This window comes from Rutidosis leptorrhynchoides, chromosome 2, assembly GCF_046630445.1.
Source record: "Rutidosis leptorrhynchoides isolate AG116_Rl617_1_P2 chromosome 2, CSIRO_AGI_Rlap_v1, whole genome shotgun sequence".
Lineage (NCBI taxonomy): Eukaryota > Viridiplantae > Streptophyta > Magnoliopsida > Asterales > Asteraceae > Rutidosis > Rutidosis leptorrhynchoides.
Window position 1 is genome coordinate 628,530,040 of NC_092334.1, and position 72,089 is coordinate 628,602,128.

The 72,089-nt window shown below is 35.4% G+C and overlaps 1 protein-coding gene and 1 long non-coding RNA gene across 6 annotated transcripts; one reads left to right on the forward strand and one right to left on the reverse strand.

Annotated features, from left to right (window-relative positions):
• Positions 1–24,518: 24,518 nt before the first annotated feature.
• On the forward strand, positions 24,519–32,839 carry LOC139893630 (G-type lectin S-receptor-like serine/threonine-protein kinase At4g27290). 3 transcript variants are annotated; one of them, XM_071876806.1, is made up of 8 exons: positions 24,519–25,864; positions 27,643–27,783; positions 27,853–28,010; positions 31,212–31,422; positions 31,782–32,022; positions 32,111–32,261; positions 32,365–32,392; positions 32,482–32,631. In XM_071876806.1, the coding sequence occupies exons 1-8, from the start codon at positions 24,577–24,579 to the stop codon at positions 32,496–32,498; spliced, it is 2,235 nt and encodes a 744-aa protein (XP_071732907.1). In that variant the 5' UTR covers positions 24,519–24,576; the 3' UTR covers positions 32,499–32,631. The 3 variants fall into 3 exon arrangements, with proteins under 3 accessions (XP_071732907.1, XP_071732904.1, XP_071732905.1); XM_071876803.1 differs by having other exon boundaries at positions 24,534–25,864; positions 32,365–32,839; XM_071876804.1 differs by having other exon boundaries at positions 24,534–25,864; positions 31,785–32,022; positions 32,365–32,839.
• An 875-nt stretch (positions 32,840–33,714) lies between these two features.
• Positions 33,715–44,871, reverse strand: LOC139893631 (uncharacterized). Of its 3 annotated transcripts, XR_011774638.1 has the most exons (7): positions 44,490–44,871; positions 44,334–44,375; positions 34,982–35,026; positions 34,723–34,908; positions 34,303–34,643; positions 33,943–34,090; positions 33,715–33,856 (listed from the first exon to the last, which is right to left on the reverse strand). It is a non-coding gene; the product is annotated as an uncharacterized lncRNA (long non-coding RNA). The 3 variants fall into 3 exon arrangements; XR_011774639.1 differs by having other exon boundaries at positions 33,943–34,635; XR_011774637.1 differs by having other exon boundaries at positions 33,943–34,643.
• Positions 44,872–72,089: the final 27,218 nt, after the last annotated feature.

Genomic DNA, 72,089 nt, shown 5'->3' on the forward strand with positions numbered 1-72,089 from the left:
GGATTCAAATATAGCTATCTTTTGTGAATACACTTATATGGTTTTATGTATTTAAGTTCTTTAAAAGTAATTAAATACATTACTTATACAATATATGTATAACATTATAAGTCTTAAGTATATATGTCAAATAACGTTACGTATTGTTATCGTTTTGAAAACTTAAGTTAGTAGTTTCAAAATACACATATAACTTGTTGTTATTAATATAAAATGAGGTATTAAAACATTCTTTAATCATGTTAAATATGTATATATACATATATATACACAAACGTATAATTATCATATATTGTATAGTTCGTGATATCATCGGTCAAACTAGACGGTCAAACGTTATGTAAAACTCTTTTCGGAAACATAAATCTCAACAATTTGGATTGCTTATCATGTTGGCAAGGTTTAATTTATGTAAATATTAATCTTATAAGTATAGAATGATCGAAAAAGTGCGGGTCGTTACATTACCTCCCCGTTAAATAAATTTCGTCCCGAAATTTTAAAATTGTACCTATTTTGCGTCATCGAGAAACAAATGCGGATACTTTCGTTTCATCTGATCCTCTCGTTCCCAAGTAAACTCGGGACCTCTTCTAGCATTCCAACGAACCTTAACAATCGGTATATTGCTCTGTTTGAGCTGTTTAACTTCACGATCCATGATTTCAATTGGTTCTTCGACGAATTGTAGTTTCTCGTCGACATGGATTTCTTCAAGAGGAATAGTGAGATCTTCCTTTGCAAGACACTTCTTAAGGTTTGAGACGTGAAAGGTATTATGTACTCCGGCGAGTTGTTGCGGTAACTCGAGTCGATAAGCTACCGGTCCAATGCGTTCGATGATCTTAAACGGGCCTACATATCTTGGGTTTAGTTTACCCCTTTTGCCGAAACGTATTACACCTTTCCAAGGTGACACCTTTAGCATAACCATGTCCCCGACCTGAAACTCTAATGGTTTCCTTCGGACATCGGCGTAGCTCTTTTGGCGACTACGGGCTGTTTTCAATCTCTCCTTGATTTGTACTATCTTCTCGGTCGTTTCGTGTATGATCTCGGGACCAGTTAAATGTCGATCTCCTACTTCATTCCAACAGATAGGAGATCTACACTTCCTTCCGTACAATGCTTCGAATGGCGCAGCTCCAATGCTCGCATGATAACTATTATTATACGAGAATTCTGCTAACGGTAGATATTTATCCCATCCGTTTCCAAAATCGATCACACATGCCCTGAGCATGTCTTCGAGAGTCTGAATCGTTCTCTCACTCTGTCCATCGGTTTGTGGATGATATGCGGTACTCATATCCAACCGAGTTCCTAGTGCCTCCTGTAGTGATTGCCAGAATTTTGAGGTAAATCTACTATCACGATCGGATATAATAGAAATAGGTATTCCATGCCTTGAAACAACTTCTTTTATATACAATCGTAATAGTTTCTCCATTCTATCTGTTTCCTTTATAGGCAAGAAATGTGCAGATTTGGTGAGACGATCAACAATCACCCAAATGGTGTCGTATCCCCAGGCAGTCTTTGGTAACTTCGTGATGAAATCCATGGTAATACCGTCCCATTTCCATTCTGGGATTTCTGGTTGTTGAAGTAACCCTGACGGCTTTTGGTGTTCTGCTTTAACCTTGGAACAAGTTAAACACTCCCCAACATATGTTGCAACGTCTGTTTTTAAATTAGGCCACCAATAATGCGTCTTAAGATCTTGGTACATCTTTCCAACTCCAGGATGTATCGAATATCTTGTCTTATGTGCCTCGTTCAATATCAACTTCCTTAATCCACCCAACTTCGGTACCCAAATACGATTTGCAAAATATCGAATTCCATCTTCCCGCATAACGAGTTGCTTCTCATACTTCTTCATTATTTCATTTCCTTTATTTTCTTTAGTAAGTGCTTCTCGTTGAACTTCTTTGATTTGTGAGTTAAGATTTAGGCGAATTTTTATATTCATTGCTCGAACTCGAATTGGTTCTCGTTCCTTTCTGCTTAAAGCATCGGCCACCACGTTCGCCTTTCCGGGATGATAACGAATTTCACAATCATAGTCGTTTATTAACTCGACCCACCTACGTTGCCTCATGTTCAATTGTTTCTGATCAAAAATATGTTGAAGGCTTTTATGATCAGTAAACACAGTGAATTTAACCCCATACAAGTAGTGTCTCCACATCTTCAATGCAAACACGACTGCTCCCAATTCTAGATCATGCGTCGTATAATTTCGCTCGTGAATCTTCAATTGTCGGGATGCAAATGCAATTACTTTCTTTCGTTGCATAAGAACACAACCAAAACCTTGTCGCGAAGCGTCACAATATATTTCAAAATCATCGTTCCCTTCAGGTAACGATAAAATAGGCGCCGTAGTTAACTTCTTCTTCAGTAATTGAAATGCGTTCTCCTGCTCCGAGGTCCATTCGTATTTCTTCCCTTTTTGCGTTAACGCTGTCAACGGCTTAGCTATTCGGGAAAAATCTTGAATAAACCTTCTATAATAACCGGCTAAACCCAAAAATTGACGTATCTGCGTTGGTGTCTTAGGAGTCTCCCATTTTTCAATAGCTTCAGTTTTTGCTGGATCAACCTGAATTCCTTCGCTATTAACAACGTGACCAAGAAATTGCACTTCTTTCAACCAAAATGCACACTTAGAAAATTTAGCATATAGCTGTTCTTTTCTTAACAACTCCAATATTAACCTTAAATGCTCTTCATGCTCTTGCTCACTCTTGGAATAGATAAGAATATCATCAATGAAAACGATAATAAACTTATCTAAATACGGACTACAAACTCGATTCATGAGGTCCATGAATACAGCTGGCGCATTTGTCAATCCAAACGGCATGACCAAAAATTCGTAATGACCATAACGTGTCCGAAAAGCAGTTTTCGAAATGTCCTCTTCTTTGACGCGTAGTTGATGATAGCCCGATCTTAAGTCGATTTTCGAATACACACATGATCCTTGCAATTGATCAAATAAGTCATCAATTCTCGGTAGTGGATACCGATTCTTGATAGTTAACTTATTTAATTCACGATAATCTATACACATCCTAAAAGATCCATCTTTCTTCTTAACAAACAAAATTGGAGCTCCCCACGGTGAAGTACTTGGTCGTATAAATCCACGGTCCAGTAATTCTTTTAACTGACTTTGAAGTTCTTTTAACTCGGACGGTGCAAGTCTATATGGAGCACGAGCCACTGGTGCAGCTCCTGGTACTAAATCTATTTGAAATTCTACCGATCTAAATGGAGGTAATCCCGGCAATTCTTCCGGAAAAACTTCAGGAAAATCTCTTGCCACAGGCACGTCGTTGATGCACTTTTCTTTCTTTTCGACTTTATTAACATGTGCTAAAATAGCGTAACATCCCTTTTCTAAACACTTCTTGGCTTTCAAACAGCTAATGAGTTTTAGCTTTGAATTACCCTTCTCTCCATAAATCATCACCGGTATTTTATCCTTACCAGGAATACGAATTGCCTTCTTGGCACAAACAACTTCCGCTCCTATTTTGGACATCCAGTCCATGCCGACTATTACATCAAAACCTCCTAATTCTACGGGTATTAAGTCGATTTTAAACGTTTCTCCGGCTAGATTTATTTCACAATCACGACAAATTTTATCGGCTTTAATTAGCTTACCATTAGCTAACTCAATCAAGTACTTAGCATCTAGAGGTAATGATGAACAATTCAATTTAGTGTAAAAATTTATACACACGTAACTTCTATCGGCGCCAGTATCAAATAAAATAGATGCTGATAAGTTATTAATGGTAAACGTACCCGTAACAAGTTCCGGGTCTTCTCGTGCCTCTCTAGCATTAATAACAAACGCTCTTCCACGTGCAGGTCCGCCATTCTGATTCGGGCACTGGCTCTTATAATGACCTTGTTTTCCACACCCAAAACAAGTAACGTTAGCCAAAGCAGTTCTATTTACGTTGGTGGCAGGAGTCTTGTTACCATTTGCATTTGTAACGAGAGCCTTACAATCTTCAGCAAGATGTCCCTGTCGATTGCATTTGGTGCATAACACACTACAGTAACCAAAGTGATGTTTGTGACAACGGTTGCATAAAGGACTTTGTCCTTTGTAACCAAAGCCTGAACCGCTACCCGCACCTTTCGTGGTTTCTTGTTTCTTATAAGGTTGTTGTTGGTTACCTCGATCATAACCTCCATTCCACTTTTTCTTGTTCCCCAATACCTTCACCTCAGTATTGAATGCTTTCTTGTCCAAAATGACCTGATCCATTAGCTCGTTCGCCATGGTTATAGCTTCATGAATTGTTTTAGGTTTCGATGCTGTAACGTTTGCCTTGACCTTTTTGGGCAAACCACCTTTGTACATTTCAATCTTCCGTGCTTCGGTTGGAACCAATTCAGGACATAGTAAAACCAATTCCATGAATCGCTGATTGTAGTTGGTGATTTCAGTACCAACCACCTTCAAACTTCGTAACTCATCTTCTAACTTAATAACCTCATTCCTTGGACAATACTCGGTGATTATCATCGCTTTGAATTCTTCCCACGGAGTATCATAAGCTACATCTCCTCTTACAGCCTTCACATAATTTTTCCACCACGTGAGTGCACTATCTTGTAAAGTGCACGATGCGTATTTGGTCATGTCCTTTTCAACACAACCACTGATTTTGAACACAGTTTCCATCTTTTCTATCCACCGGGTTAAACCGATCGGTCCTTCCGTTCCACTGAATGATGATGGCTTGCAAGCTTGGAACGTCTTGTAGGAGCATCCTACACGAGGATTTGGATTAACTGCAGCAGCTCTTGCAGCTTCAACCCATAACATTCTGTCGTTCACTCGCTGGTTGATGAGTTCCTCGAGTTCTTGTTCCGTCATTCGATTCAATCGCGCCATTTCCTAATGAAAGAAAATAATTATTCACATGGATTATTATAGATGTAGTGTGTATTTATAGTACATTATAGCTTATTAATAATATGAACTAGGTATTATTATAAAAGCCTTTTCTTCTTTTTAGCGTTTTATAATTATATCTTGGGTAGTACCTACCCGTTAATGTTCATACTTAATAGCTTAGTACAGAATCAATTACTACAATCTAAATAATACTTAACCATGGAAAATTATTGCATTTCATACTTCGCTATTTTACATATGCTTACATCAAACTTTAAACAAACCACACTAATAATATTATACAAAACATTATGTGATTCCATGGTTTAATACGGTAGCGCATCATTTGGTCTATTTCCCAAAACATTTATGTCCAGGGAATCCCCCAACGCGAATCCTAGCTGTCTCCCTACGTTTTGGCTGAGGTGCCGAAGAACTAGATGCGGGGATAGCACTAATAGGAATAGCGGGGATAGGGGTGGTAGTGTCTAGTGGAGTTGGTGCCACATCATCCTTATTAAACTCAGGATTTGAATTTTCTAATTCATTAGCCTTTCGTTTCTTTCCTAGTTTGAACTCTTCTTTTGTAATTTCCTGTATTTCTTCCTCGGGTTCACTTTCCTCCTCGGGTTCACTTTCCTCCTCGGGTTCACTTTCCTCCTCGGGTTCACTTTCCGGGTTCTCTATAGTCGGTTCATCCGGAATTTGTGAGTCTTCCCCAAAGATATTATTTTCGTCATCGGATATGTTAATGACTGAAACACAATCTGAAGGTTCTGATTCGGAGTCGCTGAATGTGATGATAAGTTTTGAGCCCGACATCTATCACATAACACTAACCCATTAGTACTTACATAATATTTACATATAAATTTTTAACCAACAGTGATAAGCAATGGTTTTCAAAATCAGACCCGGTCAAAGTCCAGACTTACTAATGTATCCTAACGACTTCTCGGTTAGACACACTAATGCAGACCTGGTTCGCTAAGACCAACGCTCTGATACCACATGTCATAACCCGTCCTTAACCATAAGAACGCGTTAGATAACGTATGATTTCATTGCGAGGTATTGACCTCTATATGAGACATTTTTGAAAGAAAACTGCATATATTATACATTACAAACCATAACCATTATTTTTGTTACAAGCTTAAGACAATAAAAAGAAGATTAACGTTTAGCGATAATCTTCGACTTACAAACTTTACAAATGATGACAACAACACGGTTTCTAGCATATTTTACAATACAACATCTCGGATATGCAGTTTTATTTTTGACACAAACATGCGTACGCAAGATCCTGGTTAGATCCAACATGATGCAGCGGAAGCTTTAGAAATCACCTGAGAATAGACATGTTTTAAAAAGGTCAACATAAAGTTGGTGAGATATAGGTTTAGTGCCGGCAGCAATATATATATATAGACCACAAGATTTCGTATATAAACAGTTTAATAAAAGTATTCTAAGTGGTTGAGCACTTGATAACCATACTTAACATTTTCACGTCGCATATTCCCTTTAATATGAAATCTTACTACACCGTACCAAGTGTAGTCACAAAACGAAGTACTGTGCAACCGTTGAATACTGGTCGTCCAGTCCGGTTGGGGTTGTCAGGCCCGATAGATCTATCAACAGGATTCGCGTTTACAATACCGCTGTAAATATTAGTTACCAAGCTACAGGGAAGTATGCCAGTGGTACAACTCAACGTAGAACATATTTTTCAGTTACTTGTGTCCATATCGTAAAACATAAAATACATGTATTCTCATCCCGAAATATTTAGAGTTTAAAAGTGGGACTATATACTCACTCTTGTCTTGATGATATAAATAATTTGACTCGGTCTTCCGGTTGATATCACGAACCTATCCATATATAATATATCAATATACTTCCATTTTAAACAATCGTCATATATACATACTTGTTTATACTTTTAATACTTTGAATATTTCCTTAGTCCGTAGTTAGCATTTTGATGTTAGTAATTCAATTTTAATGGTTCATTTTTAGATGTTTAATATACCCGCAATGAAATAAATAAAACCCCCAACGAAATCAATAAAACCCCATCGTATATGTGTTGGTCGAGATTAATCTTGACCCATGGTACCGGTGTTGTCAAATGACGTGTTGCGTACATAAAGTACCGGTGTTGTCAAATGACGTGTTGCGTACAATCATGGGATCTTATGATTAATCTTCTCGTGTTGTTTACGGGTGATCCTGAACCATATAAAATTGAATTATAAGTACATATATATAAAATATCATGTTATCTTAGAAATATGTGATTTATATCATTTTTTTCCAATTGATCCCGTAGTTGAAATGATCTAGGATAACCAATTTTGTTTCGGTCATAGTTTCTTCGTTACAAATCCGTTTTCGTTGATTCAAATTGCCATCTTCTTGGATCGAGTTCTTCTTTAAGACTATGAACTGTAAATACCTTGGTTTGTATTCAAAATCATACGGCATAAGTGAAACATTAGTGAAACATATGAAGTTAAACATTTTTGTTACAACAAAATCATTTAATGACCATTTTTCTAAAAATACTTATACTTTGAAAAACCAAGTTTTACCTTGTTAAATTAGCATATACATAAGTTATATTACAGGTCTTGAAGTATTTTAAAAGTTAAATTAGAAGGATCTATTTAGTTTGCAAACAAGTTTGAAAACATTCAAACTATGTTCTTGTTGTTAAACTTGTATACCACAAAATATGATAGCTATATATATATGAATCGAATAAGGTTATGAACATAGATTCTACCTCAAGTTCCTTGGATGAAGTTGCTGTAAAAGAGAAGTAAGAAGCTAGAATCAAAAGGGTGATAGAAGTGGATGAAAGTTTGGAAGTAAGTTGGTGTTCTTGGAGGGTTTTCTTGAAGTGTTTTTGTATGGTTTTCTTATGGTGTTTTAGTATGGTTTTTGAAGCTAGATCTTCTTGGAAACTTTGCTGAATTGATTAAGGGTTTTAAGGGTTGTGAAAGAGTGTGTGTTTAACTAAAAATGAGGTTAGAAAATGAACTAGAAATGGTGATACTTATAACCTAAAAAAAATGTGTATCATGTAATACATGATAAGATTTTTAGTTTGTAATTTTGTTAATTAGTCAAGTAATCATCCAAAAGTAATTACCTAGCTCTAAGGGCATGAATAATGGCTGGTTAGGTGGTGATTTTGATGTGTATTTACTATTAGTAAATACGTATAGGAGCTAGGTATGATACGAGTACAAATACTCTAGGTATACGTATAGAAATTTTGTGAAAAATGAAATGAGGATTCAAATATAGCTATCTTTTGTGAATACACTTATATGGTTTTATGTATTTAAGTTCTTTAAAAGTAATTAAATACATTACTTATACAATATATGTATAACATTATAAGTCTTAAGTATATATGTCAAATAACGTTACGTATTGTTATCGTTTTGAAAACTTAAGTTAGTAGTTTCAAAATACACATATAACTTGTTGTTATTAATATAAAATGAGGTATTAAAACATTCTTTAATCATGTTAAATATGTATATATACATATATATACACAAACGTATAATTATCATATATTGTATAGTTCGTGATATCATCGGTCAAACTAGACGGTCAAACGTTATGTAAAACTCTTTTCGGAAACATAAATCTCAACAATTTGGATTGCTTATCATGTTGGCAAGGTTTAATTTATGTAAATATTAATCTTATAAGTATAGAATGATCGAAAAAGTGCGGGTCGTTACATATGTGAATGTTGGAGTTAGCTATACAGGGTTGAGGTTGATTCCAAAATATATATAGTTTGAGTTGTGATCAATACTGAGATACGTATACACTGGGTCGTGGATTGATTCAAGATAATATTTATCGATTTATTTCTGTACATCTAACTGTGGACAACTAGTTGTAGGTTACTAACGAGGACAGCTGACTTAAGAAACTTAAAACATCAAAATATATTAAAAGTGTTGTAAATATATTTTGAACATACTTTGATATATATGTATATATTGTTATAGGTTCGTGAATCAACCAGTGGCCAAGTCTTACTTCCCGACGAAGTAAAAATCTGTGAAAGTGAGTTATAGTCCCACTTTTAAAATCTAATATTTTTGGGATGAGAATACATGCAGGTTTTATAAATGATTTACAAAATAGACACAAGTACGTGAAACTACATTCTATGGTTGAATTATCGAAATCGAATATGCCCCTTTTTATTAAGTCTGGTAATCTAAGAATTAGGGAACAGACACCCTAATTGACGCGAATCCTAAAGATAGATCTATTGGGCCTAACAAACCCCATCCAAAGTACCAGATGCTTTAGTACTTCGAAATTTATATCATATCCGAAGGGTGTCCCGGAATGATGGGGATATTCTTATATATGCATCTTGTTAATGTTGGTTACCAGGTGTTCACCATATGAATGATTTTTATCTCTATGTATGGGATGTGTATTGAAATATAAAATCTTGTGGTCTATTATTATGATTTGATATATATAGGTTAAACCTATAACTCACCAACATTTTTGTTGACGTTTTAAGCATGTTTATTCTCAGGTGATTATTAAGAGTTTACGCTGTCGCATACTTAAATAAGGACGAGATTTGGAGTCCATGCTTGTATGATATTGTGTAAAAACTGCATTCAAGAAACTTATTTTGTTGTAACATATTTGTATTGTAAACCATTATGTAATGGTCGTGTGTAAACAGGATATTTTAGATTATCATTATTTGATAATCTACGTAAAGCTTTTTAAACCTTTATTGATGAAATAAAGGTTATGGTTTGTTTTAAAATGAATGCAGTCTTTGAAAAACGTCTCATATAGAGGTCAAAACCTCGCAACGAAATCAATTAATATGGAACGTTTTTAATCAATAAGAACAGGACATTTCAGTTGGTATCCGAGCGTTGGTCTTAGAGAACCAGAATTTTGCATTAGTGTGTCTTATCGAGTTTGTTAGGATGCATTAGTGAGTCTGGACTTCGACCGTGTTTACTTGAAAAATGATTGCTTAACAAATTTTGTTGGAAACTATATATTTTTAACATGTGAATATTATGTGATATATTAATCTCTTAACGCGTTTGATATTATGTGATAGATGTCTACCTCTAGAACAAGTCCCATTGACTCACCTAATAATAATGAAGAGTCAAATGTAAATTGGAATGATTCGTGGACTGATTCACAAGTTCCCGAAGAGGAACCGGAAGAAGAGTCGGAACCGGAAGAAGAATCGGAACCAGAAGAAGAATCGGAACCGGATGAAGAAATAGAACCGGTGGGGGAAATAATAAAATGGTTAAGTAAAAGAAAATCCTCAACCAACCTACCAAGGTTAATTATGGTCAATGGTGTTTCCGCCAAGGAAGCAAAATATTGGGAGGATTACCAATTCTCCGATGAATCGGATTCCGACGAGAATTCCGATGATTTTATAGAAATTACCCCAACTGAATTTAAAAAGGCAAAAGAAAATAATAAGGAAAAGGGCATAAAAATAGAGAAATCTAATTCCAACCCCGATGAACTTTATATGTATCGTCAACCCCCGAAGTCCTTAAGTTGTAACAATGACCCGGGAACCTCTAAACCACCAGGTTTTTCTAAACCAATGTGGATAACGACGGCTCGTATTAGGGGAACATCATATATCCCTAGAAACTTGGCAAAACGAACCAAAACCGAAGAAGAAGAAACAAGCGAGTCGGAATAAGATAGTTGTATTCGTGTGGTGTAATATATGTAATATAGTGTGCTTATGCTTTATGATATATGTAAAAATTGCTTGTATTAATAAGTATTTTTTTTTTATGAATCTAACTCTTGTCTATTTTACAGTATAAAAACACAAAATGGATAGACAACCCAATATTTTAAGGGACCTACCCGGAGACATGATTGATGAAATCTTGTCTAGAGTCGGTCAGAATTCTTCGGCACAACTACTTAAGGCGAGATCAGTTTGTAAGACATTCGAAGAACATTCCAAGAATGCCTTGGTTTATAAAAGGCTTTCGTTCAAAAGATGGGGGATATCACATTGGGAAATCTATAAGTTACGATGTGTTTACTTTGACGCATATATTGCGGGGAACCCAAATGCTATTTTACGCAATGGGTTAAGAAATTATTTTGACTCAATATATCCGAATATTGGACTTCGTGATTTAGAAAAAGCGGCTAACATGCAACATAAAGAAGCATGTTATGCTTACGGATTAGTAATGTTCGCTTCTCACCAAAGTGAGAAAAAGAACATCGGGCTACAGCTATTAAACAAAACGTTCCCACAAGTGACGGAGTCGGTAATTGGGGTAAGAAATGAGGTTTTTAGATTGTTACGGGACTGTTGGACATTACGTAACCCTCGTCCCTTTGACGACGTTACAACACGATGTCTTATCAACGGCCATAACGGTTATGTTCCACAAGACCAAGGATGGGAAGTAATCCTAGTAAAACCAGAATGCATGACTTGTTTCTGGACGTATGAATTACGTGTCTTTATTGCCTTTGCTGAACGACTTGTGTACTAGCTAGAATTATCTTCACAACCATCTTGTATCAAATTTATTGTGTGCTATATTTCATGATATATGTAAAATAAGCGGTATTGTAAGTTTGTAAAATATTGTATAAAAGTTTGAACGCGAAATATTATTATAATCAGTTTTTCATATAGAATTGTAGTAGTTGAATTGTATATTAGCTACTAAGTATGAACTTAACGGGTAGGTACTACCTGAATTTAAACTTATAAAACGCTAATATGAAGAAAAAGCTTTTATAAATGAGTTCATATTATGCTACGAAATACTATTAACTACTCTTAATATTCTGTATGATTAACTTGTTCCATTTGACTATTTTGAAGGAAATGGCACCGACTACTCGACACACCGTGAATATGAATGAAGAGGAATTCCGTACTTTTCTAGCTTCAAACATAGCCGCAGTACAGGCTGCGCTACATACCAACAATAACCTTGGATCTAGCAGTACAGGAAATCGTGTAGGATGCACCTACAAAGAATTCACTGCCTGCAAACCTTTGGAATTTGATGGAACCGAAGGACCGATCGGATTGAAACGGTGGACCGAGAAGGTCGAATCGGTGTTTGCCATAAGTAAGTGTACTGAAGAGGACAAAGTGAAGTACGCTACGCATACCTTCACAGGTTCTGCGTTAACATGGTGGAATACCTATCTAGAGCAAGTGGGACAAGACGATGCGTACGCACTACCGTGGTCAGCATTCAAGCACTTGATGAACGAGAAGTACCGTCCCAGAACCGAGGTCAATAAGCTCAAGACAGAACTTAGAGGGTTACAAACCCAAGGATTTGATATTACCACGTACGAAAGACGATTCACAGAATTGTGCCTATTGTGTCCGGGAGCATTCGAAGATGAGGAAGAGAAGATCGACGCGTTTGTGAAAGGATTACCGGAAAGAATCCAAAAAGATATAAGTTCACACGAGCCTGCCTCCATACAACAGGCATGTAGAATGGCTCACAAACTAGTGAACCAGATTGAAGAAAGAATTAAAGAACAGACTGCTGAAGAGGCCAATGTGAAGCAAGTCAAAAGAAAGTGGGAGGAAAACGGTGATAAGAATCACCAATACAGCAACAACAGCAATTACAACAATAATCGCAACAATTATCCCAACAATCGCAACATCAATCGCAACTACAACAAACGGCCCAACAACAACAACAACAACAACAACAGCAACTACAACAATCATTCCAACAACAATAATAACCGCAACAGCAACAACAATCAGAAGCAGCTATGCCAAAGGTGTGAAAAGTATCACTCGGGGTTCTGCACCAAATTTTGCAACAAGTGTAAAAGAAATGGTCATAGCGCGGCGAAGTGTGAGGTCTACGGACCAGGGGTTAATAGAACGAAAGGAACAAATGGTGTCGGAACAAGTAATGGCGGAGCAATTAGTGTCGGAGCAAGTTATGCCAATGTAGTTTGTTATAAATGTGGAAAACAGGGCCACATTATTAGAAATTGCCCGAACCAGGAGAACACGAATGGACAAGGCCGCGGAAGAGTTTTCAATATTAATGCGGCAGAGGCACAGGAAGACCCGGAGCTTGTTACGGGTACGTTTCTTATTGACAATAAATCTGCTTACGTTTTATTTGATTCGGGTGCGGATAGAAGCTATATGAGTAGAGATTTTTGTGCTAAATTAAGTTGTCCATTGACGCCTTTGGATAGTAAATTTTTACTCGAATTAGCAAATGGTAAATTAATTTCAGCAGATAATATATGTCGGAATCGAGAAATTAAACTGGTTAGCGAAACATTTAAGATTGATTTGATACCAGTAGAGTTAGGGAGTTTTGATGTGATAATCGGTATGGACTGGTTGAAAGAAGTGAAAGCAGAGATCGTTTGTTACAAAAATGCAATTCGCATTATACGAGAAAAAGGAAAACCCTTAATGGTGTACGGAGAAAAGGGCAACATGAAGCTACATCTTATTAGTAATTTAAAGGCACAAAAACTAATAAAAAAGGTTGCTATGCTGTTCTAGCACACGTCGAGAAAGTACAAACTGAAGAAAAGAGCATCAATGATGTTCCCATTGCAAAAGAATTTCCCGATGTATTTCCGAAAGAATTACCGGGATTACCCCCACATCGATCCGTTGAATTTCAAATAGATCTTATACCAGGAGCTGCACCAATAGCTCGTGCTCCTTACAGACTCACACCCAGCGAGATGAAAGAACTACAAAGCCAATTACAAGAACTTTTAGAGCGTGGTTTCATTCGACCAAGTACATCACCGTGGGGAGCTCCTGTTTTGTTTGTCAAGAAGAAAGATGGTACATTCAGGTTGTGTATCGACTACCGAGAGTTGAAAAAACTTATCATCAAGAACCGCTACCCACTACCGAGAATCGACGACTTATTTGATCAACTACAAGGCTCGTCTGTTTATTCAAAGATTGACTTACGTTCCGGGTATCATCAAATGCGGGTGAAAGAAGATGATATTCCAAAGACTGCTTTCAGAACACGTTACGGTCATTACGAGTTTATGGTCATGCCGTTTGGTTTAACTAATGCACCAGCTGTGTTCATGGACCTTATGAACCGAGTGTGTGGACCATACCTTGACAAGTTTGTCATTGTTTTCATTGATGACATACTTATTTACTCAAAGAATGACCAAGAACACGGTGAATATTTGAGAAAGGTGTTAGAAGTATTGAGGAAGGAAGAATTGTACGCTAAGTTTTCAAAGTGTGCATTTTGGTTGGAAGAAGTTCAATTCCTCGGTCACATAGTGAACAAAGAAGGTATTAAGGTGGATCCGGCAAAGATAGAAACTGTTGAAAAGTAGAAAACCCCGAAAACTCCAAAACACATACGCCAGTTTTTAGGACTAGCTGGTTACTACAGAAGGTTCATCCAAGACTTTTCCAGAATAGCAAAACCCTTGACTGCATTAACGCATAAAGGGAAGAAATTTGAATGGAATGATGAACAAGAGAAAGCGTTTCAGTTATTGAAGAAAAAGCTAACTACGGCACCTATATTGTCATTGCCTGAAGGGAATGATGATTTTGAGATTTATTGTGACGCATCAAAGCAAGGTCTCGGTTGTGTATTAATGCAACGAACGAAGGTGATTGCTTATGCGTCTAGACAATTGAAGATTCACGAACAAAATTATACGACGCATGATTTGGAATTAGGCGAGGTTGTTTTTGCATTAAAGACTTGGAGGCACTACTTATATGGGGTCAAAAGTATTATATATACCGACCACAAAAGTCTTCAACACATATTTAATCAGAAACAACTGAATATGAGGCAGCGTAGGTGGATTGAATTATTGAATGATTACGACTTTGAGATTCGTTACCACCCGGGGAAGGCAAATGTGGTAGCCGATGCCTTGAGCAGGAAGGACAGAGAACCCATTCGAGTAAAATCTATGAATATAATGATTCATAATAACCTTACTACTCAAATAAAGGAGGCGCAACAAGGAGTTTTAAAAGAGGGAAATTTAAAGGATGAAATACCCAAAGGATCGGAGAAGCATCTTAATATTCGGGAAGACGGAACCCGGTATAGGGCTGAAAGGATTTGGGTACCAAAATTTGGAGATATGAGAGAAATGGTACTTAGAGAAGCTCATAAAACCAGATACTCAATACATCCTGGAACGGGGAAGATGTACAAGGATCTCAAGAAACATTTTTGGTGGCCGGGTATGAAAGCCGATGTTGCTAAATACGTAGGAGAATGTTTGACGTGTTCTAAGGTCAAAGCTGAGCATCAAAAACCATCAGGTCTACTTCAACAACCCGAAATCCCGAAATGGAAATGGGAAAACATTACCATGGATTTCATCACTAAATTGCCAAGGACTGCAAGTGGTTTTGATACTATTTGGGTAATAGTTGATCGTCTCACCAAATCAGCACACTTCCTGCCAATAAGAGAAGATGACAAGATGGAGAAGTTAGCACGACTGTATTTGAAGGAAGTCGTCTCCAGACATGGAATACCAATCTCTATTATCTCTGATAGGGATGGTAGATTTATTTCAAGATTCTGGCAGACATTACAGCAAGCATTAGGAACTCGTCTAGACATGAGTACTGTCTATCATCCACAAACTGATGGGCAGAGCGAAAGGACGATACAAACGCTTGAAGACATGCTACGAGCATGTGTTATTGATTTCGGAAACAGTTGGGATCGACATCTACCGTTAGCAGAATTTTCCTACAACAACAGCTACCATTCAAGCATTGAGATTGCGCCGTTTGAAGCACTTTATGGTAGAAAGTGCAGGTCTCCAATTTGTTGGAGTGAAGTGGGGGATAGACAGATTACGGGTCCGGATATTATACAAGAAACTACCGAGAAGATCATCCAAATTCAACAACGGTTGAAAACCGCCCAAAGTCGACAAAAGAGCTACGCTGACATTAAAAGAAAAGATATAGAATTTGAAATTGGAGAGATGGTCATGCTTAAAGTTGCACCTTGGAAAGGCGGTGTTCGATTTGGTAAACGAGGGAAATTAAATCCAAGGTATATTGGACCATTCAAGATTATTGATCGTGTCGGACCAGTAGCTTACCGACTTGAGTTACCTCAACAACTCGCGACTGTACATAACACTTTCCACGTCTCGAATTTGAAGAAATGTTTTGCTAAAGAAGATCTCACTATTCCGTTAGATGAAATCCAAATCAACGAAAAACTTCAATTCATCGAAGAACCCGTCGAAATAATGGATCGTGAGGTTAAAAGACTTAAGCAAAACAAGATACCAATTGTTAAGGTTCGATGGAATGCTCGTAGAGGACCCGAGTTCACCTGGGAGCGTGAAGATCAGATGAAGAAGAAATACCCGCATATATTTCCAGAAGATTCGTCAACACCTTCAACAGCTTAAAATTTCGGGACGAAATTTATTTAACGGGTAGGTACTGTAGTGACCCGAACTTTTCCATGTTTATATATATTAATTGAGATTGATATTTACATGATTAAATGTTTCCAACATGTTAAGTAATCAAATTTGTTAAGACTTGATTAATTGAAATATGTTTCATATAGACAATTGACCACCCAAGTTAACCGGTGATTCACGAACATTAAAACTTGTAAAAACTATATGATGACATATATATGGATATATATATAGTTAACATGATACTATGATAAGTAAGCATATCATTAAGTATATTAACAATGAACTACATATGTAAAAACAAGACTACTAACTTAATGATTTTTAAACGAGACATATATGTAACGATTATCGTTGTAAAGACATTTAATGTATATATATCATATTAAGATATTCATACATGATAATATCATGATAATATAATAATTTAAAATCTCATTTGATATTATAAACATTGGGTTAACAACATTTAACAAGATCGTTAACCTAAAGGTTTCAAAACAACACTTACATGTAACGACTAACGATGACTTAACGACTCAGTTAAAATGTATATACATGTAGTGTTTTAATATGTATTTATACACTTTTGAAAGACTTCAATACACTTATCAAAATACTTCTACTTAACAAAAATGCTTACAATTGCATCCTCGTTCAGTTTCATCAACAATTCTACTCGTATGCACCCGTATTCGTACTCGTACAATACACAGCTTTTAGATGTATGTACTATTGGTATATACACTCCAATGATCAGCTCTTAGCAACCCATGTGAGTCACCTAACACATGTGGGAACCATCATTTGGCAACTAGCATGAAATATCTCATAAAATTACAAAAATATGAGTAATCATTCATGACTTATTTACATGAAAACAAAATTACATATCCTTTATATCTAATCCATACACCAACGACCAAAAACACCTACAAACACTTTCATTCTTCAATTTTCTTCATCTAATTGATCTCTCTCAAGTTCTATCTTTAAGTTCTAAGTGTTCTTCATATATTCTACAAGTTCTAGTTACATAAAATCAAGAATACTTTCAAGTTTGCTAGCTCACTTCCAATCTTGTAAGGTGATCATCCAACCTCAAGAAATCTTTGTTTCTTACAGTAGGTTATCATTCTAATACAAGGTAATAATCATATTCAAACTTTGGTTCAATTTCTATAACTATAACAATCTTATTTCAAGTGATGATCTTACTTGAACTTGTTTTCGTGTCATGATTCTGCTTCAAGAACTTCGAGCCATCCAAGGATCCGTTGAAGCTAGATCCATTTTTCTCTTTTCCAGTAGGTTTATCCAAGGAACTTAAGGTAGTAATGATGTTCATAACATCATTCGATTCATACATATAAAGCTATCTTATTCGAAGGTTTAAACTTGTAATCACTAGAACATAGTTTAGTTAATTCTAAACTTGTTCGCAAACAAAAGTTAATCCTTCTAACTTGACTTTTAAAATCAACTAAACACATGTTCTATATCTATATGATATGCTAACTTAATGATTTAAAACCTGGAGACACGAAAAACACCGTAAAACCGGATTTACGCCGTCGTAGTAACACCGCGGGCTGTTTTGGGTTAGTTAATTAAAAACTATGATAAACTTTGATTTAAAAGTTGTTATTCTGAGAAAATGATTTTTATTATGAACATAAAACTATATCCAAAAATTATAGTTAAACTCAAAGTGGAAGTATGTTTTCTAAAATGGTCATCTAGACGTCGTTCTTTCGACTGAAATGACTACCTTTACAAAAACGACTTGTAACTTATTTTTCCGACTATAAACCTATACTTTTTATGTTTAGATTCATAAAATAGAGTTCAATATGAAACCATAGCAATTTTATTCACTCAAAACGGATTTAAAATGAAGAAGTTATGGGTAAAACAAGATTGGATAATATTTCTCATTTTAGCTACGTGAAAATTGGTAACAAATCTATTCCAACCATAACTTAATCAACTTGTATTGTATATTATGTAATCTTGAGATACCATAGACACGTATACAATGTTTCGACCTATCATGTCGACACATCTATATATATTTCGGAACAACCATAGACACTCTATATGTGAATGTTGGAGTTAGCTATACAGGGTTGAGGTTGATTCCAAAATATATATAGTTTGAGTTGTGATCAATACTGAGATACGTATACACTGGGTCGTGGATTGATTCAAGATAATATTTATCGATTTATTTCTGTACATCTAACTGTGGACAACTAGTTGTAGGTTACTAACGAGGACAGCTGACTTAAGAAACTTAAAACATCAAAATATATTAAAAGTGTTGTAAATATATTTTGAACATACTTTGATATATATGTATATATTGTTATAGGTTCGTGAATCAACCAGTGGCCAAGTCTTACTTCCCGACGAAGTAAAAATCTGTGAAAGTGAGTTATAGTCCCACTTTTAAAATCTAATATTTTTGGGATGAGAATACATGCAGGTTTTATAAATGATTTACAAAATAGACACAAGTACGTGAAACTACATTCTATGGTTGAATTATCGAAATCGAATATGCCCCTTTTTATTAAGTCTGGTAATCTAAGAATTAGGGAACAGACACCCTAATTGACGCGAATCCTAAAGATAGATCTATTGGGCCTAACAAACCCCATCCAAAGTACCGGATGCTTTAGTACTTCGAAATTTATATCATATCCGAAGGGTGTTCCGGAATGATGGGGATATTCTTATATATGCATCTTGTTAATGTCGGTTACCAGGTGTTCACCATATGAATGATTTTTATCTCTATGTATGGGATGTGTATTGAAATATAAAATCTTGTGGTCTATTATTATGATTTGATATATATAGGTTAAACCTATAACTCACCAACATTTTTGTTGACGTTTTAAGCATGTTTATTCTCAGGTGATTATTAAGAGCTTCCGCTGTCGCATACTTAAATAAGGACGAGATTTGGAGTCCATGCTTGTATGATATTGTGTAAAAACTGCATTCAAGAAACTTATTTTGTTGTAACATATTTGTATTGTAAACCATTATGTAATGGTCGTGTGTAAACATGATATTTTAGATTATCATTATTTGATAATCTACGTAAAGCTTTTTAAACCTTTATTGATGAAATAAAGGTTATGGTTTGTTTTAAAATGAATGCAGTCTTTGAAAAACGTCTCATATAGAGGTCAAAACCTCGCAACGAAATCAATTAATATGGAACGTTTTTAATCAATAAGAACGGGACATTTCAGTATAGGGGCTGGATAAATATTCCTACACGAGAGCCTTGTTGGGGCGTATAATACCGCTAAAAATATAGTTGGATGGGGCTAAATCCACAAAAACTATTTCTCATTATAAGTCACGTGGGACTTAAATTCCATGACCCTTCATCAATTGTCCACCCTGCTCCGAGAGTCACCGGAGGAGTTGTTGGGGAATGAGATGAGTGCTGTGATCCTAAAAAACCGAGAGAACCAAAAAGGGTGTCTTCAGACACTCTGGCACACCAACCTTTAAAACAAAATATGGAATTGACGGTATATGGTTCTTTTGTCTAGTTCATATGGCGGATGGCTCTCACTTGACTTATGTTTTATTTGAAGATCACCAAGTTTGAAGTTTTGTTACAAAGGTCTCCAATCTATTACCCTCGGTACTTCCACATTTTTGGTCCAAAGCTTAAATATTTTACGTTGGTATTTCGGGAAATCTCTCCAGCTTCTATCAAATCTTAGATTGGGATGTAACTCCTGTTAATTAACTCTTGAGTGTTCTATTAAATGGTGAGCGGGAAGTAGTATGTAGGCAGTAAAAATTTGTGGTTCTGGTTCATAATATGGTAGGTGTTGATCATAATGTTGTTGTTGTTCTTGTTGTGGCTCAGGTGGCATCTCTGGCTGTGGTTCTTGTTCAGGTTGTCTAGACGATGATGCACCGTCAGTATCGGTATTTCTCTGTAAAACACATTAAACACAAAATTTGTGCATCCAAGTATGCATTAGTGTTAGCAGAATAACAACTTAAAACAATTGCAATAACATGCTTAATCCATATTAAACTTATACTCATTTTCATATTTTTATCAATTCTACAATTTTTCAAATAAGCATATATGAAAATGTATACAAAGTTCATAAGCATATTTTTAATGACCGGTTTATCGCTTTTCCGTCTTAAGTCACAATTAAAACCTAACGTAAAATATTAAATATAAATATAACTTAATTTAAAGCGTAAAGTAAATGACGATTAATGAAAAGTGCGATAAATAAAAATGCAATAATTTAAAGTACGATAAATAAAATAACAGTAAATAAAAGTACGATGAGATATAAATTAAGAGAATTATGCTTATTTAAACTTCCGTAATCATGATGTTTGACGTGTTAATTTTAGTTTATTACCAAGGGTTAATCATCCTTTGTCCTGGATTATTAGATAACTCCATCTAGTTTTGTCCATAATAGTCCATTGGTCATAATTATAAAGTGCGAAAGTCTTCGTCAAATTACCCTTATACCCGAAGTCAAATATTCCAACTAATTGGGGACTTAAACTGTAACAAGGTCTTAATACTTTGTTTAATGATACACCAGGTTATCGACTGCGTGTAATCCAAGGTTTTAATACTTTGTTAACAATTACACCAATTACCCTTGAATGTAATCCACCCCTGTTTTAATGAGTCCATTGACTATTAATCCATCCCCGTGTCCGGTCAAATGAACAATTATTCGTATTTATAAATATCCCGCCCACCGTACCCAGTCAAGCGTATGTGGTTATATATAAATACGACAAATTAGAAATCTCTATATTAAATCAACAAGATATCATTTAATTAAAAAAAAAGCCCATTAATAGCTCATAGTCCAATTTCCACAAGTGTCGATCTTTTGTCCAAACCTCAATTATGGACCAAAGCCCAATAACCCCGTCTTAAATATTTAGTCCAACATCACGATTACTTCGGTTTAAATAAGCATAATAATAACTTAGCTACGAGACATTAATTTAAAAAGGTTGAACATAACTTACAATAAGTATTAATCGCGTAGTGTTACACGGACAGAGTTTCGACTTACAAACTTAAAACATTCGCCACTATAACCTTATTATTATTAACTTAATATTAAAACTATAATTATAATAAAAATATAAATATAATTGAGAGAGTGAGAGAGATCAGTGAATGAAGGTGTACTACACTCGGCAGAAAACGTTCCAATTTATAGGACTTGGCCTGCTACAGTGTTCCATGCGATCGCATGGATTTTGGGCATGTTGGCCATGCGATCGCATGGCCGCCTATTCCTGGTCACATTCTTTTGTTTGCTAGTTTGCCGACGGTTTTTAATAATATAATATAATATATATAATTTTATATAATTATATATATATTATATTATATTCATGCGCATAGTTGACTTGTAATTTTAGCTCCGTTGAGTCGCGCGTTGATAGTTGGTTCATGTCCCGGTTCCGATTTTCGAACGTCCTTTCCTACGATTTAATATCTTGTACTTTGCGTTTTGCGGCTTGTACTCTTGTAATTTTGAGACGTTTCTCATAAATAAATTGAACCACTTGGATTGAACTTTGTACTTTTTAGCATTTTGGTCGTTTGCGTCTTCAAATCGTCGAATCTGTATTCTGTCTTCACCTTTTATTATTTAAACGAATATCACTTGTAAATAGAACAATTGCAACTAAAAGCTTGTTTTTCTTGAAAGATAAAGCTATGAAATATATGTTCGTTTTTAACATTATCAATAACTACCATTAGAACCTTCTAATTATGCCTACAACCTACTCCACGTTCTTCACGTTCCTAATTTGTAGGGCTCTGGTCCAGCTCAGCAATACCAAGTCAACCCCGTGAGAACGTCACGCTACCAGACACGTAGCGTTGACTTGAATATACTGATAAGCTCGGCCAAGGGTTCCAAGTAAGCTGGACGGCACGCGTTGCTCGTGATGCTGCACGTGACGCAACGTGACATGACGGACGTCATTAGTATACACAATTTTTTGCTGGTAAATCACAATCCATATATCAATATATACATATATAAATACATACCACTATCTCCGATTATAAGAGTTTAATGACGTAATCCTAATCGGCTCTAGGTCTAGCTGGTGGAGCAGACATATGCAATTAATTTATTTATATTGATTCAGAGAAACATACGGAGTATTTCTTTTGGAGAAGTTGTAAGTTGTAATCTTCGTATTCTGACTGATACATATTTAGGGGGAAACAAAGTTGAATTAGGGTTAATTGAATTTTGTAGAACTATAAATAAAAGTTTGGCTAAGTATAATCAGACATAATTATGCGGGAAATTGTTTGAAAATGCATTGAACTTTCACCAAAATACTATTGTATGCATCCAACTTTCAAATCTACTATTGTATGAATTCAACTATTTAAATTGTTTTATTGTATGTAGTTAACTTAGTATAACAGGTAACCTTTCAGTCACCTTATTTTTAATTTTAGACATTTACATTATTGGTCCTCATTTTTGTAAACCCTAATTTCTTTAAAAAATGTTAACAAACCCAAATTCTGGATCGATTTAATAACATTGAAAAAAAAATTAGAAGACACAAAATACATATCGTTCATCATCATCAGCTAATATTCAGACCGTCATTCTTCCTCAAATCACCAACACATCAACTCAGATCTAAATCTAGAATATGGTGTTCTTCATTATTGTATAATTTCAAAAAAATCTACAATCTAGATCGATTTAAGCATGGATTGAAAAAAGTAAAAATGAAGAAACACCACAAACATCATCGTAGAGATTAGTGTGTGGTTAATTTCTAACCTTGATAGCATCAGTCCTCAGATCTGATATTTGAACTTTTAGATCATAAACGTTAAAAATTTCAATTGGAGCGAATCAGAGGATTTCAGACGACGAAAGGACTGATCGAGTATTTGGATGATGTTTTTGAACTACTTTGATTCGGGAATCTACATCAAAAACTCTATTATATTTCGAATTCGATTCTCATGCTTATTTAAAGATGACTTGACCGTGGCTACATGATTACAAATCGTTACTCTGTTTTACAAATTGATGTTTACGGAACACGATATTCAGATTGTAAATGGAGCTGCTGTAATCCTAATAGAAAAAAAAATATTTTCTTAGAGTTTGAAATTAGAAGATCTCGTATAAGCAAGATTCTTGGTCCAAAATCTTGAGTTTACAACAAGAGTTTGAACTTTACAATAATTTGGAAAGATTACAATTTCAAGAAATACGTACTGACACAAAAGTTTGATTCTTGAAAATAAAGATGGGAGTATAGTGCACGACAGCTTTAAGTAACTAAAAATTCGAAGACGTACACTGCTATTTCTTCTTTTATGTAATGTTCAAACCCCAGCTGAGATTTCAAAAACAAAACTCATTTGGGTTTAAAGTTATAGATCCAAGTTATACATACACTACTGATATTTGAAACAAAAGTATATTTGCATTAATCACCATTAGTCAAAGGATATAGGACCGAGTTGGGTCAATTTGTATTAGGATGAAGATGATGAATCGATGAAGATGAAACAATGATGAAGATGATGAATGGATGAAGATGAAATATTTTGTTTAACGGAAGGATCAATAAAATTAGGGTATACAAATATGAGGGGCCAATAATGTAAAAGTCTAGAAATGAAATTGAAGTGACCTGGAAGATCACCTGCTTCAGCAGGTTAAATACATACAATAGAACAAATTAAATAGTTGAATGCATATAATAAGAGATTTGAAAGTTGGACGCATACAATAGTATTTTACTGAAAGTTCGGTACATTTACAAACAATTTTCTCTAATTATGCACTCTTAAATCTTAATAATAATTCTTCTAGAAGTAAAACACCTCAACAGTCCAAGTATTAGTCAAAACAGTCCATTAGATTATTAATTTAAAGTATTATTATTCAAGGAACAAGTCACAGTTGTGAAAGACTAGTTTTAATTGAGTTGACTTTTGATGCTTGGTCATTCAACCATTTTAATAATTTGTAATTATAAGCGATAAGGTTAATAATAGAAATCAAATATGATCATTGTTTTGAATGGAGGATCATTCCCTACCATTAATCCTCTTTATCTCTTTGATCTTGGTGCTTTCAGAATGTGCAGCACATGATACTATATCTGCAAATCAAGAAATCAAAGATGGTGAAACCATTGTTTCTCAAGGGGAGATGTTTGAAATGGGCTTCTTTAGCCCAGGAAATTCAAAAAATCGATACTTGGGGATATGGTACAAGAAGATATCAACCGGTACTGTTGTTTGGGTTGCTAACAGGGAGACACCAATAACTGATAAATTAGGCTTCTTTAAAGTTACAAAAGATGGAAACTTGTTGATTCTCAAAGGCGGCGGCAACACGGTGGCCTGGTCATCCAATTCAACCGCTAGTGGTAATGGTAATGCTCCTGTGGTGGAGGTGCAGCTTCTGGATACTGGAAATCTTGTTGTGTGGGATAAAAAAAAAGACACCAACCGAAACCTTATATGGCAAAGTTTTGATTACCCTGGTGACACGTTTCTACCGGGAATGAAATTTGGGAAGGATTTTGTAACGGGTATTGAATGGTGCATGACATCATGGAAGAGTCCGGATGATCCTGCACCGGGTCTGTATCATGATCTCGTAAACACAAATGGATATCCACAAATATTCGGGTGGCGGGGTAAGGAATTATTAACGAGACTTGGACCATGGAATGGTGTAGGGTTCAATGGCTTTGGTATTGACATACCAAATCCAATTTACTCTCTTGAGTTTGTTGTTAACGAGAAAGAAATATATCATAAATATGAACTTAAAAGTTCGGTTATCATGCGGGTAGTATTGACATGGGAGGGAAAGACTGAGATTTTGCATTGGATTGAGCGAATTCAAGAGTGGTTGGTGTATGCCGATGCAAGTGTTGATAGTTGTGGCCGATTTGCATTATGTGGTCCTTATGGTAGCTGCAGTATTAATACGCATCCACCTTGTGGTTGTATGGAAGGGTTTGAACCAAAAAACCAACAACAATGGGATGCATCCGATTGGTCAAGTGGGTGTAAACGTAAAAAGGCTTTAAATTGTGGGAATACGGACGGGTTTCGTAAAATTGCAGGAGGAGTCAAAGTACCAGATACGAGAAAGTCATATTATAACGTGAGCATGAGTTTAGGAGAATGTGAGATGACCTGTAAAAGGGATTGTTCTTGTACAGCCTACGCAAGTTTAGATATTAGCAATGGTGGAAGTGGTTGTCTGTTGTGGTTTCATGAGCTTATGGATACGAGAGAGTATGATTCAAAGCAAGATCTTTACCTAAAAATGGCCGCATCTGAGTTACAAGGTACACATGTTATAGTGAGAATAGTCTGCACTTTTTTGAAAGTTCAAAATTTTGAATTGGATTGTCTTTGTGTTTGTAGCTAATGGACTAAAGAGGGTGTTTGTGATTGCTTATATAAGTGTTTATCTGCTTATTATTTATTTTTTTATGCATATTAGCAAATACAAACTGCTTATCTTCTTTTCAGTAGGCATAAGCACTAAAAAAAAGTAGGTTGGTCCTTGCTTATTATCTAGTCAGAGAAGCACTTAAAATAAGCAATCACAAACTAAAGGTTATTGAAACTGTGATCTGCTTCTCATTCGTAGGGAGATATATATACAGTATACAATGTACAACTGTCTTACTTTGTTATAGGAAGTGTTATGATTAACAACCGAAGTCATTGGGACCGGGGAGTATGTAATTAGAGGTTGGTTAGTACTATGTGAATTGGGTTGGGCAACTGGAAGAGATGGGTTGTTTAAGGTGGAATTTCCAGTGGGCTAAGGAGGTTTGGGCCGACTGGGTGATGTTGGTGTGTTTGGGCCAACAGTTGAAGTGGATGGAGTGGATCTGTTGAGGCCTAAGGGGGATAGCTTTTGGTTTGGGCCAGAGCATGTTTTTCTCTTTAGAAATATCAGATGAATAGAGTTGGACAGGAAATCCTGGTGAGATGTGGGGGTAACTTGTTTTTGGAAGAACAAAAAGATGGAGTCATCAAAGATTAGGTGGTGCGAGATAAGTATCTTTTTTGAGTCGAGATCGTATCATTAATACCCCGATAGTTGGATGGGTAGCCCGAAAAGACAGACGGTTTCGACTGGGTGTGAAGTTTGTAAATTGTAGTAGACGGAAAATTAATGGGTAATAAACCCACCCGAAACTTGACTGAACAGAGCGAAGAAATTCTGAATCAGTCTTGGTGAAGAATTTATGATGAGAGGGGATGGGCGGGTAGGGTTTATTGGCCTGACGATACCATAAAGGTTATTGAAACAGTGATCTGCTTCTCATTCATAGGCAAATATATATACATAATACACTCTAAAACTGTCTTCCTTTTTTTACAGGAAGTAGGGATGACATAAAGGCTCGTACCCGATGGGTAAACCCGAAATCCTTTTTTTTGGGCCGGGTCTGGGTCCGGGTAGTCGGGTGTAGGGATGATTAAAATTTTTTGTACAGCTTCGAGTCTGGAATGGGTTTGGATACAAACTCGAATACCCGACCCGATGGGGATTTCAATTTCAATAATACCAATAATAAAACTTAATAATAATAATAATAATAATAATAATAATAATAATAATAATAATAATAATAATAATAATAATAATAATAATATATGCTATTATACTATTGTTCGATGTTTATATATAGTCATTTAGATTTACTACTCATTTTAATATAGTAATGAAACAAAAAAAAATAGAAGTAGGTGAATGAGAATGACTAAAAAAAGGAGATATTCGATACTCGCGAATAACCCATTAACCCAAGAGTTAGTAAGTAAATGGGGATCTCCGTTTACCTGTTGGGAAACCCGATAACCCAACGTTTAGTAATTAATTGGAACCTGACGGGTATGGGTCCGGGTTTGAGACAAGGTTTCTTAATAGAGTTCGGGTCTGGGATTACCTAAACCCAACCCGACTCGATGTCATCCCTAATAGGAAGTGATATGATCCTGATCCCCTAATGTTAAGCACCATATAGTTGCTAAATATATATACAAGTATAGACATCCACTGTCACACACACCCCCAAACTTAACGAGTATTTTTCCATAATGATAGGTCAGGTGGTACAACACGCTGGCCCCAACGAACGGAACGTACTAGTCATCGTATTCTTGTTGATGTCTTTGTTTCTACTGCTGCCTGCGTTAGCATATGCAAGTAGAAAGATGAAGAAAAGAAATTACATGAAAAGACGAGGTAACACAAGTTAGTAATTTCTAAAAATAGATGCAACTAAGATTAATCTAACATATCATCTTATTATAGGAAACAATGGATATGTGCTTGATGAAAAGAAAACAAGTTTGCGGATGGAACTTCTTGATAATTTGCAGTTTTTTAATCTAACCGAAGTAGAAAGGGCCACAGATAACTTCAATGTCTCCAATAAAATTGGAGAAGGTGGTTTCGGTCCTGTTTACAAGGTATTATTATTATTATTATTATTATTATTATTATTATTATTATTATTATTATAAACTTAAAAGTTTTAAAACTTACAAAAAATTAGTGGGAAGCCTAGAGACAATCTGGGCCCCCACACCTCTAGCAATAGCAAAACCTATCCTAGTAAAAATATGAGTAGCAGCACTGGCACCAATATCTTGCGTCATCGAACCCTTCTGAACCCGCTTTAGCAAAGAAACAGCCTCCTTCTCTAATTCCCCAAGGGAAGAAAATGAGAAAGGAATGAAACCATAACCAAACGCCAGACAACTAGATTCGTACTTGACCCGCTTCCGACGAGCCGCATCAATCACAGCACGTCCAGGGACAAAGTCAGAAAGCCCAGACTGTGTCAAAGGAGAAGACCCTGTCAAGTCAACACAAACATCGCGACCACAATCCCAGGAATAAAGTAACACATCTGCAGGTCTGAGGGCCCTGTCGTTCCCTCCAGACAACCCAATGTCAACCTCCTTTCTCGCTGAAATCCCAGATCGATAACAAACATCAACAAGGGAATCCCGGACAATATTATGTCGATGCTTAATACCCACCATACCAGCACAAGACACCGCGTGATCCCCGAAAATATCTCCAGTAAAAACCCTTGAACAGGCAGAGCATGCCGTCGAGATAGAGAACAATGGAACACCTAACCGGTAGCACAACACACATCGGTAAGTCTTTGCGTTCATCGTCTGACCCAACCCCAAAATAGGGACTGCCCTTAGCCAAGCAGAGGTGTGATCACTCTGCTGTGATTTCCATAAGGCCGATTGTCGGAGAGATAACGAAAAAGTGGATTCTGCAGAAGCGGTAACCTTTGTGAAATAAACATCTGCCAATTTCTTCATGAGTATTGGGGCAGCGACCTCACTCGGATTACCTAAAATATCAAACCCAACCGTTTTATTAAACAGAGCCAATGCATCTTCAAAAGCACGATCAAGACCAACAATACTCGCATGACGTAGGAGCTTGGTCTGCAATCCAGCAGACTGTAATCGAGAAGCCAGAAAAGCATAATGACGAACATCTCCTGCAGAATAAACACCAAGCCCTCCAAATGCAAATGGCAAGGTGGCAAGCCGCCACTGCCAATCACCAAACCCAGGCCCTGAAGCAGTAACAATACGCTCCAAGGAAGATCGAAGGGCTCCATCGAAAGCGCGTTGAGCCGCCTCAAATATACTAGGAGGACAAGTACGCAAGGAAAAGTAGAGTTTAGAAACTCCCATACATGCCCTAAGCAACAACTCCTCACACTGAGGATCATCAAGCTTAGCAACCTTATCCATAAGCGCAATGGACTTGGTCACCTTTTGCATCACCAGTTCACTACTAAAACCAGGATCGGAACTTGCGGGGGCCCCAAGCAACTTAACACCATTTAAAGGCCGAGCAATATTAGGAGGAAAGACACCTACTTGCCTGCTGCGAGGGTCCTCCGTAGGCCAGAAAATTTCTGTTTTTTCAACGTTGAGATGCAGCCCAAAACGAGGCCCATCCTCCATAATCAAATGCAAAACCTTCCCCACCACCAAAGTGTCCCCAATAATAGTACCATCATCCAAATACCACGCCTGAAGACAAACCTCAAAATTATCTCTGATTTTAGAAACCAAGGGTTGTAGGACCAAAGCAAAAAGCAGCGGACCAAGGGGATCACCCTGTTGCACCCCCTGAGAAGACCATAATGTGTGGTTCCCATAATACAATCTGGCTGGATTAGAGTAGCAAAATTCAACCCACCGAGAAATGCTCGGACAAAGGCGGCGAACTTCACGTAACATGACCGTACGATCAACTAGATTGAAGGCATTTTGAAAATCAACTAATAACATAGAGAGGCCAACATCAGAGCCACGATCCTCAATCAGCCGATTCACAGCATGAAGAATAGCCTCACCACCTGAAGAAACACCAACACCAAACTGAAGACCATCGAAGTAACTTCCCAAAGACTGGCCAACCATAGCCGCGCCAACCTTCGAAACAAGACGTCGCCAAACAGTACCCACAACTATAGGACGAAGACCACCGCCGGGCTTGACAAGCGGTGTGAGGGGAGCACTAGCAATATACTCTCCTAATTCCATAGGGCACCTTCCAGCTAGAAAGAGATTAACGACTCCGGTAATAGAGCCAACCAACTCATCCGAGACTGCCACAGCAGCACCACTCAAGCAATCCATAAGGTGTTGTGCACGTAAACCATCCCTACCACATGAAGTGCCCCGAGGAAAACTTTTAATCTGGCCCAAAACAACAGCAGAAGTCGTAACGAGGTGAAGGTGATCAACCGTCATATCAGGCAAGGATGGAGCGATAGAAGAAGGGTGCTTAGACAGCAAGTCCGCCAGTGTGGCGTCATTATAAGGAGCAACGCTTGATGAAGAAAGAACACGAGCTGCAGCGGTGTAATGGCCATCACAAATCTTCCTACGACACTGCTTAATATTACGCTCTTCCAAATCAAGGACCTCATCATCAACCACTGACAACATAGGAGAATCCTCTGCCAAATACTCCCTCACAAGCTGTAAACTCCCACCCGCTGTCCCCCAAGAGCAAATAGCACGGGAAATATTCTCTTCCTGATGCCGACGCTTTATCGAAGACCTAGACTCACGACTACTCCGTGGCCGAAAGGTTTTAAGGGTACAAAGGGGTAACACCAACAAAGAGACCCAACTAGAAATGTCATCAGGCTTAGAGATCACCTTATCAAGAGCACCTTTCAAAACCCGAGAAAACCCCAAACGACACTTGGGAGGGATAGACTTAACCGTGCGAAACCCCTTAGAGAACAACTGATCCAGGAGAGCCACGTCAAAACCATCGTTATGATCACGCACCGAACCATCCTCAATACAAAGTCGAGCAGGAGAAGAGGGAGCTAGTGGCTTGGAAAAATTATGAAGCACAAAACGAACAACACCATTTCCCTCATCGGGGGGCGGCACATCCGGGCTCCTACCATGACGGCACTTAGCACGTACCGTGTGTGTTATTATTATTATTATTATTATTATTATTATTATTATTATATTATTATTATTATTATTATTATTATTATTATTATTATTATTATTATTATTATTATGTTGTTTTAAATGCTTTTTGAACAGGAGATATGCTTATTAGTATCATAAACTGTAAATGTTAATCTTTTTTAGGGTGTTTTAGAAGACGGTCAAGAAGTAGCAGTGAAACGGCTGTCAGAAACATCTCAGCAAGGGCTTGATGAGTTCAAAAATGAACTCACTTGTATTGCCAAACTTCAGCATCGAAATCTTGTGAAGCTTCTTGGATATTGCGTTCATGAATATGAACTGATCTTGATATACGAATACATGCCTAATAATAGCTTGGACTTTTTTCTCTTTGGTTCGATTTTCGTCTCTATAACTTCAACTATAGTACCTTGATTTTAAAATATTATATTATTTAATTATTATATATTATAACTAAACCATCCAGGCTAGCCTGGATGGCCACCGACACTTCCAGTGAAGGGAGCCACCCGGGTTCGATTCTTGGCACTGCCATCTCGTTCAAAAAGGGAGCTCACCTGAGGTTGCTTTACCTGGTAACCGTGAGGGTCGGCTTGCGGTTTATCCGGTGGTTTACTCGCTGCGTTGGGGCCAATGTGCCTGCTTCTTAGTTGGGGTTCCACCGTTACCAAAAAAAAAAAAAAAAAAAAAAAAAAATATTATAACTAGGCTTGATTAGTAGCAACTTTTTAGCAGATAAAGAAAGAAGTTTAATGCTGGACTGGCCTAAGCGTTTTGTCATTATTCATGGGATGGCACGAGGTATACTGTATCTACATCAAGATTCACGCCTTCAAATTATTCACAGAGATCTCAAGGCGGGTAATATTCTACTAGACAGTAACATGAATCCTAAAATATCCGACTTCGGCCTTGCTAGAAAGTTTGTAGGCCATGACGACATCGCAAAGACAAAAAAAGTTGTTGGAACATAGTAAGAGTTCATGAACCTTTATCTATTAAATTATTTTTGTAGGTATACTATAAAACTATAAATTATTTTGTTATAAACTCTGCTGCAGTGGTTACATTTCTCCGGAGTATGCAGTACACGGGCGTTTCTCTATAAAGTCGGATGTATTTAGTTTTGGCGTTTTGGTGTTGGAGATAATTTGTGGAAAGAAAAACAGAGAATTCACCCACGAAAACCACGGAGACAACCTTCTTGGACATGTAAGTAATGTACTAATGTTATATACTTATATACAAGTGATCATATAAAGAATACCCTTTATTTAGTTTGTCAATACTTGAAATATTCGGTTGTTTAATGTAGGCATGGAGACTGTACAAAGAAAACAAAGGTACTGAACTAATATGTGAATCTTTACGCGCTTCATGTATCGTCTCGGAAGTATTAAGATCGATACACGTTGCACTACTATGCGTGCAGCATCATGCAGAAGATAGGCCTACTATGTTGTCAGTGGTTCTTATGTTGGTTAGCGAGAGCAAATTACCTGAACCTAAACAGCCCGCTTTTTTCACTGATGAATACTTTCATGGACATAAATCTTTTTCATCAGTTGATAAACAGACAATAACAATATTGTATGGTCGATAGGAAACAGGTGTTCACAATCTTGAATGTTTTCAATTGAAGATTGTATTTTGTAAATTTGGCAATACATAATATGACTTGAGCATGGTTAGAAAGTTGCTTCAAAGAAGCTTAGTACAAGGATAACTACAGAAATAACAAATTTAACTAGCATTGTATCTACTTGTGCCCATATAAAACTTTGGGAATTTAGCCTAGATACACTTTTTTTTCTTCTTATTAAATTGTTCGAATACACCATTTGTTCGAATCAATATTTATTCAAACTCAAGTACTTGTTTGAACTCAGGTAACAGGGTCCACTACAACAAAAGTGTACATATAGGACACCCAAATTGGTCCTATAATGTCACTTTATAGGACCTTTTGGCATGATAGAACCAACAAGAGATGTGTACTAACTATGGCGGTCGTATAAAGTATAGACGCAAAAAAGTGTCCTAAAAGGTAATAAGATTATGAAACCAATTATCGGGTCCTATAATATTATTAACGACCACACAGAAAAGTCCTTACAAGTGCATATTGAGTGACTTTTATTTAGATCGAAACATACAAAAAGGTCCCAAAAGTAAAAATAATTTACATTAGTACCAACAAAGGGGTCCTATTTAAGTTTTATATTTCTTAAGGACTAACAAAAATGGTCTCATAACTATGTTAGTACCTAAATAAAAGTCCTATTATAAAAAAAATACTACATTAGTACCAATAAAAAAGGTCCTAATGTATCAATATTTTTGTTTAGTACCAAGAAAAAAGGTCTCAATATACACAAATGTTACTTTGGTATCACATAAAGGGTCCTAATATAATGAGTCCTATCAAGTCATAGTTCCGAATAAGTTTCTATATTCGGATCCGGGTCGGATATTCATGTTCGGTTCGGGTTCTTTTAGATTCATGTATTCGGATCGGTTTGATTATTTGGGCCCGGATCGGATTATTGGATCCATATATTCGGGCCTAATTTTTATTTAATTCAACTTTTAGACATTCGATTAATAATTTCTATTAAAAATAAATATAAAATAAAACATAATCATATTTTAATAAATTGTACTCATAAATTGAAAAACACCGAAAAATTCATAGATAATCCAACATATCAATACTAAAATAACACTCGACAAAAAAATAAAAATAATGAAAAACAACGAAGAACGTCTTCGGTCAACACGTATCTTTATTAATCCAAGGGTACCACCTGTAAAAAAAAATCATATATTTATAAGCATAAAAGTGCATGTTATTATAAAAATTAATATTATCATAAATTTATGGTAGACATACCGATATGAACGTAGAAGGCCACGCGATAGTTACGCCTGTAGCGTCTTCAACTTTCTTAATCGGATCAAATGGCCTAACCACATCAACACCTTTTTTAAGGACATGTTGAAGGCGTACCGCACACCAATCATCTCTAACCAAATGGCCCCTACCAAACATAACCAGATGAAAATACAATAAAAAACAATCAAAATAAACTAAGCTCGCTTAGCAAGATATACACCCGTTGGCACTTTCATAGCCCTTTAGCCAATTTAATAGCCCATAAGGCACAATTCCAACACCTTTAACAAGTTCGTTGCCCGCTTGACTATCACCATTTTAATGAAAATACAATATAAACACAACATAACTACTTACCCAACCATGTCATTAAGAGTAAATTGATAACAGTACTCATTGTAGGTTCGACAATGCGGATATCCACCGCCGAAACATCGCGTCAATGTAACTTATTCACGTTTGCTGAGTCACTTAACAAAACAATAGACCCATTTGACAAAAATATTAGTTCAATAACAACACCACAATTAGTATACCATTTATATTTATATACTACTTGACTTGAAGTTATAACCAAAACAAGTAAGAGTACTCGCCTTAGCTAATAGAAAATTTAGTACCAACTCCACAAATGTCTCGATCTCTACAATGATCACTTGTTATGGCACTTAGGTGGTTAAATTTAGCAACCTATGAACCTATCACAATCCGATTTTAGCATCATTAAAATAATCGACAACCATAAAATATACTAGACATGTTTCAAGTTATTCATACCTTTTTTGGTTTCTAGAATTAAACCATACTCTGCTTCAAGTTATTCAGATCGAGGTCCTTCCACAAACCATCAAATGTCAAATATTGTTATTCAAACGATTCCAGCCTTAGCATCAAATATACTAGACATGTCATCTCCCACAAAGTATAGCCTATGATTCCCTTCAACTTCCTTCAGATTCCTCCCTAAAAACTCACCCAAATTATTGACATTATAACCAAGGTAAAAAAACAAAACAGGATCAAACAGGATGTTTACTTGATAGCATCTTTGATTTCATCATAGGAGGCAGACTCTTCCAATCTATCAACAACAAAGACATCGATGGTTTATGTAACATCCCGCATTTTTTCGTTAAATTATTTTAACGCCGTCTTTTTTTTTATTTTATTTAATATCCTCAGCATCTCGATTCGTATCCTCTTTTAGCTACATTCTTAAAATATTTTCGTTATTGGATTATAACGTCCCCCGTACTCTCGTGAAGTTAAATATTCGTTCGGTTAATTTCCGCACCCGACTACAAACTAGAGGGACTAGTTTTGCCAAAAAGACAAAGAGGTGACTAGCTTTTGACTAGTCAACCCCACCTCCCATCTTTTTCATTTTCATTTTTCCTTTTCTTTCACTACTTCCATAATTTCTCTCAATTCTCCATTTTGAAGATTCATCATCTAAATCAAATCGGTCAAGCTTCAATCCAAACAAATTACATATTTGAAATCCTTGCAACTTCCTCTTCGATTCCATACCAATTTCATCTCATTTGGGTAACTTTCTAAAATCACTAGATTTCTTTAAATTCGTGTTCTTGACTTATAAAGTAGTTAATTAGTGTCTATGGCTCATTGTGATGTCGTGTATGTAATTTGTATGCTCGATTTGTTGTTTTTGGTGTAACTAGTTCATTATGAAAATTGCTTGCTAAATCTTTGATTTTGGATGATTAAAAGTTGTTTAATTGTTAAAGTTCATGTATTAAATGTGTTACTAGCGTCATTAGCTTCAATTTGATGTGTAGGTTGATTAAGAAAACTTCAAAAACATGATTATTGATTTTGAGATGTTTGACTAGGGTTTGATAGTTCTTGACATGAATTTTTGGATGCTTGAATGCCATGAAATGTTAATTGTTAGTGTTTAGTAGTAATGTATGCTTCATTACCTTCAAAACGGCATATCACATGTGTGAATTGGATTCCCGAAACTTAAAATGCATTTGATGAACTTGAAACTTTGAAAATGGATTCTTAATGATCACTTGACGGAAAATCGGTTATTGAAATTGATGTTTTTGTTTGATGAAACGTGTTTAGTTGTTTTCCTTGTCAAATTACCTTTCCAACGATATATAGTATGCATTTTGGATGTTTTCGGTTCATAAAATATGTTAATTTGAGTTTTGGTTCGTGACTTGGTCTATTTTTCTGCAAACAGCAAAAATTCCAGGTATGCGCGCCGTGCAACCTCAGCGCGCCGCGCAAAATAGAAATCCCAGATATTTGCCCCTTTAGTTGAGTTCTGACCCGGATTTACACTAGGGTGCGCGCCGCGCAACCCATAGCGCGCCGCGCATATGCCCAGCTCATTTTTGTTTTTATTTTTCCTTTCACAAAATGTTTCCCGCTTAACCGTAACTCCGATTAACATGAAACTTGGCCATTCTGCTCATAAATGATTTCTCATCATGGGAAAATTGTCGGATACCCGACCCGACCCCGTTGACCTTGACTTTGACCAAGTTTGACTTTTAGTCAAACTTAACCAAACAATTATACGATCGTTCTAACATGCTTAATTACTTGTATCGTGCATGAAACTTGACTAATTGATTCACATGCTACATAATCGAGTCGTAACGAGCCATAGGACTAATTGAACATCTTTGACCGTTTGTGTTTACCGTTATTGATATAACCTATATGTTTAGGTCAAGACTAGCTTTGTCTTTGCACGCGTTTACTTGTTGAAGTACTTTATTAACTCTTGCACGCAAGGTGAGATCATAGTCCCACTTTTACTCTTTTTGAACTTATATTTGGGATGAGAAAACATAAACGATTCTTTTGAACTAAGTGAACACAAGAACGGGAAAACAAACATTCTACATACGAGTTTAGAACAAAAATCCTCAATTCGATTATCATTAGTTACACTTGACGGGTGTAAGCGAGAACTTATGTTATATGGCCATATGGGTTGACAACCCTCATCTTTGACGGTTCGCTACCGTCTACAGATGAAATATATTTTCGAGAATCAGTGTTTGTTCTAGCACTATGGATGGGGTATACAATGGATGGAATGTTAAGCTTTGATAATTGGGTGCTCGTGAATATTAACTTTTAGAATGTATTACTATTATTTCAACTTTTCAAACCTTGTGGTTCGACTTACTTACTTTTACTCACTTACTTACTTAAACCTATGATTTCACCAACGTTTTCGTTGACAGATTTCTATGTTTTTCTCAGGGCTTGCACGATATGTGAAACATGCTTCCGCTTACTATTTGATACTTGCATTGGATGTCGAGTATACATGCATTTCATGGAGCGTATTTTGACTTTACTTTAAACCGTGTCGTCTAGATTTCATTTGTACTTATAACCTTGTAACTTAACTTTTGGTTGAACAATTCTTGTAAACTTTGGAAACAATCTTTATTTTGAAATGAAGGCGACATATTTTGGTCAAACGTTGTCATAAAGACTTATGACCAGGTGATGGGACCCATGTAGACGACGCCGTCACTTGACGATTTGTCGGGGTCGTTACAAGTGGTATCAGAGCCTTGGTTGTAGGGATTTAGAGTTCATTTGTGTCCACCCCGAGTCATAGGGTACATAGGTGAATCTAGACTACAACCGGCATATAGACTGAAGTAGGAATTACTTGACTATTTGTGCATTTATACTCGAACTCTTCTATCATATCTAACTCGTATTCGATCTTGATCTTACGTTGATAAATTTTGTTGACGCGCCACCTTGACTTTATAAAGTAATGTTAAATGCACATGTAAATCAGGGTAATATAATTTCCGAGATTATATTACGGTGATTCACATGGACGTTCCGACATTATGACGTAAAGAATTTAAGGCGAGTCAAGGAAAAATTTCCTCTCTATCCTTATTCCATACTCCGGTTAGTATTGTTGAAAATACTAACCAACGATATTCTTGTGTCATGAAGGAACAATGGCTCACCAAGGTCAACACAATACTCCTCTCGAAACCCTAGAACAAGCTCTTCAACGAATGATAACCACCGCCGTGGGTACGGCCGTGGCCGATCACTTTTCTAACAACAACAATCATGGAACCGGTAATTCAAACGAAGGTTGCTCCTACAAGAACTTCATGAAGTACAATCCTTCCACTTTCGATGGAACCGGAGGACCGGTTACTCTCACCCGATGGTTTGAACAAATGGAGACCGTTTTTAACACAAGCGGTTGTCGAGACCAAGATGAGGTCAAGTTTTCCACCCTCACTTTCACCGGCATTGCTCTCTCGTGGTGGAACACGTATGTACAATTGGTGGGAAGCGATGAAGCCCACACACTCTCTTGGACCGAATTAAGAGAAAGAATGATCACCGAATACTTCCCGCGCGACGAGACTCGAAGGCTCGAGCAGGGTCTAAGGAATTTAAAAACGGTCGGGAACGACCTCGAAGCTTATAATCAACGGTTTACCGAACTAGTCACAATGTGTCCAAATATCATGACTCCCGAATCCCTAAGAGTCGAACTTTACATGGATGGCCTCCCTAAGAGCATTCAACACAGGGTAATGACACCTCGACCCACTAACCTACAAGAGGCTTTAACAATGGCCCGCCATACTTTAGACACGGCGAATGAAATGGAAACGCCGGCACCAATGGTCGAGAACCAATCGAGCGGCAATAAAAGAACATGGGAAGCCTCTCAATCAAGCAACCACAACCACAACAACCTCTCCAAGAAGCCTTTCGCCTCCAACGACAAGAAGGGCTATACCGGAAAACTACCTTTTTGTAACGAATGCCGCAAGCATCACTTTGAAGGATGTGGCAGGTTCCGCCACCGGCGCCAAGGAAGTGGTCACATCGCCAAACATTGTGGAAGTGCCACCCCCATCACTCAAAAGGGACCCAACCCACGAAAGTTGGTCACTTGCTACGCATGTGGCCAAACGGGTCATTTTAGGAATGAATGCCCAAATAAGAAAATCAACCCCAACGCACGCCGTTGAACTTTCAACATCAACGCCTAGGATGCCCGAGACGACGATGGACTAGTCACGGGTACGTTTCTTCACAACAAACCGTATGTTTCATACTTATTCGATTCAATTACCGCTAGACGTTTTACAACCAAGACTTTGACTTGTACTCATTACATTCCACCTTTTTCCCTTAGATACTACTTAGGCAATTTAAGCGACCAACGGAAAGATATTGTGTGTCTATAAATTCTATCGGAGGATATACGTTAAGAATATTGACTTGACACCTATAGAACTAGGGAGCTCAGAACCTATTCGTTAAGGAGAAATTGTTTCCCTACAACTAGGTATAGATTATTGTGAACTAAATAATTTTCGGTTGAAAACCGATACCCTCTTCCTCGTATCCATGACCACCTGATTACTTGCATGAATCCCGTGTGCATTCCAAAACGACCTCCGTTCCGGTTATCATCAATTGGGGGTTAAGGGAGACGATGTCTCCTAAGCCATTTCTGAACTCGCAACGTTAGTTGTAAATCTCTCTTAGTACCGTTTGATTTATTTAGGACTCCGTCCGTATTCATGAACCTCCTAAACCACGTATGCAACTTATCTAGACAAATCTGTTATCGTATTTATAGATGACATCTTAACTTATTTAAGTAAAGAAGGAAAACGAACAACATCACCATCTTACGCTCGAACTTTTGAGAAAAGAGCAACTTTATACCAAATTCTCCGAGTGAGAATTTCTGTTGAACGAAGTCCAATTTTCTAGACCATGATGTTAATGGTCAAGGCATTACAATCAATCTCGAAATCAAGCCACATGTAATCAGGAAACTCTCCCAACTCAGACTTGTATTCGTAAAATCTTAGATCTCGTCTATTTTTACCGAAGATTCATTTCTGACTTTTCTCGTGTTACACGACTTTTAAACTCGTTAACTCACTAAGGAAAACTTTAAACCTCTCCGTGTTCGAACCTTGAGCGTGATTCTTCACACCAACAATTCTAGTTAAAATCGTATAGCAATAGATGGAACTCAAACATGGAAATATTTCTACTTGAACGCCGAAAGGCATACTCTCTCGTCTCAAAAATCAACATAACTAAAATTCGTTATTTTGCACGAAGAATTCGAATACTAAATTGTGGATCCGATCAATTTTCTCGTCATCCCGTACCACACTACCTACCTCTGTTATTTCACCGTCACCGTCTAATATTACTGGAATTTAAGATAACACACAATCCAACGATACTTCACTCTTCTTTGACTTAACGCCCTTGTGTTTCTGATAATCGGTCAACTATTATTCAACCCCGAACTATACAACTACGTGTACTACCTCGTTTCTCTTTCAGACTTCAACTTTTGACAACTAGAGGCACGTTATGGCAACCCCGAGATGTAAGCTCATCCTATTCTAAGTCCTCATTTCACTCCTATCTTTATCGCTCGCATTTCCGTTTAAGGAAACTCCTTGTAACATTTCTCCATGGATAGAGAAACTCTTCATATTACAATAGTATTCGCCACGAGGGTGAATAGTTCTAACGAACATTTTCGAACCCTAACTAACTTGTTCAAACGTATATTAAGAGATTCTATTCCAACACGGTGCATCTTTGTCAATTATCACGTATCGAAATACTCGTTTCACTTCTAGTTTTGCAAGAAACCTTGGAGACCCGCTTAGACATGAGTACCGCGTACCACCCACAAACCGACGAACCGAGCAAACGAACGATTTACGTCTTGGAAAGACATGTCACAAACTCGTATTGTCACCTTTAGTAGATCACTCTTACAACAGTAGATACCACTCGTGTGTTCACACGCACTTTCCGAAACCCTATATGACCGCTAATGTCATACCCCTGTTCATTTAACCAAAGCATCAACCACCGAAATCTGAACTCCATCAAGAAACAACAATTGAGATCGTTCAAGTCCGAGAAGGGCTCGAGACAACCCATTGTCGCCAGAAGAGTTATACCAAACTTAGATGAAAACCTCACCAAACCCAGTGTGTAACCGCGTAATATTGAGAAACCGCACCTTGGAAGGGTGTAATCCATTTTGGGAAATCGAGAAAGGCTATATCCGCAATATTGAACCTTTTGAAACCTTGGGGCGTATTGGAACCGCTTCCTACCGTTTAGAACTTCCGACTCAATTAAGTTTCCGTTTACCCTACATTTCGTGTAACAAACTTAGAAACGTGTCCTGCGGAACAGGAACGTGCAATCCTGCTCGATACATCAACTATCGATGACAAACTACTCTTCATAGGAAAACCAGTTGAAACCAGGGATCGTAAAAACCAAACCTTAATACAACGTGAAACCCTAACTATCCAAATTCATGAGAACACTCAAGGACGTACCTTCACTTATTCATAGCATTGACATCTCCGGTCTCGAGTGAGAGGCATCGATTATTACTTCCAACTAAATTTCGGGACGAAATTTCTTTTGAGGTGTGGATAATGTAACATCCCGCATTTTTCCGTTAAATTATTTTAACGCCGTCTTTTTTTTTTTTATTTATTTAATATCCTCAGCATCTCGATTCGTATCCTCTTTTAGCTACATTCTTAAAATATTTTCGTTATTGGATTATAACGTCCCCCGTACTCTCGTGAAGTTAAATATTCGTTCGGTTAATTTCCGCACCCGACTACAAACTAGAGGGACTAGTTTTGCCAAAAAGACAAAGAGGTGACTAGCTTTTGACTAGTCAACCCCACCTCCCATCTTTTTCATTTTCATTTTTCCTTTTCTTTCACTACTTCCATAATTTTTCTCAATTCTCCATTTTGAAGATTCATCATCTAAATCAAATCGGTCAAGCTTCAATCCAAACAAATTACATATTTGGAATCCTTGCAACTTCCTCTTCGATTCCATACCAATTTCATCTCATTTGGGTAACTTTCTAAAATCACTAGATTTCTTTAAATTCGTGTTCTTGACTTATAAAGTAGTTAATTAGTGTCTATGGCTCATTGTGATGTCGTGTATGTAATTTGTATGCTCGATTTGTTGTTTTTGGTGTAACTAGTTCATTATGAAAATTTCTTGCTAAATCTTTGATTTTGGATGATTAAAAGTTGTTTAATTGTTAAAGTTCATGTATTAAATGTGTTACTAGCGTCATTAGCTTCAATTTGATGTGTAGGTTGATTAAGAAAACTTCAAAAACATGATTATTGATTTTGAGATGTTTGACTAGGGTTTGATAGTTCTTGACATGAATTTTTGGATGCTTGAATGCCATGAAATGTTAATTGTTAGTGTTTAGTAGTAATGTATGCTTCATTACCTTCAAAACGGCATATCACATGTGTGAATTGGATTCCCGAAACTTAAAATGCATTTGATGAACTTGAAACTTTGAAAATGGATTCTTAATGATCACTTGACGGAAAATCGGTTATTGAAATTGATGTTTTTGTTTGATGAAACGTGTTTAGTTGTTTTCCTTGTCAAATTACCTTTCCAACGATATATAGTATGCATTTTGGATGTTTTCGGTTCATAAAATATGTTAATTTGAGTTTTGGTTCGTGACTTGGTCTATTTTTCTGCAAACAGCAAAAATTCCAGGTATGCGCGCCGTGCAACCTCAGCGCGCCGCGCAAAATAGAAATCCCAGATATTTGCCCCTTTAGTTGAGTTCTGACCCGGATTTACACTAGGGTGCGCGCCGCGCAACCCATAGCGCGCCGCGCATATGCCCAGCTCATTTTTGTTTTTATTTTTCCTTTCACAAAATGTTTCCCGCTTAACCGTAACTCCGATTAACATGAAACTTGGCCATTCTGCTCATAAATGATTTCTCATCATGGGAAAATTGTCGGATACCCGACCCGACCCTGTTGACCTTGACTTTGACCAAGTTTGACTTTTAGTCAAACTTAACCAAACAATTATACGATCGTTCTAACATGCTTAATTACTTGTATCGTGCATGAAACTTGACTAATTGATTCACATGCTACATAATCGAGTCGTAACGAGCCATAGGACTAATTGAACATCTTTGACCGTTTGTGTTTACCGTTATTGATATAACCTATATGTTTAGGTCAAGACTAGCTTTGTCTTTGCACGCGTTTACTTGTTGAAGTACTTTATTAACTCTTGCACGCAAGGTGAGATCATAGTCCCACTTTTACTCTTTTTGAACTTATATTTGGGATGAGAAAACATAAACGATTCTTTTGAACTAAGTGAACACAAGAACGGGAAAACAAACATTCTACATACGAGTTTAGAACAAAAATCCTCAATTCGATTATCATTAGTTACACTTGACGGGTGTAAGCGAGAACTTATGTTATATGGCCATATGGGTTGACAACCCTCATCTTTGACGGTTCGCTACCGTCTACAGATGAAATATATTTTCGAGAATCAGTGTTTGTTCTAGCACTATGGATGGGGTATACAATGGATGGAATGTTAAGCTTTGATAATTGGGTGCTCGTGAATATTAAATTTTAGAATGTATTACTATTATTTCAACTTTTCAAACCTTGTGGTTCGACTTACTTACTTTTACTCACTTACTTACTTAAACCTATGATTTCACCAACGTTTTCGTTGACAGATTTCTATGTTTTTCTCAGGGCTTGCACGATATGTGAAACATGCTTCCGCTTACTATTTGATACTTGCATTAGATGTCGAGTATACATGCATTTCATGGAGCGTCTTTTGACTTTACTTTAAACCGTGTCGTCTAGATTTCATTTGTACTTATAACCTTGTAACTTAACTTTTGGTTGAACAATTCTTGTAAACTTTGGAAACAATCTTTATTTTGAAATGAAGGCGACATATTTTGGTCAAACGTTGTCATAAAGACTTATGACCAGGTGATGGGACCCATGTAGACGACGCCGTCACTTGACGATTTGTCGGGGTCGTTACAGTTTACATGGTATCTCTTAAATCTAATCAAATTCAAAACCGTAACCTGTGAATCTAACAATTCAATGAACCAATCTCGTATCTAACAATTCAACGCAATACATATATTAAAATAAGTGCTGGTTACATGTTTAATCAGTCTCTCAGTTAGAATAATGTTTGAAAAACACCATATAATGCTTGAGTTACATAAAAGTATCATGTACTAAGCATTTAAAGACTGCAAGTACAAAAAATATAACAATTATCATTAACTGCATATTAAGGTATGGTGATAAAGGTCATCTGTTGCAACACCAGTAGTATTAAGATAAAGGATCCCCACTGGAGAATATATGCCAGACAGTAAAAAAAAAAATGCTATCTCTAATTTGGAAATAAATAATATACTAAGATCCAACAACTGGATACTCAAATTAAGAAAAGAACGCAGCTGTAATCGCTACCTTGATAAAATAAGACAGCTAAAGCAACGATTGTAGGTACATCTGCGCAAAAAAATCACATAAAAGATCTAATGATGATTAATTACAAGAATTAACTAAACTTTTAACAAAAAAAAAAAGTTTAGAAACAACGTAACGACATCAATTGCAACTCACCAGATGGAAGAAAATTCAAACGTAATTGCACCTATGCTCAAAATTTTACATTGAATAATTAAACCATTATCATTAGGTACAAAATAATTAGGACTGTTTGATTTTCATCTCAAACCCTAACAATAATTGCCCATAAGAATCATTTGGGAGCAGATAGATAAGCAAACCCTAACATTAATCTCCCCTAAGAATTGTCTGAGAGCATGTAGATGAGCACCACACCAATCACAAATAGCATCGAGTATACGCAAAAAACCCTAATATGAATCGCCCATTAGAACAAACCCTAAGATGAGCACAGCTTCAATTGCAAAACATCGGGAAGTATATATGCCAGATAAGAAAAAAGGAAGAAAGGAGAAGGTAAATGGTGCAAATCGATCGTGTGTATTAAGATGGTTACAAATGTATTTTAGGGGTGAAAGAGTGGAATTAGGTTAAGCAGTATCTACAGTCCGTTTAAATTTTGGGATGAAAAATTTTGGAGATAAATTGCGGGTGAGTTGAAATTTTACTTTGTAAAATATTTCAAAATTTTAAAAATTCACTCCTATTATTTCCATGTTAATCAAAATTTTTACAATTTTTTTTTAAAAGAATATCACCCGGTAAATTTTATTGACAATAAGATATGTACAATGAGGTACAAAGAACGAAAAAGGGCAAACCAACACCAACTACCAACAACCAACGGCTAACATTGCCTAAAACAACCAACAACCATAAACTAAAACAAACAAGCGACTTACAGAATCTTTCATCCATCTTTCAAGAGCTGCACCCTACTAGAGTGTTTAAATTTCAACGTCATCAATTTCATTCTAACTGTAGATCAAATCAAATCAAATCAAATCAAATCAAATCAAATCAAATCATAAATCTCATCCATCGAGTGCGACTTTCCTTTGAAGCATCAGCTGTTCCTTTCAATCCATATGAAATAGACAGAAGCTGAGAACACAAGTTTCTTTACTACTATGTTAGCTAGCCTTCTATGAGTCATGAGAGAAATACATCGAATAAAGTCCTTCCAGTCATTGTGTTATTGAAGTGATGTGTGTCAGCTTTTCTCCGGCAAGGGTGTGCGTGCATTAGTTTCTTTTTAATTTGGTTCCCGTAATTGCATATTGTTGGTTTAATCCTAATTAAGCATTGTTAATTAACAAAATTCCATGTCAGAAAGAGATTAGTGTACTCGATTGTAACTCGAAATTCGACACTTTTGAGTCTGGTTCGGGTCGTGGGCCGAGTATGAAGATGATTTTAACCTATTTTGCGGGTTTGAGTATTGGGATAAGTTTTGGTACAAACTCGCATACTTAATCTGTATATATGATTCGAAAGGAATTTTAATTTCATTAATAAATTTAATAGGTAGGATGTGATATTGTCATATTATTCGATATTTGTATATAGTCAATTAGATTTAGTACTAATTTTAATAGCATTATTGAAATAAAAAAGTGAAATAGATGAATAGTGAATGAGAATGAATAACAACTGGAATTCGATACTCGTAAAAAAAACTCGGTAACTCAAAAGTTATTAAGTAAATGGAGATACCAGTTTATCCATCGGGAATCCCGATGTCACACCCCCAAATAGGGCCTGGGGTATTTGTGACTAATTATATCAAATCACAGTTGTATAAACGAGAACAACTCTATATGAGACGTTTTATTGAGTTTTGCAGCGGAAGATAAATAGATTACATTGTATTTAGAGCATTAAATGTTTTTAAATAAATTGGTAAGTAATGCATGAAGACTCCAAGCATGGCAAGAAATCATCATCAAAGCAGCAAATATACAGCGGAAGCAATATTTAAGTACCTGAGAATAAACATGCTTAAAAAGTCAACACGAGGTTGAGTGATTTTATAGGTTTATCATATATCAATAGTTCAGTATAGCATTAGACCACAAGATTTCAGTTTAAAGTTGATTAATACCAAATATATCAATCGAAAGAGTTGATGTTTGTAATATCGTGACTAAACAAAGTTACCCAGTGATACTTGTTATTCATGTCGTTGAATCATTATTATGTAACCAAAGACCAGAGGTCAAATGATTAGAGACGTTACTCTCAATAGATCTGTTCACAATAATTAAGTTTGCATCTTATACCTCAGCAATTAACGATATTACGGCAGAGATTTAGCATGGCAAAGCACGTATATAGCATAAAAGTTTGATTACTTCTGTCTAAACGTAAAACAATTATAAAAGTTGCGCATGTATTATCAGCCCAAAAATATATATAAAAAGGGAACTATGAAAACTCACCTTAAAATAGCATAACAAAGATTTTACTAGGAAGTAGCTGTAATTGAAGTAGACTGGAAATCTCAACCTAGAGATAGAATGTACGATCAGATGTTGTCTAATAGATATAAGTATAGTAACTATACTAATGATAATGGCTTTCTAAAAGAAATTCCATTTTCGGAAAGGTCACTATCTATGGAAAGTTCCCACTTTTAGTAACTTTTCAATTATAGAAAGTTCGGGTTATAATCTTTAACAAGATGTTGTACGACTATTTCAAATCTCGTTACTATCATACAAGTCACTTGAATGATCAGTTGTTACCGGGCGCCCAGGATTCTTGACCAGAATCTATGTCATGGCATTCGAAATCCACAAGCAGTTCCCATAAGGCAACAAGGACCACCCTAGGCCATATGTAGCGGTGAGGTTCATATATAGTGCACGTTATCTTGATTATAACCTTCACATATTATAGGTGTATAAACTTTTATTATATAGTTAAGTTAATTATATATATATATATATATATATATATATATATACTATTAGTATTACATAATTATTAATAGTTTTATAATTATATACGCATTATTATTCAAGCTATAATTACTATATTGACTTAGATTAAATTAATATTTATAATATACTAATTACTAACACATACTATATAACATAATTGGTTATACTATTTGTTATTTAATTTACAAGATACTTAATAATATAGTACTTTATTAGCCCAATATTATCCATAAAATACCTAAATAATTAATTAAATACCTAATAATCATATACATAATTTTTATAGTCTTAGTTAAATATAAAAATTAGTAGAAAAAATTAAGAAAGTATTTTATTAAAATTTTGTATTTATATTTTTTTTATTCTTAATTTAATCACAAAAAAAGTTTAATTCTACATAAAATACCAAATAAACATAAATAATTATTTTTAAAATTTTTATAAGTTTCTTACAGTTAAATAACCTATATAAAAATATTTATAAAAATATTTATTTATTTTTACAATTATTTACTTATTTAACTCCTGTTTACATAATAATAGTGTTTAATTATGTAATAATTATTAATTCGACCCATAAATTAATTTTTATAATTTTTTCAGACCTAGACAAAGTTTATGAACCCACAAAAATTATTTATTTATTTTTATTTACTGTGTATATTTTTATTACAAATTTTATATGGTTTTCGTGTTTAATTAGTATTTAATTTGTAATTAACTAAAAATAATATTTCAAAACTTATCATAATTATTTTTAAAAGTACTACTACTGTTCTAAATAATTTCCAAAAAAATACTACTGATGTGAATATTTATTAATAATTTAAAATAACAATTGGGTAAAAATTCAAGAAATAAATAAAGTGAATAAAAATAAATAAGAAAATAAAAAGAAAATATTACCTCAAGAGTTCTTCAAGTTTTTATAGAGGGGATTTTGGTGTAATTTGTGAATAAGAAACTAGGAGTCTAGGGGTGTTTATATAGTGCAAGTATTAGAGTGTTAGTTAATATAAGGATGTTATAATTTATGATTTATAATTCTTTTAGTCAACAATAGGTGGTACTAGTTATATATATATATATATATATATATATATATATATATATATATATATATATTATTTTTAGTCAACATAAGGATGTATTTGTTTAAGATTCTTTAGTCTCATTATTATTATTATTATTATTATTATTATTATTATTATTATTATTATTATTATTATTATTATTATTATTATTATTATTATTATTATTATTATTATTATTATTATTATATTTTTTTTTACATTTACTACATGATAAATATTATTTTCTTTTTACTAATTCATGACTTGTATTTATTTTTTATTTAGTTCCCAATTATTTTATTATTTATATAAATGCCACTTTTTATTTATTACTTATAGATTAATAGTTATAATATTACAGGAATGCATAATTATTTACGAATAATTGTTCGTGAGTCGTTAGAACTAGTCGAAGTTAGGTTTAAATTTAGTCGAAAATTTCCGAGTTATCACACCTGATAACTCGACAAATAGTAAATGATAGAGATCCGACGGGTATGAGTTCGGGTTTAGGACAAATATTTTTAATTAGGTTCGGGTCTGGGATTACCTCGACCCGGTCCAAAACCACCCGATACCATCCCTAGCTGACACATGGATTAACTCACATGATTTATATAGATGTATGTGTGAATATATATATATATATATATATATATATATATATATATATATATATATATATATATATATATATATATATATATAAAATTGAAAAGGATTGCATTTCATATTGGTGAAAAATATAATTAAGATTTTTATATGGTATGGGTAACTTTATCTTTTATACTCACTTCGTTCAAATATAAGTGTTCTCAATTCACTTTTCAAAACCTTTGTTTATTAACTTTGACTGTAAATATTTTTATTTGTATTGTATAATATTTATTAAAATTATATGAACGTATTGAGTGTTAATTGTGTTTTCATTCATATAAATTTCATCAAATTTTATACAACACAGATAAAAAATACTTACAATCAAATTTAACAAAGAAAATTGAAAAGTCAATGATGGACACTTATAGTGGGACGAATGGAGTATCAAATTTTCCATGACCAGTCGATGACTATGTCAAGAACATAAGGCTTGAAAAAAGTCAGAAAAAATATGAACCAAAAATATGAACCAGCTGGAAGTTGTCTATGACCATTTGGTGGCCCTGTTTTTTATGATGGTCAACCGTCGGGTGAGTGACATCAGCTGGCGGCTGGTGTAGAACAGAAGACCACCACCAACTCGGTGGTAGACCACTTGATCGGCAGACAAAGGGTACCACAACGTTGGCACCACGAAAGGCCGCAATGGGTGGTCAGCATTTTAGTCAAACCTACAACAAGAACGGTAGTGGAAAGAGGCTAAGTGTGCCACAGCAACCATCAAACCGCCAGAAACTCCACGAAGTAGCCGTAAAAAGATGTGGCCATTGGAAGTGAGGGAGACTAAAAAGCTAACAGCGTCCCTCCGATTATTTTTGGCTAACAACATCATTCCATTAATCCATTTAAACATACCAAGTCCCTCCGTCAACCATCCATTACAAATGTCCGTTAACGATCCATTAGAAATGTCCCTCACATGCAAGGCACATATCATGATTTAACGGAAAATACTAATGGATGGTTGACGGAGGGACTCTGTATGTTTAAATGTGATAATGGAAGGACGTTGTTAGCCAAAAAAACGGAGAGACGCTGTTAGCTTTTTGGTGTATAATGAAGGAACCAACGATAAAAAAGTCAAAGTTTTATCTAGAATAAAGCAAATACTTATACATGTTTTTTCTAACCAAATATAATTAACATATTAATAATGTACCGTATAATAATATTAGCAAAATATATTAGGTTTTCTAAATTTTTAAATAGTCTGTAATAAATAATAAATAAATAATTTTATAAAATTGGTATTTTATTAGAGTTGATCCGTACACCACTTGTTTTTTGCCATACACCACCAAACTACAATCTTTGACTATTTTACCCTTTCTAACTCAAGGCCCTTTTCCCTAAATTAATTATGAGAAAGGGTAAAATTGTCCAAAATTAAATTTTGGTGGTGTATGGCAAAAAGTAAGTGGTGTACGTATTAGCTCCCATTTTATTACTCTTGTTATCAAACTTTCAAGCGGGAATGAACAAAAAACTTGGGGGAAATTTAATCCGTCCAAAATTTTTATTTCCACATGGCATTAACCTCCTAAGATTTTCGCTTCTTGAACAATTTTGCTTCTTGAACAATACGCTCACAATTTTTTGAACAAGTTTTCAATTTCTTCGTAATCAGATGGCGATTCAGGATCAATCAATTCATAAGTAGCTGATATCAGATAGCGATTCAGGATCAAACAATGGCTGGAAAAATGGGTACTCTAGGCAAACACAAATTTAGATGATGATATAGCTCTACCCGATGTTAATATTTTCACAGATCCCGTATCTAGATTCAATTGGACTGTTTACTTCAACTTTTATCATTCATCCTCAAAACCTAGGTACTTGTTTTGTTCAAATTTGTTATGCATTTAATTGTTTATCTAAGAATTATTTTTATTGCTTTGTGTATATAAGGTTTGGTTCATGGTTTCCCCTAAGTTTAATCATGTAGTTGTTTTCTCTACATTGTTGAAATTACCACAGATTGTATCGCTCAAACTATGCTGATGTCGACGATGAATGTAAATATCTTAATTATGAAGTTGCAAAAGCTTTGGCTGATGAAATCGAATAGGAACCGAAAATGAATGGTAACTTTGTTGATCAATAATTTTGTATGTCTTCATTTTCCGACTATATTAGAGTCAATTTGTTCAGATCCCTAAGGTTGTCGATACATGATTATCATTTTCTTATCTTGGTAGGTAACATGACATTTGATGATTTTTCATTGCTGGTTCCTACTTAAACCTAACCACCTTTGTTTTCCCTGCACCACAGTGAGACTGTCAAATTCGGTCACGTCACGTTTTTCTGAAATGGAAACCGAGCTGGATATTGTAATTTAGAGTGGGAAGAATATGCTGAAATTCCTAGTGACAGTGGAATTACCCTCAATGTTCAACCAAAAATGAAAGCTTTGGAGATCGGTGAGAAGATCTATGATGCTATCCTTAGTGGTAGTCTGGTATATTCAACCAAGTAACTCATAATTTTCCTTTGTACGTCAAATAAATATCTTTGGTTTAAATATATAATAATTTTAAGCATTTAATTCAATGTGATTTTAGGTACATGTGGTCACATACCAAATGGTGACATGGTTGGGCATACTGGTGATGTTGAGGCTGCCGTTGTTGCCTGCAAGGCTGCTTATGAAGCTGTTAAGGTAAAACTATGTGGTCCTTCAAGCTCTTTGCATTAACGCCAAGATTCGCTTAATAAAATCTGTTATATGCTTTAGGGTTATCATTTTAGCAGTTTGTAAAGGCGGAGATTTCAACTAACTTAGTAAATGATTTGATTCGGGCTATTTTTTTTTTATCTCTAATGGAAAAATAAATAAAATTAGCTAAAACATGAATTACTCAAGAAGTTGTGATCGATTATGGACGCTCCAAAGTACAAGCTGGTTACAGTCGATCTAAACGACTCAAACATGTGGTCTGAGGTCATTCCACAAGCAAATTATCAACTACCGATTGTTCTTTTATACTACTATACTAGTATTATTATTTCTGATGATACAAATTATTTTAGAAATTATGCCCGATTATAGCAAAGCAAAACTTATATTTTTTTATAATATATAGCCCCTTAAAAAATTAGTACAAATTATTTGGGTGTATTTGAGACTAACATCAGTTTGTAGGTGATAAATTGGTTGCATTGTATGTAAAATCTGGAAGCATCTTCCCAAACATGTACTGACTATTTTTTTCCCCTTTACTATCTAAAAAAACATACATTCGACCTAATTCCACAAACATCTTCTTCATATCTGAATTTTTGCCTGTCAAATTTGAAGTGAAATCATTCGTGGGAAATCAAATCAACAATTTCTGTAGCAGATATATTCATCTACGGTCGCCCGAAATTGACGGTTGATGAATCAAAACAAAAGCGATTATATGAATCTCAGGTCAGCATATATCCTTAATTTTCAAGTTCAACATGATATCTAATATCTAACTCAACATCCATAATTTAGGACTAATCAACTGTAATTGATTTGAGAAAGGTTTTATGCCGTCTTCGTTAAGTAAGTTTCCCTCACGCTTATATTTTCCGTTTTCATCGTTCTTCTAATTTTTTTACGGTATTCTTTTTCCTTAATGTCGTATACATATGCTTGCTTAGCAGATTTAGAAGTAGTTATGTTGTGTGTGTTAGTGGTATTTAGCATAGGTTTGTTGGTTGCCTGTGTTAACTTTACTAGGTGTTTTGTTAGTGAATTTTTGTTGCATAATTCCTCCTAAGAAACACCAAGAAAGGTCATCTGCTAATGTTGATTTGTCGACTAAAAATGTTGACCGCCTCGGTTATTGGTACTTCTGACACTTTTGGAAGTGGTTTTGAAGATTCTCAGGCTTCTGTTGTTTGTGTATCAGATATCTTGACTCAAGTATGTATGAATGGTAAGCTTTTTTTAGGTAGTCTTTGTGGTATTCTGTAGTTACAAACTTTTAAATTTGTGGTTCATATGAAACTGCTTTTAGTAATTTTCTTTCAATTTGCAGCGATTAATAATGAACGCGCCATAAGATCATTTAGTTGTAGCGATCAAATATATCGATCTCCTGTTGATAATGTTGCTGGAGTATGTTGTCTTACAAATTTTGTTGTTGCATGATTATATAATTATAATTATTTTTTAGAACTTTGTTGTTTTCTTTGCTAGATGTTTCGTCATTCTATCAAGATCTTGGCAACTGCAGTTATAGTTATACCAATTGTGATTCTAATTTTTGGTTCGAAGAGCATGTTAGATCATGTTCTCGGGGTAATCATTTGCGCTACTATGGTTGTTATGAACAAGGACGTGTGTGGGTTTCTAAAGACGTCGATCCACCTGCTGATCAGGAAGATGACATAGTTAGTTGTTCATCTTTGTGTTCATCTGATTACACTGAACATCGTAAACAGGTTCCAAGATAATTTTGCAATGGACTCATCAGCAGGGCTCTACAGAACGCCATTCACAAATCTAGAGGATGAGAAATACCAGAACAGAAAAAATACCGCATATGTACTCACAGGAACCCGATTCACTTTCTAGGTAACACCATACTTCATTTTATCTTCAGTTTATTAGACTTTGTAATTGAGACGCGTCCGCAATAAATGACTAACAACAGCGTAGTAGAAGTTCGTCAACTAAAATTGTAAATAAGTAAACCCCGAATATATGTTGACCAACTGTTTCCTGTTACCCATATCAAACAGTCACAGTATGACCAAAAACCAACATCATGTTGACAACAACAACAAATACATATCAAGTGGTAATTACAATCCAATCCCAATTCTGAAAACAAAAATACATTAAACCTTGCTTATTGTTAGCTGAATCTATCCCAAAATTAGGCCAACTAAGTTATCTTCTTAGTAAAACCCCTATGACCCATGATTTTCACTAACAACTGCTACAATTGTCAGAATAAAATTCATTCCTTTGCATAAATAGTTAGGGTTTCATGCTTTCTTATTAACCATTTTACATAAACTCACAGTAATAGGGCCATCTTTTCACATGCGAAGGAAAGATCATCAAAGTAGAAGACCAACGTATCTGGTGCTATAATGACTGCGAAACATGAAAAAAAAACTCTTATATATCAGAACTGATATAGGTTGCATCGACCACAGCCCACGGGCGACAAGACGATAATCATAGGTACAAAAAATTGTATTCGAAATAGCTTCCATCACTATCTAACCAAAATAAAAATTGCAGGTACTGTTTCAAAGTCATGTTTGCAGACGATATGGGAGAGACTGCATTTACCTTCTTCGAAGAATCAGGAATGGAACTAATTGGCCAACCATACCAAGCACTAATATCGCAAATAGAACCCGAGAATAACACAAAACTGCCAGCAAGCAATCACTTATCTCTAACATTTCAAATAACTAACAACATTAACCGCAAGATCGATTGCAATTCAACCGCAACGAAGCGCGGCTCACCACCAACTTGTATCAATCAAATTCACATGTATAAGACATAACTGTTCAGATTCTTGCAATAGAAGATATCTATCGTTTTCTTTCTTACATTCCGTTAAATATTCGTCATACCAGTTATATATCTTTTTCTTTTCAAAGATCATACCAATTATGGCTATTTAGGACTCTTCATAAGTGTCTTAAAAGTTATTTTATGTGTGTTTAAACTGTACATGGTGTTTGAAGTATGGATCTTATATATGTGGTTGAGGGTAGAAGTGTGAGGCATATTAAGGCTAAAAATACGGAATGTCATCACCGTGATAACCCAATGATAGAACATTTGAGTTCAATTTTAATTTACCTACCGTGTAAACAAACATGGCATTTTAGGAGGCTTTTTATAAGTCATAAAATGTTATTTTATACGCTATAACTTGATCAACAATAGTTTTAAATGAAACTTACTTGGATATAGCAAATCAAAACTTATGTTCTTTAATTCGTCCTACTAAAGAATTGAAGTTTTTTTTTATAAAACTTAATATGATACGACTTAAGTTGTCTTATTAAATTAACACATAAAGTGGCCAACGAAGTATTGCTTTAACGACATCCCTTTCATCTCGTGTGTTGGGACTGGGGTTAGGTCATGGGTTCGAGTCTCGCTCTGCCCATCCTATTAAGTAATCTGCTTAAAATATGGATACCCATATTGACCCCAAAGGGATTTTCTCCCGGGTCCATTCAGGATTCAAACCCAGTCGGCATGTCCCTCGGGATTGTTAAATGCTCGGGTTTTTGTAATGCGATTCGGGTTTCCTCCCGAACGCGTGTGTATGTGCAAATGATGAGTGTCGTTGAAATAAATGATACGACATAAGAATGACATGTCCTATTAGCTTAAGATATGATACGACTAAGACAAATAAATGTCCTATGATACTATAGTTAATATGACTTTTATATAAGGTGTCTTATTAAATTAACAAGTAATGCGACACTAAACTGTTAAATGTCTTATAAACTACCACTTTATGATTCACAATTAAAGTGTCCTATGAAATAATATGATAATTATGACCCCAAAAACTAAAATTGTCCTAAAAATTGACAATGATACGACATAAGTATAACATGTCCTATTAGCTAAATATGTAATATGATTAGGACAAATAAATATCGAATTATAGTTTATTTCATATGACTTTAATATAAAGTGTCCTATTAAATTAACACATAATGCGACACTAAACCATTAAATGTCTTATAAAGTACCATTTTATGATTCACAATTAAAGTGTCCTATGAAATCATATGATAATTATGAACTCAAAAACTAAAAGTGTTCTAAAAATTGACAATGATACAACATAAGTATTACATGTCCTAGTAGCTAAATATATAATACGACTAGGACAAATAAATGTCCTATGATAGTTTATTTCATAAGACTTTTATATAAAGTGTCCTATTGAATTAACACATAATGCGACACTAAACCGTTAAATGTCTTATAACGAAACATTTTATGATTCACAATTAAAGTGTCCTATGAAATCATATGATAATTATGACCTCAAAAACTAAAGTGTTCTATTAAAGAATTTAAGTGTCCTATTATATCTACTATAATACGACTCACATAAATAAATGTATTATAAAGATTAACTTTCATGTGACCGTCATATCATGTGTCCTATTACTCTATCAAAAATAAGACACACACATTTAAATGTCTTATAAAGTCCCTTTATATGATACACAATTTAAATATCCTATTATATCATATTACATATTATGATTATTAGGACCCCAAAACTAATTCGTCCTAATAACATACATGTATAGGACATATGTACAAAATGTCTTATAATGGTACAATATAATAAGACTTTCCGAAATAAGTGGCCTCTAAACGTATATTTCATATAACATTCATAACAAGTGTCCTATTACATAAACACATAATGAGATACTAACGAATAAAGGTCTTATAAGCTCATCTATTAGGATCCACTTTCTAAGTGTCATATGAAAATATTTGATAATAGGACACAAAAAAATAATGTGTCCCAGAAAATAGCTCTTTAGGACCTCACTCTAAAAGAGTATATCATAATGGGACCCTAAATATCGTCTGGTCCTATCTAAGTAGCTTTTACGACCTTATTTTACTAGGTCCCAGGGAAAAAGGTCCTATAAGTGCACTTTTGTTGTAGTGGTCGTGGCAGAGAAAAAGTTTCACGACCCCGTTCACCGAGTTCGAACAATGTTCAATGTGTTCGAACATATTCTACGCCTCTTCTGGAGGCCAAGTTTAAAGAGTTTGTGCTCAAATGCAAAGGGTGTATTTCGAATTTCAGAAAATTGGGAAAGTTTGCTGGGGTTGTCGAATGTATTGATCTGGATTCGTATTCCAATATTCTTGTGATGGGTTCGGGGTTGTGTTTCGAGATGGTGGTTCCTTTCTCTCCAAAAGCTAACGCGTTTTTAGGTTTTTTTGTGTTGAATTACGAGGTTTTCCAGTCAAGTATGTTTTCGAAGACAATATTAAGAGAGTTGCTAGCAGTGTGGATACAGTGGTGAAGGTGGCTTAACCCTCGTCGGATTTATCAAGCATTGGATCTTCGTTTGCTTTTATTGAAACTACTCGTGTTAAACATCTTCATGAGCTTGTGCCGGTTGCGTTAATCTCTGATTCACTTGTTAAAGGACATATTTGGGTTAACGCATCGGCTGTGGAGAGAATATAGGTTCTTTCTTTTTCTTGTGATTTTATGCAGGAGTTAAACGCTTATGTTTTGAGGGATGTACATTCGGGTGATCTTCCAGGGGATACGGGAGTTTGTTTTGGTTCCTCTATTTTGGGTGGTGTTCCTCTATTTTTTGTTTGGTAATTTTGAAGTTGGGGGTTCTTCTAAGGTGAATACGCATCCTATTACGGGTAGCAGTAGCATTGGGTGTAAATATATTGATTGTGCAGTTTTTGGCTTGGATCGGTCTCTCTCTGTTACGTTTTCTGTAGACAATGCTCAGGCGGCTTTAGATTCTCATGATTTTCGCAGACGCAAAAGGGCTCGTTGTTTAATTTTAGGGGATGACGATGTGGTTTCGGAGAATTTCAATTTGGATAATGGGGTTTGTGGGTCAGATCGGGTTTCAGATGTAGTGGAGGTGAATGGAGTTTCAGATGTTCATCCGGGTAGATTCGAGTCAAAAAAGGCAGGGACTAGAGACGGGTCGGGAGGTAGCTGTGGGTAGAGGTGCAAATAACCAGGTAAAAATCGGGTACCAGGTTTAAAAAGACCGGGTAAAAAAACCGGTTCTTTTAATTTCCGATTTTTCGAAGTCGGTTTTTTTCGGGTTTTGTAATGACACTGAAAATTTTGACTTATTTTGAATCAAATTCTCGATATGATTTAATATATCTGTCACGATAAGCAAAGTCTGTCAAGCTGAGTCTCAAAATTTTTGAACTATTTTCATGAATTCAATTACCTTCGACTGTTCTCGACGATTCACGAATAATTATTTGTAAATAGATATGTATATATAAATAATTTGAAATATAAATTGAAATATTATATGATATAATTGTTAGAATTAATATTGTAAAATAAAATAATATATAATAATTATTATTCAAAACATATCTATATATATAAATGAAGTATATTGAATACATACTTATAGTTTCAAATTTATTTAGTAAACGACAGTAACACTCATTTGTCATTCGATCGATATTAATTAAGTTTAATTTGAACTATTGAGAATATAAAAGTAAACGTTGGTCTGTAATTAAATTATATAAAATTTAGACGTGCTAAAAATATATTTAAATACTTTAAGTTAAGTTTTAATACTCCGTACATATTACTTGAAATTAAAATAAATATTAGATGAACCTTTTTGATCAGGTTTTTCACATTTAATGACTAAGATAAATAAATATATTTAATGTAAAAATTTGGGATCTTTCTAAATACTTTTATCCGCTATTGATTAACAACGGAGGTCGATATAGCATTCCGTGAAAACTGTCGGCAGATAAGTTTAAAATTTAAGGCTGCTTATGATTCATTTTACATGTTTGTTAAACTTTTGAATTAGTAAATTATTATTATTACAATATAAAATGTCAAGTGGTGTTAGTAATTGAAGACACATACACATCTTATTTTTGTCCGTTTCCCACCTTCCTACTTCTTGTTTTCTTTCAATCAATAAAGCATCAATTAAAAGCATACGGAGTAATTTATATACCTGCATATACATGCATTAAGATGCATAAACCCACAACCAAAAACACCATTCAACAATCTGTATTAGTTTCTTGTTCGAATGACAATGTCACCACCACTTTGGTAACCATCTTCACCCTCATCACCATCACTGCTCGTCACTTTTGCTGCTACTGTTTTTGTTGCTTTTGAACTGCCTGTTATCAACCATCTTCGGTTGATGTAAACAGCCGGGAACCGCCACCACTTTTCAACACCATTCGTGAACCCATCACTGTAGTGACCCGAACTTTTTCATGTTTATATATTAAATGAAATTGATATTTACATGATTAAATGTTTTCAACATATTAAGCAATCAAACTTGTTAAGACTTGATTAATTGAAATGAGTTTCGTTTAGACAATTGACCACCCAAGTTGACCGGTAATTCACGAACATTAAAATTTGTAAAAACGATATGATATATATATATATATATATATATATATATATATATATATATATATATATATATATATATATATATATATATATATATATATATATTGAAAGGACCCGTCCTAATCCATCGGAACGAAGTCCATATCGATTACTAATGATTCACAATAGTTGGTTACATCGCGAGGTACTTGACCTCTATATGATACATTTTACAAACATTTCATTCGTTTTTAAAAGACAAACTTTTGTTTACATCGAAAGTTGACGGCATGCATACTCTTTCATAATATATCCAACTATAATCGACTTAATAATAATCTTGATGAACTCGATGACTTGAATGCAACGTCTTTTGAAATATGTCATGAATGACTCCATGTAATATCTCTAATATGAGCAAATGCACATCGGAAGATTTCTTTCATACATGAGAATAAACATGCTTTCAAGTGTCAACCAAAAGGTTGGTGAGTTCATTAGTTTAACATAAATAATCATTTCCATCATTTTAATAGACCACAATATTTTCATTTTTCATAAATAAACGTCCCATGCATAGAGACAAAAATAATCATTCATATGGTGAACACCTGGTAACCGACCTTAACAAGATGCATATAGAATATCCCCATCATTCTGGGACACCCTTCGGATATGATATAAATTTCGAAGTACTAAAGCATCTGGTACTTTGGATGGGGTTTGTTAGGCCCAATAGATCTATCTTTAGGATTCACGTCAATTAGGGGTGCACTAATTCTCAAAATTAGTGATGTTCCCTAATTCTTAGGCTACCAAGCAAAAAGGGGCATATTCGGCTTCGATCATTCAACCATATAATGTAGTTTCGATTACTTGTGTCTATTTCATAAAACATTTATAAAAGCAGTGCATGTATTCTCAGTCCCAAAAATATATATTGCAAAAGCATTTAAAAAGGGAGCAAATGAAACTCACCTAATGTATTTTGTAGTAAAAATACATATAACTATATTGAACAATGCAGGGTTGGCCTCAGATTCACGAACCTATATCATTTGTATATATATTAATACACATGTTTGAAATCGAACAATTATATATATGTGAATTTATTAGTTCTATCATATTTATATTAGTAATATGTATATGTTTCCTATATTCATTTTGTATATAAAATATAAATTTTGTTATGTTATATGTATTACATATATTCATATATATATTCATATATCATTTGGTTGCTAATGAAAATATTAATTATAACAATATTAAAATAATATTAAATATGGTAATAATTATAATACTTTAGTTTTCTAAGAAAGTAATAATGTTAATATTTCTATTAGTGATAATAATAATGATATTAATGATAATAGCTATAAAAATATTAATTTTTCTATTAATGATAGTTATGATAATGATGTTAGTAATTATATAATAATAATACATATTTGCATTTTATAATTTTACTAACAATTAACTTAACTATAATAATAATAATCATATAGATATAGATAATTATTTTAGTGATATTAATTGTAATATTATTAATAACATTTAATTTAATAACAATGATAGTAATGATAAATATAATGATAATACTAATTTTTACGGATAATAATAATAATTTCAACATGATAGCTATATTAATACTCATCTTAACAATAACAATAATAATATTCAGTTTTGTATTTATAATCATAACAATAATAATATTTACTATTTGCATTAGTAATAACAATAACAATAACTAATAATAATAATAATAATAATAATAATAATAATAATAATAATAATAATAATAATAATAATATTAATAAAACATGGGACTACCTTTGATGAAGCCTTAAAGATAAAAAAAGAAAACTGCCCACGCCTAGAATTGAACCCGAGACCTCTCGCTCCCATGATCACTGCCTAACCGTCCCTCCAATTTAGTTTTTCTGTTTTTAATTACCCCGTATAATATTTAACCCATATATCTTCTGTTTATACATCTACATCTTCTTCTTCATAACTGATCGACCAGAACAGTTATCCATCAAAACAACAATTTACAAAACGGTTTATAGGTTCTTCAAAATAGTTAGATTCATCAATAATTAAAGATTGTATTATTAGAAAACGAAATAAATAAAAAAATAAATAAAAACTTGCTGTATCACGCTGAGGTAAAAAAAAAAAATCCAATCTTCAATCTTGATTTTAAAAACTTTATAGCTCCAAGTTTCTACATGAATTATGTTATAAATACATCCTTTAATCTTTAGAAATTCTTAATTTATCCAAAAACAAATCATAGAACTCGAATTTGATAGAATAACGATTGTTGACATTTTGAAAACAAATCTTTGACCTCAAAATTTGATCTTGTTTCAAAAAATTGGAAGTTTAGGCTTTGCAGATAGATTGATTAAAGGGTTCCTAGTACATCTGCATTTCTAGATTTTGAAATAAAACACGAATTCGAATTTTGACCAAAAAGTATGAAGAACATAGTTAAAGATGTCGTTCCTGAGTTTTTTTCTATTTTGATTTCACAATTAACAACAGATATTAGTAGCTGTGATTTACTAGGATATTGTGAGGTTGATTGAATGATTGTAATAAAAATCACGGGTGAACGATAGTATGTCGAGCATGTCACAGGTTAAACAGAAAAAAAATTTGAAAGGGATATATATATCACCTTGTGTTAATTATTTGGTATCTGTATTCGTATATCTATCTATCTGTACTCCTGAATCCATATATCTATTTATCTATAAAGAACATAATAATATTAATAATACAACCATTAATATTTATTATTAATATTAATATTAGTAAAAATGATGAAACTAATAATAAAAATAATAAAATTAATACAAATCATTAATAGTTATATTAATAATACAGATTAATAAAAAATAGAAACACTAATTGTGATAATAGAAATACTAATTTTATAAGTGATAAACACAATAGTTTGTATTATTTTTTAATAATAATAATAATAAAAATAATGATAATGATAATAATTTAAAATAATAATAATTCTTAATAATAATATTTAATAACAATACAAATAATAATCATAATATCTAAAATTAGAATTTTATTATTAATTATAATGATATTAATAAAGATATCAATAATTTTATTATTAATTTTATTGATAACACTACCTATAATGATATTAATATAATAATAATATTAATAATAACAATTTTACATATCAAATTTCATTTATATTACTAATATCCATAGTGCAGATATTACTATAAATATTAACATTAATGAAAGTATTGATCTAAATATAACTTTTATACTTTGACTTGTATTTACATATAATATATTAACTTTACATTTTATTACTTATGTATTACTTATTCTATATAATAACATGTTTGAATATTTAACATTTATATATTACAATATAATAATTATTAATAGCAATCATATACATATGTATATATATTTACAAACAATCGTTCGTGAATCGTCGAGCACAGTCAATGGTCAAATGATTTTATGTAAACAGTCCAAAGTTTTTAAAACATCAACATTACAGACTTTGCTTATCGTATCGAAATCAAATAAGATTCAAGTTTAAATTTGGTCAAAAATTCCCGGGTCATCACAGTAACTACCCGTTAAAGAAATTTCGTCCCGAAATTTGAGTGGAGTTGTCATAGTTAACAATAAGTATGTTTTTATGACACATACGAGCTAAAACTTAGAGTTTTATCATCATTAAGTAATATAGATAAAACGATTCGATTATATGAAGCGTACGAGTGAAGTTGTCACAAAAGATTGAGATAGAGTTTTAACTTCTGACGTAGTCATCGTGGATTTCCGAAATTCAATGGTTTTAAAGAAAATCCTCGAAATCTAAAAGATTTGATTATTGCGAGTAAGAAAAATTAAGATCTCTATAATTAAATACTGTGATCTGCCTCGATTGCTCTATCTGATATTCTCATTATAAATAAAACTTTTTCCGTTCCATTAGTTTCACTATTCCTATACTTTCTTTCTTAGTTCATACAACCAAAAGATGATGGAAATGTTTAATCCAGTTCTAATCCTTGATATTTTCCTATTTATCATTTCTGTCATCTTTCTTTTAAATCTTCCACCAGAAAAATCTGCTTACTTCTATTATTGCCTTGGGGTGATACTATTCTTAATTATATCGTGTCCTTATGTTGCTATTCGTATTAATATCCACGGTTTATAACTTCCGTGTTGTTATTGGGCTTTATATTTTCTCTTATATTTTGGAGCTCTTTGCCTTTTTATTATCCTCCCGACCTCTAGTAAAGCGAGTAACGGTCCAGAATTTGTAAGTATGGAATTTCGGATAAACATCATATTCTAAATAAGAAAGAATGTATTAGCACGATTTGATTTGTCAAATTACCAGAATCACTGAGAATAGAACTATCAAGAATATATATATTTTTTATGATACTTTCAGAAGTTAAGCAGAATGAAAGAGCTATGTAACATGGCACATGATGACGTTATGATCTGTGAATCATCACGTTCCAATAGAAACTCAGCATGACCTACTGTAATATAATCACGTTGATCAAGTGTCATTATATTACACTAACTCATGCATCGATTTCCAACACTACTCCAGAAATCATTCATAATTTAAACTCGAATTTTAAAGAAATTTAGAAACTAAAATGGTTTCCTTTATGATGTAATACGGATGGCACGAAGAGTTAACTAATTTCGGACAAGAAGAGTTATGAAAATATCATCAGAAATATCGAAGATATTTATGATGATATTTTGGGATTTCTAAGTTCGATGGTTGATGAAGAAAGATTTTCCACAAAATTTTAACATAAGTACGGAGCAAGATATTCGTTGAAGGTTTCTTCGGATCCAGGATTACCTAGATCCTTTGAATATATGGTATAGTTCTGGTATTTGGCCTTGGTCTCCTTCATGGTTTGCTCACTCTATTTTTCAGTACCAAATTTTCTATCGAGCGTTCCCAACACTCTCTTCTTTATCATCAAACTTTTGACCGTTTAGACCATCTATAATTTTTCTGTTTCCTCTGCATTTAATGCTACGATATCTGGGTCATCGGTTATCATTTCGAAGTGGTTTCAAGAGAATTGTGTTTTTAGATGATTAAACCATGATTGCAACATGGTGGAATATGAAAGGTTCCCCGATAACAATAAAAGAGCACGCATATATATCAAAGTTATAATAAGGCTAGTCTGACTGAAAAGTCGAAGTTGACTTGCTGGAGCTGTGTCAAAATTTGCTAATTTGGAAAGGGATTGCAAAGTTATTTTGGGTAATTGTAACATCCCAACCCGTTATCCAACCAAAAAACGCGGAATAATTTTTTTTTTAAACTGGACAGAAAGGTGCGCGGCGCGCACAAGGCCTGTGACAGTTCTGATCAAAATGTCCATTTTTCGCGAAAAGATCTTCGACTTCCCGACACTTTTAGACCAAACTCTTTTCACAACAATTTATATTAGTTAAAACTAACACGTTCCAATAATAGAATGAGTTTTACGAGACCGGGCCCACATCGGCCGTTTTTACGACTTTCGTACAAAATACAAGTTTCGACCACATGATTTTTAACACAAAATAAAGACCGAGCATGGCGATTGGGGATACGCTACCCAATCCTAACCAATTCAAAAGCAAGATCTTCTAAAGCAACTATGCGAGTCCACTGGTCCCCGTTTACCCGAGCCACCGCATCCATGCAATCTATAAAAATGTCAACAACGAGAGGGTAAGCTAATGCTTAGTGAATGATAATATACTACATACATATATATGCATAAAATGGACACGCCACGAAATAACAAATACCGCATACCGAAGCATCCATATATAAGGCACTACATTAAGCATACCGTACGATCTCTAAGCAACGAGCTAAAGATACAACAACAATTATAAGTTCACCAACGATGATGTGAACAACGCCAAGAAGCCACCCCCGGAGGGTTAGCTACACCACAACAATGCATTAATATATAACAATATATATATATATATATATATATATATATATATATATATATATATATATATATATAACGCACAAGGTTAACCCCTTAACCCAATACCGAGAACCAAGTACCACAATGAAGATTGGCCGAACTACACGAGCCTTAGTAATCCGAAACTACACGAGATTACTATCTCCACATCATCGAGGTTGGCCGAACTACACGAGCCTTAGTAATCCGAACCACACGAGATTACTACCTCAATAAGATGACCGAACTACACGAGTCACCATGAATCCGAACTACACGATATTATTTTATAAGATGACCGAAACCACACGCGTCATCGTTAATCCAAAACCACACGCGATTCACTTCTCAATATTAAACCCTTCGCCATTGGGGTTATATCAACCACATCACAACCACGTGTGATAATGTACACGCGAACGCGTACTTCGCCAAAGATGGTCAACCAAAATGCACAACCGTGCCAATTGGACTCATACAAAAGTCCATCAAATCCACCTATATGTGAAGTGAGCTCTATAACCGAGAACCACCTCACCCGACCCGCACCCATCCTACACATACATATGCACATAGGATATTAATACTCACCTTGTCGCCTTGATGAATTCTTCCAAGTAATCCGCACCTCGCCAATGGAAAGTACCTATTCCATTATCACAAATTCAACAACACACTTAGATTGGATTTACAAACCAACCCAATTTGACACTTAGTGCAAATTCGACCCAAATGCACTTCCAAGTACAAACCGCGCCCAAAATTAACCAATAATCACTAACACAAGTGAGAATGGTCCTAATACGCCAAATAAACCCGAACACAAGTGTTAAACACTTATCAGTCCCCAAATTGCCCATAAACCCTAATTTTGACCCATAAGGTCAAAATCTCACCATTTACAAATTTCGACACCAAAACACCTTTAACTCGGTTTTATACTTAAACTTAATCCATTTTAAGTTTATAAACCTCATTAAATCGCCAATTGGGTCATAATCATCACTAAACCCTAATTTTGACCCAAAGTCAAAACTAGTCAACCAAATAACCCTAAATGGGTTTCAATACTTCCATAATCACTAACTTAAGTGATTAAACCCAATTTCAAGTCCTAATTATGGCCAATTAGTTCACCAACCCATAATCCACCAACAATAGCAATAAACCCGATTACTAGCATCACTAAACTCATTTCAAGAGTTTAAATGGGTTTCTCATCAATTTAAGTTCAAACCCTAACTTGATTATCAAAATCAAACAATGAAATTCGGAGTTAGAACTTACCACAACCACCAAAACGTAGCTAGGAACGAGGTGAACAACTTTAAAACCCGAGACTTTGATCAATTCAAGCTCCTTCTTCTCCAAAACCCCAAATCTCTCTCTAGAAATCTCCCTCTCTCTCTAAGATAGTTTAGTGTGTGTTTGTGGATGTGAAATATGATCCAAAACTGAATCCAACCAGCTGATATGGCCTCACATCCGGCCTCAAGTGAAAAGACCAAAAAGCCCCTCATTAAACTCTAATTTGAAAAAGTCAGATTTCTGTCGCAGACCAGGTGCGCGGCGCGCTCACCTCAAGGTGCGCGGCGCGCACAACCCTCTGAACAGGTTCTGAGCTTCTATTCCATACCACGCTTCACCTACGATACGTACATCATTTAAAACTCTGTGTAAAATAAATATTGGGGTCTTATAACTCTCCCCCACTTATAATCGATCACGTCCTCGTGATCCTTGTCACATAACCAAACGGACCACACTCCACGGTCCTCAAGCCTAAGTCCCAATCCGACTTTCCTAAGCAATCCTTCCCAATGAATCGCCTTTAAGCAACTAAATCGTCACACACGATTTATCAAATCACAATACGAGCACTATAACCATGCACATTCCCTCACATCGGGAAAACTCAACCAAATCTAGTACCGAGATATAGATCTCTTAGCGTACAGTTACCGAGTAAAACGCTAAAAACAACCAAGTCTGAACCTAAGGTCAACAACCCGAAACGATGAAGACCGAACCAAATGAACCCTTACGGATTACACCAATCACTAAACATCCCTTGTAGTGCGCCATACGACCAATACGCAACTACCGTAACATCATAATCCAACGGCTAGAACTGATAGCGCCCAAAATGACTATGGAAACGCAAAACCCAAGGTGTACGAAATCAACCATCGTCACACCCGTAACAAACATGTGAGCGAAACACGGCTAACGCATCACTAAACATACAACATGGTCCTCACGACCCCACCATCAGTGTATCAAACAACCGATAGATCAAACAACACGGTCCTTACGACCCCACCATTGGTGTATAAAACAACCAATAGATCAAACATCCCGGTCCTTACGACCCCACCATCGGTGTATAAAACAACCGACGGATCACGCAACACACGAAGGCTGGCCGAAAACACACACGCCTTAGTGAATCCGAACTACACGCGACTCACTACCTTCACTACAACAACAAACGGGAATGGCCGAACTACACGCGCCATAGTGAATCCGAACTACACGAGAGTCACTATCCCAGAGGAATGACCGAACTACACGAGTCATTTGTGAATCCGAACTACACGAGACTCACTCCTCCACACAATGACCGAAACCACACGAGTCATTTGTGAATCCGAACTACACGAGATTCACTTCCACCATAAGATGACCGAAACCACACGCGTCATCGTGAATCCGAAACCACACGCGATCCACAACCATGATGAAGTCAGCGGACCCGAAGATCATGCTTCACCAATCTCGACACCGGATGAAGTCAGCGGACCCGAAGATCATGCTTCACCGATATAACACCACGCTCATGATGAAGTCAGCGGACTCCGAAAGTCATGCTCCACTAATCACGTACTCCCATGATGAAGTCAGCGGACCCCAAAGGTCATGCTCCACCAATCAACCATACCATAATGAAGTCAGCGGACCCCGAAGGTCATGCTTCATTAATCACAATACCATGATGAAGTCAGCGGACCCGAAGGTCATGCTTCATCAATCACATACGCACCTTCGGCCTCAAACAACGAGTAGTGCAACATCGCGCTCTGCTACACTATAGTGAACCCTAGCGGACCACTAACCATCCATAATCGAGCAAGAACCAGCTATATCAAACATAGGTACCGAACAATAATTCTCCAAAAGAGAACCCGACACACACCTCCCTTAACCGAAGGATTTCACATTGCTCGCCAAACACGTCCATTATCTCTCAACGAGATTCACCAACTTACCACCTCGGTGATAATTTACAAATCCTAAACCATAAGGATAATTTATCCGAAATTGTACTCTACCACATATCGACCAAAAATTTCCGGATCTACCAAAAGTATCCTCCGAAATCTCCCACCAAAGCCTCCTCGTGCGGGAGTGTAACTCCCTCACTTGGAATTACGTTCCAATGTCACAACTCGTACAACAGCACAATGCTACCAAAGGTAGACTTTACCAATAATTGGGCTCACACGACCCATCACTACATCTTGCTCCAACCTTGAGCACACGAAGGATTTTAACCAATCCTTAAACACTTTGAACGAAAAGTGTACCGCAACACAATCGGAGTCGAACACCACGCTAGTAGGTATAAAAGAGGCACCTAATGTCGCGTCACGTAGACTCCTTTACCAACATACATCGAGTTCAAACACTCGATCTTTTTCGGGTTCCAATCCACCCAACGAACCTCATGGTTCATCAACTTCAACACGAAAGTGAACACGCGCTTAACAATCGAACACCAAAACCCACTTCCATGGTTTGGTAGAAACATTTCCCAAATACTAAGGAATGCTTGGTTGCACCAAGTCTTACGCCCTTTGCCCGTCAATCAAACATCAACATATGGTACTTCCTTTAGGAACGTCACCCACAACAATAACATGCACAACAAAAGGCATACTACACAAACTCAAACAGCACTTAATAAATAATCAAAAGACATATTTATTAAATTGAAACGTACCTTAACGTCTCCTTGCCGCACCCGTCCCCGCTAACTTGGGACATTCCGACTTACGATGTCCTTCCTTTTGGCAATTGAAGTACACCATACCATCACCCTTTGGTACCGAACATTCCCAAGACTTGTGACCCCTCACGCCACAATTGTAACATCTAGCCGCACTAGAATCCGACATACCTGTTTGCGTACCACCCGTGCTCACACTCAGACCCTTAGCCCTCTTTCTCGGAGCACCATAAGAAACGACCCTTCGCTCACTTGAAGGTTCACCCTTTTTCGATCGTGAATACGACTCGAAACCTCTAGCCAAGTCGAATAATTCCGAAAATGATTTCGCTTGACCCCGACTAATTTTACTTTTCAAGTCATCATTCAAGGTCCGATAGAAATCCCCTATCAACAAACGATCATTCCCCAAATACTCCGGACAAAAACGAGCCTTCGCCATAAAGGTCATCTTGAGAGTACTCAAATCCATAGATCCTTGTCGCAAATTTCGCAACTCATTACGCAATTCCCACAAATCGGCCGAAGTCCGGAACTCCTCGAAGAATTCCTCCTTAAAGTCGTCCCACGATAAAGCCATAAACGTCTCGCCACCGACAAGATCAATCTTACCATCCAACCAATCCCTTGCCCAACCCCGCAACAAACTCGTAGCGAGTCTCATCTTTCTCTCGGGAGGGTAATCAATAGTACGGAAACACCCTTCGACGTCCGAAATCCAAGTTGTGCTTACCAGAGGATCCGGTTTCTCGTCATACATCGGGGGTTTAGTCCTCATGAAGCTCTTAAAATAACGCTCCATTTCACTACTACCTTGAAGTTCGGAATACCTCCTTTCCATTCTTTCTTCCAACGCACCCAATTGCTCCGTAACGGCGGCCGCAACTCTAGTATTAAACTCCTCGTCATTCGTCTCGATCTCGTTTCGCGTCGCCATTCTAAAGAATGCAAAACGATTAGTCCATGAACGTATAAAACCATACGCACCACACCGCCCCATCTTGCTAAACACTCGTCGTACATCACTTGTTAGACACGATTTGCACCCGTAATAAGGTTTGCAAGTCCTTATTACGCACACACGCCGCATCAAATCATTAGTACAACAACCGCCTCGTTCGATGATATAAACAAACACAAACAGAATTCTACGCGATATAAACACACGCGAGAATTACACAACAACACAAATAATATATTAATAATATCCGCATTACTAATATAAACGTTAGTCCACCTACAATCAAGGCACTAACTATAACTCATTCCGACCCGTAATCCTACAAGTCCCGCAACAATTAAGCACACACAAAAATCTAAGTCTAGGCACCTATCTCAAGTCACCTAAATCCCTTAGACCATGCTCTGATACCACTTGTAACATCCCAACCCGTTAACCAACCAAAAACGCGGAATAAAAAATTTTTTTAAACTGGACAAAAGGGTGCGCGGCGCGCACCACTGCCTGTGCGCGGCGCGCACAAGGCCTGTGACAGTTCTGATCAAAATGTCCATTTTTCGCGAAAAGATCTTCGACTTCCCGACACTTTTAGACCAAACGCTTTTCACAACAATTTATATTAGTTAAAACTAACACGTTCCAATAATAGAATGAGTTTTACTAGACCGGGCCCACATCGGCCGTTTTTACGACTTTCGTACAAAATACAAGTTTCGACCACATGATTTTTAACACAAAATAAAGACCGAGCATGGCGATTGGGGATACGCTACCCAATCCTAACCAATCCAAAAGCAAGATCTTCTAAAGCAACTATGCGAGTCCACTGGTCCCCGTTTACCCGAGCCACCGCATCCATGCAATCTATAAAAATGTCAACAACGAGAGGGTAAGCTAATGCTTAGTGAATGATAATATACTACATACATATATATGCATAAAATGGACACGCCACGAAATAACAAATACCGCATACCGAAGCATCCATATATAAGGCACTACATTAAGCATACCGTACGATCTCTAAGTAATGAGCTAAAGATACAACAACAATTATAAGTTCACCAACGACGATGTGAACAACGCCAAGAAGCTACCCCCGGAGGGTTAGCTACACCACAACAATGCATTAATATATAACAATATATATATATATATATATATATATATATATATATATATATATATATATATATATATATATATATATATATATATATATATATATATATATATATATATATATATATATATATATATATATATATATATATATATATATATATATATATAACGCACAAGGTTAACCCCTTAACCCAATACCGAGAACCAAGTACCACAATGAAGATTGGCCGAACTACACGAGCCTTAGTAATCCGAAACTACACGAGATTACTATCTCCACATCATCGAGGTTGGCCGAACTACACGAGCCTTAGTAATCCGAACCACACGAGATTACTAGCTCAATAAGATGACCGAACTACACGAGTCACCATGAATCCGAACTACACGAGATTATTTTATAAGATGACCGAAACCACACGCGTCATCGTTAATCCGAAACCACACGCGATTCACTTCTCAATATTAAACCCTTCGCCATTGGGGTTATATCAACCACATCACAACCACGTGTGATAATGTACACGCGAACGCGTACTTCGCCAAAGATGGTCAACCAAAACGCACAACCGTGCCAATTGGACTCATACAAAAGTCCATCAAATCCACCTATATGTGAAGTGAGCTCTATAACCGAGAACCACCTCACCCGACCCGCACCCATCCTACACATATATATGCACATAGGATATTAACACTCACCTTGTCGCCTTGATGAATGCTTCCAAGTAATCCGCACCTTGCCAATGGAAAGTACCTATTCCATTATCACAAATTCAACAACACACTTAGATTGGATTTACAAACCAACCCAATTTGACACTTAGTGCAAATTCGAC

What these genes read in the sequence shown, in the direction of transcription:
- LOC139893630 (XM_071876803.1), top strand. Translation starts at nt 24,577, where the DNA reads ATGGAGGATCATTCCCTACCATTAATCCTCTTTATCTCTTTGATCTTG. An exon ending in GGCCGCATCTGAGTTACAAG is followed by an intron (nt 25,865 to 27,642) that starts GTACACATGTTA and finishes CCATAATGATAG; the next exon opens with GTCAGGTGGTACAACACGCT. An exon ending in AAATTACATGAAAAGACGAG is followed by an intron (nt 27,784 to 27,852) that starts GTAACACAAGTT and finishes ATCTTATTATAG; the next exon opens with GAAACAATGGATATGTGCTT.